This window comes from Falco punctatus, assembly GCF_963210335.1.
Source record: "Falco punctatus genome assembly, chromosome: 4".
NCBI lineage: Eukaryota > Metazoa > Chordata > Aves > Falconiformes > Falconidae > Falco > Falco punctatus.
In genome coordinates, this window is record NC_137583.1 from 35,131,848 (window position 1) to 35,203,936 (window position 72,089).

Genomic DNA, 72,089 nt, shown 5'->3' on the forward strand with positions numbered 1-72,089 from the left:
TCTTTGAAGATTAAGCAGGGAAAAAAAAGTCTTTGAAATAGATACTGAAAAGTTACATCGTCTTTTCACTTACTCCAAAGCTTCCGACACTGGTGTCTCAGAACAGAACTGACCAGGGATTTCTTTATCATGCATGAAATTATTTTATTTCATCCTGGTGGAGGAAATGACATGAAAACCATGCAGAAAATAGTCAAGTTTTAAGTCTGACAGGCAGGAAGAAAAGGCAAACAGAATGATTTATGCTGAGCTCAGAAACAGTATCCCTCCTTACCCACTGACCATCCCAAACCATGTCTCCGTGTGGAGCTGTTAATTAAAAATACATCAAACTCCATTCAATTTGCAGGCAGCGGAGAGGTTTCAACTGGAAAAGATTAACCCATATCCCTCTCTCTCATGCCACTTACAGAAACCACACAGTGCACAGAGTCCCAAACAAAAATGGGATCTTATCTTGCTGGGAGACAAAGTTGCACAGCTCTTCTTCAGTCAGTCGAGCTGTTAGTAATTACTAGGTGAGTGGTAGCATTTTTTTATACCTTAGAAAACTTTATGAATTGTATTACACAAGAGCTCAATTCCCAATATTAACAAAACTATCAACTCACATCAACAGATTTTCTTTTTTTAAAAAAAAAAAAAAAAAAAAAAAGACCAATGGTTAAGGCAGAACAGATTTTTAAGACTCTGCAAATGAAAACTTCTTATTCCACTTGTGAGGAGGTAGGGACTGTGTTTCTGATGAAGGACGCATTTATGTTCTGGGCAGAGGCACATATATATACCCCCTCATAGCCTACCTTTTAGAAGGACCACTGGTTATCTCCATCTCTTGAGTATGCTGCTTCCCATTATTTTTAGAATACAGGCAACAAAGGATTTCCCTTTTCCCTCCAGAAAGCTGAGGAGCTGTTGTGTTGAACAATTTACCATTTACAATTTACAGTGCCCTTTGTGAATGCCCCAGCCTCAGCAGAAAACAGCAGTCTGTCTGCTTGTGTCACCCACCCCGGAGTGCCTTGAAGTTGCGGCTGCAGTGGCCGTGCTCTGGTGCGCTGGATTTGCATTTACCACCAGCTGTGAGCACACCGCCCCTGCGCTACTGAACCTTGACCTAAGTCAGTTAAGCAAGAGGAACTATTGCTTCGATGGCGTTCCCGTGCTCTGCAACCATCTCCTTGCTGTGTGCTGCAGCACCTTGAGGAAAGCTGGCAGAGATGCATCGGTCGCAGCTGAACCTTTGCTCCCGGTACCAGTGCATGGAGCTCAAGTTCCTCTGCTCCCAGGGCAGACACAGGGGAATGTGCAGCCTTCCTGGAGACTGCTGCCCTTGCTATTGATTCTGCAAAGTAAGTTGGCATCTTTGAGTGGCCATCATATCTGCATCTGGTACTGATGTCCAGGAAGCCGTTTGGAGCTGTTTGGAATTGAATAAAGCAAGCTGAGAGTGTTGTGGTGGCACACGAGGAGATGGTGGCCAGATGTGCATACTCTGTGCTGAACATACAGGACGCAGCAGGTCTGGACTTCTTTAAGCTTTGTCTGTCTATCTGTTTGCTAACAGGATGGTTCATCTTTTAGGCTTATATTACCTTTATCAGAATTATGCAAGAGTGACTAGAAATAGCAGCAATTGCCTATCTGACCCCACATATTTCCCCGCCTCACTCCCTTTTTTTTTTCTTTTTTTTTTTTTTTTTTTTTTTTTCATTCCAGAGGAGTCAAGGATTTGTTAGGGCAGCCATTCTGGTTCCAGCTGTAATGCACCACTTTGATATAAATCCTAGATGGATATACAACTCTTCCTGCTGGCTCCTTTCCTTCTTGCTTCCAGTTTATCCAGTCTTCATCCTCCTGTAATCTCATCCTGTGGCTACAGTTCCAGTTCCAGAGCATCACCCCCACGGAGGTGGAGGGGCTTTGCCAATTTTTGCTGCCTGAGCATCCAATCACAGGAACGCATAAGGTTTACAGAGCTCAGAAATAATTATGTGAAGGGTATAACATCTCCTGCAATGCCAGCTGGTGCTATTTGTGGCACTGGAAAGTACCTTCAGGCCTTGGTCTTGCCAGTCTTCGCTGGCTACAATGTCAAAAATGATTCAGTGGTGTGATGTTCGGAATGCAATGAACACTGGAGGTCCCTGGGCCCACTGCTCAGCAATAAATTTCTCCATTTTCTGAGGCTCTTGGCAATTCTAATGGAAGAACAGTGATTCATGTCACTGCTCCAAGCAGTTTGTGGGCCAAGCCGAATCACGCTTCACCTGTGCGTCCCTAATGGCCCCAGGTCCTCTCCTCCAGCAGCCACCACCCACTCCAGAAGCTGCCACACACTACCAGCCTGCGTGGCTCTGACTGGTACCAAGGCATCTAGACCTACCTGTACCATATCCAGGATTTAATATGGCTCTGCTTTCCCTTCTGCTGCTTGGCACCAGGACAGACCCCAGGGCCCTTAGATAAAAATAATAGACTGTCCTGTCCTTGGCTTAGCAGTGTTGGGCTGACCCACAAGGCAGGCAAAGGACCTGTGCTTTACTGATTCTTCCTGCTGGCTTCCAAGTTAGGGTGCCTTATTTATATAAAGACACATTCCTGCAGGTAACTGCTGTGTTTGTGTGTAATATAGAGAGAAAAAGAAATGTTATAAGCTGTTTGTATTATACCATAAACAGAGTTAACACTGACACCGGTTCAACAGCATCTTCAGCTGATGATCCTTCTTCCCTGTTAACACACATAGTGCTGTTAGAATGACTGACGATAAAACCACGTACCAAACTATCCCGTACTCCCCAAGTGCAGCGCCTTAAAAATAGAGTTGCCAATTCTAGTTTACAACTGCAGCAGTAATTGAACAGCAAAAGAAGAGCAGTAATCACCATGATTTTTTAAGACAGTTGGCCCAGAGCTGTAATGTTGCCACTGCACACTGCACCCGGTGTGCCACGGCACCAGGGCACATGTAGCCCCTGCCTTTGCCAGCCTGGTGGGTCCATCCTGCACTGCCAGTGCTCTGTGCCTGTCCCAGCTGTATGATACCCCTAACCCAACAGCCTCATGCTGTCCCTAAGCTTGTATCCACCTCAGAAGTTCCTCATTGGGGTCTGGCCCCAAGAGCATCCTGAGGGTGCCCTTGGGAGGGAGGAGAGCGGGATACAGCACCCCAGCCCAACACACCATCCTCATTCCCTCAGCCCCCCATCATACAGCCCGCAGCCCTCCCACACATACTGCTTTTAGCCCCTGCCACAGGGCCGCCACTTCGTTTGGAGATGAATTCAGCACAAGTTCATTCTAAACCAGCAGCTTTAAAAGCGATATCTAAACCGACATTCAAACAATCACAACTCCTGTCACCAAAGTGAAAGGTTTTGAACTTGAAAGCCATTCGATCAGTAAGTGTAAAACCTGCTTTGAATTAACCTGAGAGCCTGGAACTGCAATCTTGAAATGCACGGTCCCAAGCGCCTGCGGGAGTAACTGCCATTGTGGCTTCTGGAAAACACAGGAGAGGAGAGGAGAAGCAACGCTGCATCTCTGAGGGAAGACCTGGAGATTGAGCTGTTAGATATGGCACTTCCCAGGCTGCGGTTCTGGGTGTTTGGAGCCCATAGTGAGGTTATTAAACCTTCTCAATAAGGTCCTTGTGTACCTTGTCTTGGACGCAGGTCTGACCCGAGCCCAAGGAGGACGTGGCCCTTGGTGGGGCACCACTCACACGCTGCCAGTACACGAGCAGAGTCAGGGGGCTGGGGGCGAGCTGGGTGCAGGGAGACCTTCTGCTCCCATATGTAACACCAGCAGCTTTTGAACTGCAACAGGCACAGCCAAACACTAACACAATAGCCCTCCCTCAGCTGCTAGAGGTGCTATTTTGTACGTTGAATAATGGCACTTTGTGTCTAAGTTATTATGAATTCACCAGGAGTATTTAATTAATTATCACAGACATTTGTTTGCACTAACAATTATAACTCCAGGTAGATCACACACTTAATCTGAACGCTGCATGTGAATCTCAGTGTCAGTCTTGGTGTCTGAACTGGTTGCTCCCTGGCTTTGCAGCAGCAAACCAGGGCCATGCCAACTCTGCCGTGCCAGAGGGTGACATCCAGGAGTGGCACTGATGTTAAACCAGCCAGACTGGGCACAGGCAGCAGGCTGCTCCTCCTGACAGACTCCCAAGCAGGAGAGGGCTGCCACCATCGATACTTGTATCGCCATGGTAAGGTTGTCCCCAGTCCCTGAGCTGATGTGTCACCCTGGAGAGCAGCTCCAGAGTATGTTCTCCCTGTGAAAAGGTGAGACCATGTACATATAGGAGTCTCTCTGGAGAGCTACAGCATGTGCAAGCGGCATGTTCCCCTGACAGCAAGTTTATCTGCCTGAACACATGCTCATATCACACCTTTCCCACTCAGAGTGCTCCACAGGAACTTCACATTACATTTAATCTGGTGCAACTGTAGGGTTCTGTCAAAATCAGCAGTTTGCATGCTCTCCGGCAGTTTGTCCCTGCTCCAGGTTCCTGTCCCCTTGCTTGTGTTAAATTTGATGACTGGGCTGATCAGAAGGAAAAGGTAGGGTTTGAGATTTTGTGGGGTTTTTTTAGTAGGTTAGTTTTCCATCAAGTGTCGCCAATCAGCCCTGCAAGATCCTATGAAAAAGGGACAGCAGGAATGCAAAGCCAAGAGTGGAGCTGGGAGCACTTCTTACAGCAACTGCCATTAAATAAGCTTAGGTGTAATGAGACTATACCCTAAGGGAAACATGTTCCCTGTTTCTGAAAGCCAGAAACAATGCTGATGAAAAGAGTGAAACTGGAGATATGCAGGAAAAGGCATGCAAAATAGCAGAGCAATCCATTAATATACTCCAATTCCAGGCAACAGATCTGATTCTCCTATCGTTCCTAAGGAGCACAACACATCTGCTTCACTCACACTGCTTCAGACTAACTCTAAACTTACTCAGAATTTGTTCAAAATCCCACAGCCTACCTGAAAATTCAGCTATCAGTCATGTCCCACTGCTGGGTTTCATTGATTAGTGTGCTTGGGTGAGACCAAGTATGTATGACCTTGCAAAATTCAGAAAGCAAATCATGTGCAAAGGAGTTACCAGATAGGCTGCCTTCCCACGGTGGGTATAGGTGAGTTTTTAAAATGATTCTGTAGTTACTCGTTCCTTTGAAGTCCCCAGATCTCAGATGGCATTTCCCCTTTAGACTTCCTTTAAGCAACTGTGAGTTTTTTAACTAGAACTCTCTTGGATTCTTTTTGACAACTGATTTCTATTGCCACCCAGAGAATAACAGGCTCTAACTTCTAATCTTGCATTGTTCATCCTTTAAAGTGAAAATTGGCAAAGTCATCTGTTAATGGAGGCAGAAACATTTGTGTGCTAATTTGCTTCTGAATGACTTAAAAAAGATGTTACCATTAGCTTAGAGAATTAATTATTTAAGAAGTCTACCCAATTTAATATTTGTATTATTGTTTGCTGTTTATACAACACCACAGATGTCCCTGGTGTTTAACAGGGATGCTCATCATTTACGTAGCACTTTACACTTTAAAGACCCACAGAAACATTAACTGCCTAATCCTAGCAAAATCCCTGTTGGGAAGATGAGTATTGTTATCTTTCCTCTCCAGATGGGGATGTTTTGGTGACACATCTCTGCATCTTGCCCAAGGCCACAAAGCAAGAGGCAAGAGCAGGCTGGCAAGGGGACAGCTCATGCTCAGGGCCAGCTCCAGCCACACCAGGTGGCTTTCCTCAGTGAGAGGACAGTCTTATATCTTAGAAGAGCGCTACCAGATTCCTGGTCAGTTGCCCATTTCCATGGCCTTCCTGTCTCTCCATTTATTCATGAATATGAAGCACACACACACAAATTAGAGTACACTTTGTATCTGTATGTGGTATGTGCCTACATGAAGCGTGTGACGCAACACTGCATGATGCAACACCTCCAGACGTAGAGAACAACCCACTCTCTGTCACTGCAGCGCTGGAGACTCCAGGTACAGGCAGGATGGAGCACATACGAGCACTTTGTACCTGACCAAACTACTAGTAAACAGTGTTAACCTTCACGTATGTAACAACCACCTTCACGAATGTGAAATAACTTCCAGGTGACCACTGATCCGCTGACACACAGAGACACAACTATCCTGCTCGTCAGCTAAAACCTGGGGACCATTCTCGCCCCTGGGCTCCAGGCTCGATCCCACTGCTGCCCGCACAGGAAGCTCGCTTCACAGCAGAGCAACAAATACCTGGAGTTTTTATTTGTTTATTTTCAGGCCTCAAAATGGGGAAGACAAACCCATGGTGCCTCTCTCCAGAACTGCTGCTGCCTTGTCTATTAAATCAACAGAAAATGGTTTATCATTTCATATAGACACTACTATCTTGAATTTCCCAGCTGTCATCTGACAGATATGAGCACTGGGAGAGAAAAATAAAACAAGCACAGTGTATAAACAACCCTAGGGACAAAATTTTGCAGACTCTGAACATCAATGATGTGCAATTCTTTGTTTGCTGAGGTGAGCAAGTACACAGGGAGATCTGTACACAACAATTATGTTAAAACACTGCACAGCACTTGAGTTTTAAATATCTCAGAGGGACAAAACATAAGTGCAAGTTGTTCTGAAATGAAAAGAGATATTTTCAGCTGCTTCTTTACCAGGGAGAGGGGAAGGTTACAAAGGCACCAGCCGGCTGGTGCGAGCAGCGGCAGGTATTCTGAGAGCAGTTGTACTGGAAGAACTGTTGACATCCCTGGGATGTCACTACAGAGCCCAACTAGAGACCTCGCAGGCATGAAACGGAAGCATTGTTCCCAGAATTTCAGGTTAAAAATCTAAACCAGAAGAAACTAATTAGTTTTATTCCACACATTATTTCTACTAAAACACCAGTGGGATGTTGTAAAGCAAGCAGATGTATAACAGATGACGCACACCCTCAGTGGCTGCCGCTGCAGGTGTGCGAGGTTTGCTCAGGAAGGAGAGCTCTCGTCTTGGGGACATCCTTGGAGGGGCCACATGCTCTACAGCGACAGCTCTCAAAAAAACACCTCCCCTAGCAAAACCTGTAAAGCCCACAGCAATATCGGGCCTCAGATGTATGCCTTTTCTCTTTGAGACAGACAACTCAACACTTTATAAAAACAGATCTCAACATCTGGTTATTTGCCATTTTTTGAGAGAAATGTCTATCAGCAACAGCACGTAATTTCACACCAGCATCCTCCACTCTTTCAAATTTCTTCAAATCATTTGACAGATGTCTTTCTTCCACCCAAACCTGTTCTCTTTTAAGGCTTATTTTGAATAATTTACTGACACAAAATTCCCCACTGATCCCAAAGACCTCAGTTCACTCTGCCACAGATTCTTTTCCCAACCACCCAGCCCTAAGAGTGAGTTAAAGAGCCAAGTATAACAAGCACAAGGAAAACAACCAAGAAAGCTTTAAGTAGCAGCATACTCCCAATAATTTCTTTAGCATAAATAATATTTTCCAAACGATGCCTATTAATGTTGATTTTCAACACCAAAGGACGACAAAGTACACTACATTTAGCATAATGGGACCAGAGTAATTGCAGTAATGGTGCGTGCTTACAGGAGTGACACAGATGTGACATTAATCCTTGCAAGCAGGGAAACCCAAAAAACTGTAAGAGCAACAAGTGAAAACACAACAAAAATCTCTTTCTGACCTCAAAATCAATTACAAAAATTACCTTACGGTTCCATATAAATGGTGGCTGTCTGCAGAACAAGTGCAAACATCAGCTGTGGCAGAGCTGACCACCCACAAGCTGCTCTGCTGAGCCAGAGGCCAGGGAAGCAGGGGAGGAGGGCACAAACCGGTGAGACTGATTTTCCCCAGAAAGGCTCTGGTCCAGCAGCGCTACTCCTGGGACTGGCGTGGATGTGGCAGGGAGGGCTGGTGGACCAGATCCAGGGGAACCATCCTGGACTTCTTCACAGCCCTCTCCTGGACCAGAGCTTGTAGACAGCAGGCTGTCCTTAAACTAGGCAGATAAAAAACCACAAAACCTTTGTGGTGTTTTTTTCTCTGATTTTTTTTTTAATATTATTTGCTTTCCCCCTGCATGTTTGACATCTTTGCTCACATTCAAAATTTAAAATATTTAACAAAATGAGAAAGTCATTTCCTATTGAAATGCTGGTATTTCAAGCCAATGGTAAATGATACCTCAGGTAATAAAAACAACAGCCAGGGCCCCTAAAGTGCTTGGAGAGGTGGACCAGCACCATGCACAAAGTCTTCCTTCCATAAGAGGATAGCACTGCCCAGCCAGATCTGGAAAGCCTGTTACAACCACAGCTTGCCTCTAGCGCTTCATTTCCAGCAATTCTTGACCTCAGGTCTCCCTGATCCCCATGGCAGGTCTGCTAGACAGACCAAAATGCTCAAAATTAATGAACAAAATTAACAATCAGAAGAAAGACAGAAACCTGATTATTTAAATAATATTAAGATTTACACTTAATTAGGCCTGTTCTAATCCCCACGTGGAAAATATGAAATATTCTGCACTACTTACACCAACGAAATCCTTGGTGGCAGACAGAAGGGGCATATGTTTAATGACTAGAAAGGATAGACCAATATTTTCAAGACAAATTGAGGCAGTAAGGACTACAGAGCAATCCGATCTATTTAAGGATCAGCTTGGGAGTTTTTACAACTACAAACAGAAATAGGATTTTGCTGTAAGCATGCTATAAATGTAGAGCCACAGTAGACATTTTTGCAGCATTTATAAACACATCAAAGTACAGAGGATAACTCCAGAAATAAGCTTTGGTTTTCAAAGAAAATTTGTAAGTGGTTGGAATAACTTGTGAAGTTTCAGAAACATTCAAAAAGTTTGGGGTCTTCCCATCTGCTATGTAACAAAACCTCCGCTTTACTTATGTTAAGGTTATACAAGTATACTTCCTAAATATAGTGGTAGGTACATTTCCTTGACAGTCACCTGTAAAATAGCACAGGTATTGTAAATAAATAGCACAGTACAATGCCTGAATTCTGTTCTTGTGACATCTATATACTGCCAGAAGCAGTGGCACTTAGCAGGTATAACGACTGCAAAGTTATACACAGAGACCAAACTTGGAGAGGTCAGTTCTAACAAAATAAAAAATAAAAAAGGTTTTTTAAAGTTTCCTGCAGCACCTAGCTCGTGTGTTGCCCTACAGGTCTCCCTGCAAAGCCTGACTTCTGATGGTCAGCCCTCTGCCTCGGCCACCCTGCAAACCCTCACCCCTTCTGGAGTGCCCTGTGGCGTCACACTGCCAGTGCTGAAAGAAAACTAAATGTCATTGCCAATAAATCAGTATTTCATTGAAAAAACACACAAACACCTAAGTCTCCCAACAGCGGCAACATGCTGTAACCAGAGCCCCAACACCGCTGTCTGGTCTGCTGCCTATGCTAACCTTGCATCAGGACAAGTTCTGCCCAAGAAGCCCAGAATCAGGCCCAGTGCCTGGGTTAAGTAATTCAGTGCTGGGCCAGTATCAAGTGATCCATGACCTCAGACCTGGCACGCAGGGGAATGGCTGACCCGCCCGTGCGTCTCCAAAGGCCCACCCTGAGTAACGACGTGTGGTGGCATCCAGCCATCTCTCCTTCGCCAGCCTCCCTGCTCGTTTGAAGGTTTCTCCCCTCCCCTTATTGCAGAAAACATCCAAACCAGACTGAAACGCTTCCTCTAGCCACATGTTAAGACTATCGAAGCAACAACAAAAAGCCATAAACTGGAACTCCAGACACACAAGCTATCATTTTCTAACTGCCATGTGTCCTGCCACTGGTTTTATTCACACTCTAAAAACTACAGTAAGAAAACATTAAGGTGATAATGAGAAACCATAAAGGCACAGAAATTCACAAGTGAGGACAAAACAAGGCATATTTCCTCAAGTATCCTGGCACAAATGGGTGCAGGAAAAAGCTGTCGAAGAGCACCCCTCCGTGAACGGGTAATGAGGGACACGACATGGCAAAACCTGCGCCAGCCTTCACCATGATTCTTCTTTCTCCCTGTCTCTCTTACTTGGCTTTAAGTGTTTTTAATGTGATTTTAATGCAATGTGTGTTGCATGAATAAAACAGTGCAATGGAGACACGGACTGACATTTATCCTAATTTTTGATGGATTAGGAAAGAATAGTTCCTCAGTGCTTTGTAACGTGCTGAGCTTACAGACGTATGCCAGTCTCTACAAGAGGACATCGTATTGATGCTAAGAGTTTGACAGACAGCTCCTCTTGTCACTGTAGAGATCTGACCTTGGTGTCTGAGACTTCCCTGATTTCTTCATTTCAGGAAATAAACTGCTTCCTTCCACATTAGGAATTGATCCCTGGAACTGCCACATACCCTAGGGAAGAGCAGAGCCTCTCCTGTCCCACTAATGGCTCTGGCAGCTGCAGCACTCAGTCTCTAACAGGCACGGGTCCCAGCAAGCTGTGCCGTGCACATCCCCACCCCAGCAAACAGCCGAGGACACATGCAAATTGCCCTTGGTCATGATCTCCAGCTGCATCTCAGGACTTCTTGAACATCAGCAAAGGAACAAGTGCAGCAATGAAAAAGATGAGGGGGGTGAGAAGGATGTTGCAGTCCTAGAACCTCTAACTTCCAAAGATTTCATTCAAAGCATGCCACGGTAGGACAGTAGTGCTGCCAGACTCGTACCCAGGGGCACACAGGACTGGGGACCAGCACCCCAGCACCCTCACACAGCGCTCGGCAAGCATGTGCGCTGCAAGCCAAATGCCACGGCTCTGCACAGCCACTGCACTGCGAGAAACGTCACAGCCTCTGCGAGGCTGCAAATGCGTTTATCGTGCGATTCGCTTGACAATGGGGGGGAGCAGGGGAGAAGTCAAGAGGGGGACAAGTTGTCACCGGCTGGGTGAGATGGTAGATGACAGCGGTAGGTCAGAAATCTGTCCCCATGAAGGGACAGCTGAGGCTGCTGGTGACTGCGAGCTGTACTGTAGTGCCACCCAGGGAAAGTCGCTCTGGTGCTAGACGAGGGAGCTTTGCTGTAGAAATTAAAACAGCTACAGAACAGCTTGCTAAGAGCCATCCTCGCTATTTCTGATTCACACCCGACTGTGCTGCACAGAAATGCATTTGCTAGCCGCAGCCTCTTCCCTCCTCCGGTTTCTTCTTCCCAGCCAACAGCTGGGATGGGAGCCAGCAGGCTTTTAACTTTGTACACTTCACAGTTAGTCACTTCTTGTGACAAACCCTATCCTCGCTTGGTCTGCTTGAGTGCGGTGTGCAGCATCACCCCCGCACACGGGTGTGAGCCTGTTAGCCGCTCAGCTTCCTTCATGTAACCACTGCCACTCATTAGAGGTCATTAGCAAAACGCCTACGCCATAGCAGCATTCACCAAAGGCTCGCAAAAACTTTCACTCAAGCTTAGATAGGGTTGTGTTAATAAAAAACAAGGGTGCCGTTACAACACTTACCAATCTGTAGTGTATTTTTGGAAGAACCTATATCGAAGCCACTCTCTGCTGTGGGAGTGGTGCTGAGAAGTTTGCATACAGCATCTCCAGTGCTCACTGCCGAGCCAAACGCGATGTCCAACTGGGGGAAGATTCACAAGTGAAATGTAGGATAATGTTATACCTCTAAGTGGAGGCAGAGGAACACTATGAGTGTAACATGTAATATTTATGTTAGGTTGCAGTCAGAAGCTTTGAAGACAATAAGGGTCTTGTTATGCTAAAGGACTGTGATAGGAAAGACACAGTTTCATCCTTGTAAGATCTTCTGTACTAAGGAGCTGAATATGAGGTGTATACCATAAAAAGCAACCAGCAGAGAGATGTAAAGTGTTCCTTACATTTGCATTTTGCTCGGTTCACCTTTCAGCCACTGTGAATTTTATAACCTGAGCTCACTGCATGGGAGCCCTTCTAAAAACTTTGAGAAAAACCTCCACGTGCAATCAGTGGCCCAGCTGCAGGGGCTTTAACAAATCTGAAAGTGGTGTCATGCAGGCGAGGACAAATGACTGGGAGAAGACCAAAGCCATCCAGCCAAGCACTTACAGTAGATTTCTGTCAAGAGCTATAGGCAAGGTAACTTCAAACCTGAAAATCAGGAGTATAGTGACATATTTATATAAAATAAACTAACGAAAATAAATAAATGAAGTTAACTAACCTTTCCAAAATGTCCCAGATGTTTTAGTTTCAATTCACTTTGAATTTTGAACCAGAGGTGCAGATTCTTTGCTATTTCCCCCAAAGATATTTCCACAGACTTACACTGTTCCTTAGGAGGAGGAGTTTGAGACGTGTTACTGAGCCTCTCTCCACATCATGTGTAAATCTTAAATGCTATAGGCTACACCTAACTATGGTACTGCACACTACTACATTTAAGACACGACTAAACTACCTATACATCCCAGCTTCTGGTATAACAATCCTTTCTTCTTCAAACAACTGAACCAAGGACCCATGAGCCACTTAAGCATTTTTAGTAGCCTTTAAGGAGCAACAGCACATCTCAGGTCTGGCTCCTTACACTTGGCTGCAACCCAGGGACAGGCACAAATACCCAGAACCTCGCTATGCCAGCACAGCTTAGTCTTCCAACCACAAGGAACTTTGCACAGCAGATGAAAATACTTATTCCACAGCATCAACATTCTTTACTATAATCTTTGCCTTCTTCCAGGAGAAGAGCCTGGACACAAAGGACCAAACCAAAAGTGCTGAAGAAGCGGTTTGTCCAGAGAGATCTACTGCACCGCTGGAGGAACCGTGCACTCCACAGCCCCACCAGGCAACCTAGGCAAGTCTCAGCCATCACCTTTGCTGCCACCCACAACAGCCAAGGAAGGCACATCCCCACAGAGAGCTGAATTTTGTAAATCACATGAATATTGACAGCCACCTTTATGGATTTCTGTTGTGCTTTACCATATGAACAGACAAATCCTGCCAGAACATCAGCTTGTTTTTCCATGGTGAACTTCTACTGTTTTCTTGCACATTACATCACTTTCTCAGACACTTGGTTGCTCTCAAAAGCTTCTGAAGTTACTCGTTCTGGCTTTCATTTTTCCTTGGTGAAGTGCAATCTAGAAAGCCCTACTTAACTTCTCCCACTTGCGCATCTTAATGTGAAGAGACTACCCAGGCGGAAGCAGAGGCTGGGGAAGAAGCAGATTTCTAGAGCACAGTAAACCTCCATGGTGTTACATTGGCGCAAACTATTATATAATTTAAATACAGATTTCCTGCGCTTTCTTAGACAAGTTAGTGCTCGCTGAGACGCGAGTGGTAACGGTTCTCTTCACAAACAAATGGCTTTAGTTACACCCTGGCAGCAGCCAGGCTGTTAAAACCAGACACATTAGCCATTCATCCGCCAGCCCCGCAGCGCCTGGCTCCAGTGGTGTTAGCAGCAAATGGAAGAGCACAATGATACTTAGTTCTTCACAGCCAAGAACCTTGATAAACAGCAGCAGGCAGCAAAGGCCAGTTGATTCATATTTCTTCCAGTATATATTCTTAAGAATGGCAGTTACCATTATGGAAGCTATCAAAAAGCCAGCCCTGACCTTAAATAAGTGTGCTCCTATGTCAGGCAGTTCCAGGAAGGAGAATTTACGAGGCATATGCTAAATTCAGGGAAGGAAGAAAAGTTGGGTTACTCTTGCTAGAGATGCAGTTCAAGTTCACAGCGCATGATGCAGCCACTGGTATTCAGCCATTTGGTTTATTTCTTTGTGCCCCTTTAGGATAATAACTTAACCACCCTTAACACTTGGGTCAGAATAGCTCCTGGTCTATTGAATATGACCATCTAAAACACAGCACACAAATTCACAGGGCTGCAGGCTGCTAGGTGTACAGGAGGCAAGCTTAGTCGTACTTGTATGCTTTAACTCCAGGTAAAGAGTAGAGAGGAATACAGTTAATTCTGTGACTTCATAGACAAGAAGAAGTAATGGAGGAGCAATTCTTACAGTGCAGGTTGGCTACCTTTTGCATACGCTTTCCTCACTGGAAATTTTGTGTAATAACCAAAAATCTTTTATATCTCCTTTGGTATTTCAGAGGATGAAAGCATTCGTTAGTAATTTACTTTGCCTAAGTATGAGATTCTTTTGCAAAAATGGAATCCCAGCCATACCACAATGTGTTGGTCATCTTTCTTACATCTCTTTCTGCTTAAATAGTGCTTTGCAGAAAATACTTATTTATGTTTATGAAGCCAGCTGAAAATTATATTGCTCAAGTTTCTTTAATATATTAATTTGGAAAAAACAATTACTTGACCCTCCCTCCAGCTCTATTGCATTTTTTATCATTCATTAAATTGACTTAAAGTTCATTTGCAAGCAAAATGGTATTAACTTAAGATCCATAAATCATTTTCTTTGTAAGAAAATAGCAATGAATGCAAACTAATTATAAAAGTAGGGGGAAAAAAAATTGATGCTGTTTTCCCTTACTAAAAAGATACTTGGGGGGGAAAAATACAGAACAAACTTTTCTATGCAGCCCAGTCAACCAGGTACTGCTGCATTACCTAAACACACCACTTCAAAGACTTCTTAACCAGTAGGACAGCATGTCATGCTATCAGCTTACCATGCCACCTATTGCTTTGCCCAAAGAAATACTAGATTATTGCTAGTTTTCTCAGATATTGTTCCTCCCACTGCTGCTCAGCACTCTGCATCTGCAGTGCGCTCCTCTGTCAGTGCCTGACCATAGCCACCTGGGGGCTCGCGGGGCTCCCAGCCACTGCAGGCTGCAGCCAGGCTCTCGCAGGTGAGCCCAGGCTATCTATGCCCTCACTACATCTGGCTTGTCCAGAAAAAAGCAGCATTTTCCCTATGTACAGCTGTTTTCAGATTTTCATCCTAGGAAAAACTGTCTGGGAGGAGGTAAAGAAATCAGGGAAAAAAGTAATATTTTCCTTCATTTTGCACTGAGCCAGTAGAAACATCTGGATTTGGAAAAATGATAAAATGGCAAAGACAGAAGTAGCAATGGTTGTAGGAGGAAGGAATAAAAGCAAAAAGAGGCAGTGTTTTTCAAGCATTTCTCTCCTAGTTTGATTAATTTAAAAGCAATTTAAAATACAAGTCAGCTTTACATAGAGCATGGGCAAAGCAGCACCTCCTTCGTATCGCTTCCTCCACCAGCAAGGGAGAATCACTCCCTCCCTGCTCCTTGCCAGCTACCACTTTACTTTTTCTTGTCTGCTTGCACTGCTTCTGCTGCCTCCCGTCCTGTCTTTGTCTCTTCGCGAAACATTCTGGAATCCAGCCCAGCTTGTTCAAGCTCCCAACACATCTCGAATTTTAATTCACTCTCATTTCAAGTCATCTATCTCTTTTTTTAAACCAAGTCACAAAGTGAAAGAGAATATTATTAATATAAACCAAAACAAATCTGCAGAGAAAGCCTGGCCTGTCCACTCTCAGCACATCACAGCATGTCCAGCTCGGTGGGAATACTGACTCGAAGGGGTGCAGGTAAGCAAACTGGGGTCACAAAACTTACTGTTCAGTGACAGCCCCCATTGGAAAGGAGCTACAAATATTGCATACATCAATGGCGAAATAGATGACCAACTGCATAGATCAATTTGACCTGCAGGTCAATGAAATGCCAAATAGCCTTCTGGTGGCCACCACTAGTGTACCATGTCCTCTTGTGCTCAGTCAGCTGCAAAATAAATCAGTTACCGCTGGCAAAGAGTGGGTCAGAAAGGCATTGCCTCCAAAAACTTGAGTGGGAATGTTCTCTGTCTGCCACCACGGAGTGACCATGCTGCTGCAAACCTGTCTACTCCTCTGGCTTGGGATTGCTCCCTCCGCCCCGGCAGCAGTGCGCATCATCGAGCCAAGTGGGATCAAAATTTGATTTTGACGAGCTTTGCTTCTGAGTTACCCTAACACAACACTGTCAGCGATGACCGCGCACGGAAATGTTAAACCTCCTTGGCCCCAGTTTCAACACCAAGGGTACACGAGTGGCACCTGGCCTCCAGCAGGACATCGTGCCCCTAATCACAACCTCTTGTGACCACCGAGAATTTCTGAGGGCAGTTGCCAGGCTACTGCAACTGGACTGAAAATTAACAAAGACCTCACTGAAAACTGTGGCGGGCTGTATATACTTTTTGCCGAGTAATAATTAAGCTACTTTTACCCTTTCATACAACTGCTTTCATCTCTTCCCTGAACCTCCTCTTTCACAGCCTGTGCGCTTTGCAGTGATGCTTGTATGCTATTTCCTAGTATTCTTAGGAATTCTTTTCTCCATCCTGCTGACAACCTGCCAAGCTAATAAGAACAAAGAAAGTGTGAAAGTGAATGAGTGTAAAAGCACATGACAGGTTTCTTCTCTCTCCTCATGCTCACGCAGCACATATTTCTGAGATAAGAAGATACAAACCCCATCTAATTAAGCTGCCCTCAGGACTCAGTAACTAGCACATGTTCCAGCAGGCAGCAACCCTGAGACCCTCAGCATCGCTGGGACCAGAGAGGTGGGCACCACGTTGGAAGCCACTTGTGGTAGGGAGGCCACAAAGGGACCAGCACTCAGTGACCCCAGTGCCCTGCAGATAGTGGTATGGCCCAAGGCAGGGGATCAGGCCTGGTAGTCTACTGCAAAAGGAAAGGGAAAGCCCCAAGCACCCTCCAAGCCCAGTGGTGCTGGCTAGAGCACCCTGAGCTGCAGCTCCAAGTAACCCACCCGACGGCTCACAGAGACCCTGCTGGCAGCAAACTCCTCCTGGAAGGCACCATGTATTTGGTAGGGTTTCAACGACTGCTGGCTGGCAACAAGCGAGCTCACCTTGGAGGAGACTTGCCTTATGCAAGAGGCGGAAACAGAAGCTATAGTTTACCCCACTATTTCCCTGATTCTGCTTTCCTGGGGGGAGTCACGAGACATGTCTGTCCTGGGCTGGCAGAGTGCTCTGTGGCCAAGCACCCAGGGCACTGTGAAAGTATGTAATTTAAGAGCAAAGGTGATAGAAGAAGTTGTAACAGCATCACAGCCTGTTCTCAGAGCACATTACTGCCTTATCTGGACTTTAATGCTACCTGGCCCATGAATTTCCTGCCAGCCCATGTCACATTTCATTCAAATTAGCATTTAGGTTAGTTGCAATGAAACCTCTTTACTATATATTTCATAAAGAACAAGGTGATCAGAATTAGGTTTTGTCTGTGAATGGAAAATCTACAACAAAAATAAATGGGGTAGGTGAAAAAACGGATCTTTGTTGAACATGAAGATAGCCCACAAACACTTTCCATTAAAAGAAAAAATCAGAATACTCAAAAACAATTAAACAATTCCAAATAAACACATTTGGAAGTAGGAAAAGCTGCAATGAAGGCCTGCCAGTGGCTACCCTGTAACTGCAGACATCAGCACAGATCTGGTGTCTGCCTCCTGCCTGTTCTGTGTGCTGCCCATCACTTATCACGTGCAGCGAACATGAATTTGAATGGAGGTAATCTATGAAAGCCATTTAAACCACCAGTATAAATATTATATTAATGCATTAGGCTTTTAATTCTTGTCCTAATTTATTGATTAATCATCTTAACTAGTGAGAAGACAATTGGTCAATCCCTTTCCATTTTACTGCCACCCAGCAATCCTTCCCCATTGCAACTCTCTGTCATCAATACAGAAAATGCAACTGCTTCAAGTGCTGACCACAGAACGACACTTCATGTTTCCTTCCATGGGAATACATTTGTAGGCATACTAAAAAACCAGTGGATTATTTGTTGTGTCTATAAATAGGACTCCTCTGTACGGGATATTTTTATGGCATTTGGAGCAACTTGGATGCACTTATCCTAAAGTATAGCCACGTAATTTTCATCTCATTTTAAAGTTCTGTGCCTGCAAGGCGTAATTGTACCAGAGTGAAAAGCCAAATGAGAAACCATGAGGATCAAGTGACCCAGGGGTGTGGTAACAGGACACAGAGCTGCTTCACTTTGTTTCATTTTATTTACAGCTGTGACTAAACTTGTTTCCCTTGTGGCTCTTCTGATGGCCTGCAGGAAACAAGCTGACAGTGGAAAAACGTCTGCTCAAAGCAGTTCAAAGCCAACGTCAGATGAAGTCAGGAGGCCAGTGGCAGGAGACCCTCAGCTTGCTTCCTCCTGCCCCAGTGTGAGAGGCCGATCCCTGGGGTGGGGGTCATCGCTGGTGCTGGGACAACTGCAGAGAGGCAGAGACAGCAAAACATTTCTGCGTAATGGCATTCACCGTGCTGTTCCTGCTGCCCTCATTAAGCACCTGAGCTGGAGACCTCCAGCTTCATGTGATCTCATTCACACCTTTTCTTTATAAAAGAAATCTTGTGTCAGCAGCACATACTATTTTTTTCCAGATTTGCAAGTCCCATTCATAACTTGTAATTTCTATCCCTGGAAAACTCATTTGTTTGCACCATTTGGTTTAAAACAACCCTCAAGGTTATTATTCTCAAAATAATTAAAAAAGGTCAGGCATGCACAGTGAAACACATCACGTGAAACCCCCTGTCACTTCACCACCAACCCAAAGCACAACCTACTGCACACACTAAAGGCACACATACACCAGCTTTTATGACAATTCTACAGCTGTTAAGCCACCATTTACTTTTGCTTCAAAAAAAAGCAAAGAAAAATCTGTAGAGCATTCAGAAGGACAAGGGACTAGCTCGCTACATATATTGACTGAGTATTTATATTTGCAGCATTCAGGAATGCAAATCCAAATGAATCAATGCCAGCAGGGATGCCTAAAAGACATAAGTGAGAATTACAGCAATTAAGAATGTTGTCTCAAAGGAAATTAGAACAGTCCATTAATTACAATGCCTGAAAGGAAAATGAACCAAAATGAGAAAGAAAGAAATTAAAATATCAGGGAATTTGCAGAAAAATTGGGTAATAGAAAAGATAATGAGCACAGTAGGTATTTCCCACCCTCCTTTTATTGACAACAAAGAAATAAAAAAATAAATGGTGATAGGAAATGAACCACCATAAATAATGCAGCTGATCTACTCTGCCACAAGATCCATGACCGGCATGCTCAAGGCTTTGCTGATGTAAGTCCAATTTGTCATTAAATTCTGTTGAAACTGGTTCTGCGGAAAAGAGTGCAAAAAAGAAATTGCCAGGCTAATAGGTACAGCAAAAGTTGTATTTATGATACAACGTAGCTGGAGCCCCCAATAGCTGTGAGGAGAAAAATATATGTTTTGCACCCTACAGATAAGTGGGGTTCATGGTGCTAGGACCACACGCACACTGGCAGCTCTCTCACTTCACCTGCTGGGGCAGTCCAAGGGCCATACGATCTCTGCCTGGCCCAGGTATGGGCCGTTGCAAATCCCGTTGCGCCCTGTAAAATCCAAATCCAGTAGTTAGAGATGGCCCTACACAACTCTTACAAACTCAACTTATTTTTTATATAGTACAGAACTGACATATGAAAAATTCTTGATGAACAGCCTGAATGTACAAATGCTGGAAATGGTCTCGGTGCAGCACATCTCCTGGCCCTTTATCTGCAGGAAGATGAAACACCAATGGCCCGTTTCAGGGTCTATACGGTATCTTGGCTAAACAACACACCACTATCTACTGTGTGTGTACTTTCAATTCTTTTTTTGTTTTGGTTTGGGTTTTTTTGGGTTTTTTTTGTAAATAAAACCTTACCAGGTCAGTAGCAACACGTTACAGTGCACCACAGGCAGCTGTCATTGGTGGCAACAGCCACCTTTCACTGAGGACACCTATTAAGCTTCCCCTTAAACAGCAGCTGCAGACAAAAATGCAGGCACACACACAAGTTTCCATCAGCTGCTCTTCCAAGATTTTTTGCCTGTGAAAGAGGCAAAAATGAACAGTGTGCAAGCAAGACAGGACCCCAGAGAAGCTGTGGCTTGAATGAGCACTGGCACATCACACAGAAGGCAGCATCCCCGCCTGCACGGCCAAGTACAAAGACAGCATGGGGACACTCGACACCTACCCTTGCATCCCAGCTACCTCTCTAAGATCAGAGAGGATGAATTTAGGGCTGCTTTGTGCCCGATTCCTTCTCCAATCCACACACCACAACTTTTCAAAGAAGCAAGAGCACGCCAGAGACACATAACCCCATAACCTTCCTCCCCCTAACCAGGAGCAGCTCCAAGCCTCCTCACTTCGGCTTGTCATCCCTGGCAGAGTGAGCATGGCGAGGTATTGTCTGTGTTCCTGACTAGGGTGACAGCAGCGAGTTTGCTTGTGAGACAGCCAAGTGTTTCTGTGCAGCACAAGGGACAACACCAGATGGGAAAAGTCTGCTGGAGAAAGTCCTTCCTCCCAGACCTGAAAGGTCTGGAGAACTCAATGCATCAAGTTTATACTGGGTTTTTTTTATTATACCTAAAACCAAATTTAAAAATACTTTTTCCAAAGCAAACTGACTTATGAGTATGTAATTTTCATCTCCAGCTGAACATCAAATATACTCAGCCTGTCTCCCTAACGACCTCATTTCACAGCAAGCCTGTGGACAATTCCTCCCTTCATGAGAAGTGCACCTAAGTGCGTATTTCTGGGCCTCAGACACCACATCCAGGAAGACACTGAGAACATGTCAACCCTGATGACAGGATCTGAATGGAAAGACACAAACAGCTTACAAAGAATAATCACTGATGCTTCTTGCTGATGGCATCATGCCGTCATGCTGGTTTTCAGGTTCATGAAACACATTTATGCAGCTTCTAACCTGAAAACCACCCTTGCCTGTGGAAACGTGTTTCTGCTTTCCTAAGTTATAATGCTTTGCCTTTCCTCTTTCAGGCTCAGCCAGACGAATCTTCAAGAGCTGGCTGAGTCCAACTGCTGCTGCTTGACTGGATTTTAGCAGGAAGAGGTTCAGCTGTGGAAAACTCAGAAACTCACAATGAAAGTGAAAGAACTACCTCCGTGCCCGACTCCCAGTTAGGATAAACTGGTGTGGCCACATTCACTTCACTGAAGATCTGGGCCTGTATCTTTTCTGTCTACTGTCCAACTGTATTGTAAAACAGTTTCAATTCAAAACAACTTTCAAATCATTGAGTTCTGGTGACATTTGAGGCATTCAGTTATTTCTGTTAGTGCAAAATCTGCGTTCCTTCTTCTATTAGTTGTATATACGTAGTACAGATTGAACAGCACCTGCTGACTGGATGAATCATTTCCATCCAAGTCACAAAATGGGAACTTAAGGACCTCCAGTGTTGTTGAAATTGATGCTGCTGCTGCTGCCAATTCAACTCCTGTTGCTGATACTAATCAGCATCTCTTTAAAATGATTACAGCATTCACACAGGGCCATAAAGCTACCAGGTGGGCTATATTTTGTAGTGCTTCCTGGTTTTTCTACAGTCTTCCCTATGGGAATGAATTTATTGGTCCCATCAATCCCTCTTACAGTCTTTAGCATGGGAAGGAGATGTCACAGAGTTTTAATGTCTCATATATTTTCTGAATTACACGATCATTATAACCAGCTTGGCACAAAATACTGTTTTCATTAAATTCAGTATTTAAGGCAAAAATAGCATTTGTTATCTTAGCTGCAGATTAATGTAAATATATATGCATGTTTGAAATAGACATTTTTTATTGCTTATTTAAAGGTCTTCTAAACTGCATTTGCATGAGAACTTTATGCAAAAACACACAACTTTTATCAGGCCAGATTGCTCTCTAGCAAAAGTTGGCACAGCAAATTCAAGTCAGTAAATCTGAACCTGCTGAATCCAGCTCCATTGGATGTCAGGGGACTTGATAAAAGATTACTGTTTTTTAAAAGAGAACTCATATGAACTATAAGATGGCTCCTTGGGTGTGGGGTGGTTTTATTTTGTTTGGTTGGTTTAGAGCAGATGTAAATTTTAACGGGAAGACAAAAGGCAGCTTGTCATTTTAAGCACAGTAAACTGATATTTGCTAACAACACTGATACTGTTCCTTAACAGTACTTTCAGATCAACACATGTTGATTCTCACAGTGCTCCTGAGGAGGAGGCAAGCTAGATCTCCTTATAGATTCCCTACTCTGGAAAGCAGTGGCATGCCACGACCGCAGGGAATCTGGTACCACTGAGCCCGCCTGGTGTAGTGCCGGACCACGGTGATAATGCAGCAGGTGCCCAAGGCCCAGCCCAGCGCCCCTGCCCCTTCACTTTTAGCTTGGGCTGAGCACGCTCCAACGTCTGGTCCTGCAGATATGCCCTAAACAACTCTGTCAAGGTCTTGCCCAGTAAAACTGACAGAACCATCTTTCTACTGCTGCGGTTTATAGCACCGCTCCGTCAGAGGGAAGGAGATGGGCCCTTCCTTCATGCCTGTGGAGACTCGTTATGTTTTATGATACGGGGAAGGGAGAAAAGTCAAATTCTGATTTACAGCACCTCTCTTTCTGTTACTTGCAATGCGTATCGAACACATTGACAAGTTTAGAACTCCATATATTTGCTCCTTCTTTTTTTTAGTTTTATTTCATTTTTACACCTTGCTGTGATCCTTGCGTGTGCACCAAGGAAGAGTTGCTTATGAACTTCAGGACTGACTCCTTCACAGCTGACATACACAATTTGGGTTTTATATATATATATATAAAAAGGAATACTTTTACCTACCTTTCCAAGGCCTTCCTTGTTAAAGTCCCATCAGAAAGACTCAGATGTCTCTAGTACACCTTAACACAGCACCTGGGGCTCAGAAGACCATGAAGAGTTTCCCTTGTTGTCACCAGGGCTGTCATGGTGCTCAGTCACCCTCCTGAAACTATGGCTGGATGTGAGCAAGGGAGGCGCCTGTCACTCCACACCCTCTCTTCTCATTCCTCCTTACACAGCGGTTTTGCTCTTATGCCCCATTGAGAGGGCGGTGACACGGCAGCCATGGGACATGAGGGATGCTGATGGGGAGCTCTTGGCTGAACAGGGTCACCCTGATGCAAAGCACTGAGTCGGTACAGTGTCAAGCTTGGTCAAGCTCACTCAGGTGGGGCTGCCAAGGTGGTTTCTTTGGAAATGCCAGCTGTCTGAGTGCCACAGCAGGTTTAAGCTACTCCAGAGACTCCTGTTATGAGACCAAGGCATACCAAAGGTCTACCCAGCCCTGCTCCTGCCTTTGGCAGTGCCAGGAGAGCACAGAAGTGGCTGGGCAACTATCAGTCTGAGTTCCCTGGTACACTCACACAAAGTTGCTTTTGGTCCTTGCCTACAGGGCACTCCTCCATCAGCATGTCTAACTTCAAAACAGGACTATGGAGCCTCTGATCACCTCCATCCTATGTTTACTGCAAACCACAATGAATGGGTCCCACACAAAATTTTTATTTTACTGTTGACTTTTCAGATGATCTAATGGTAGGCAGCAGCAGAGCCTTATACCAAGGTTACTTCTGAGTGAGGATTCAGGCAGCCAATATCTGCAGTCAGTTCCCAAGCCCAGCCTGGCTTCCCTATCTACACAAGAGCTGGCCATCTAAGAGAGGAGATTGCCAGCAAAGTGTTCCCCAAGAAATCTGGTATGTAAATGTTATCACTAAATGGCAGCAGTAGGTACATACAAAACCACAGCTGATGCTTGTTGAGAAAAACACCCAAACATCAAAATCCCTATCATCAGGACAGAAATAAACCCCAGGCAGGATGTCTAATCCACCTCTAGCAGCTGGTGTGAATGACTGCCCACAGATGATCATCTAATGCTGCTCTCCTCGTAAACAGCTGGGAAACAGAGCTGTGAAAGAGGCTGGCTGAAAGCAAGATTTATAACTGCAGAAGTTTTCCACCTTCTCTGTGTGAGGTAGGGAGAAAAACACAGTAAGTACTCTTACATTGCAGCCATGAGAGAGTTTCTTTCTACATGGGGACGGCCCTCTGGAGGGTCACGCTGCCAACGAGCCAGGGCTATACCTGCCCCAGAGCCACCTCAGTCCCAGCACAGACCGCCTGTCTGGGATGGACAGGCTACCTGGCCTGGATGTGGCACTGGAACTGTTGTTGAGTATAGGGCACTGCCCATAAACCAGCAAAAGCAGGTCCTGCTGCTGGAGGTTATTTGCCAGAGTCAGGCAGGAAAGAGGAAAGATAACCAGACCAAGTAATTCAGCTGAGCAGTTATAGACAAAGCCCTCGCCAGTTCCCTGATGGAGACTTTGGGGAACTTAAGTATGTTTGAAAAGTTCATGAGTCTGGCTTTGGTTCTCTAACCATCAACTGTGAGTTTAAATCGTTCATTTTCTTTAATTAAGGAGGGAAGAATGACTTCCTCTTTCAGCAGAGTATTTCCCCAGTGCTGCTTTGGCCTTTCAGCATCACGATGTAAAAGGCAGAAACTCGGTGAAAAGGACAGCAAGGCAGATTTCTTTCTGCGTTCCCTTTTTACTTCTCTAAAGTTCAGTGAGTTAACACTGTTAACATTAATTGATTCCAAATTTTAGCAGTAACTTTAATACAAACTACTGAGTGATTACATTTCAGCTCTAAAAACTGTTAGGAAAATTTACCAAAGAACACTTGCCCTTCAGAAGCATGAAGAATAAATAAAGTGCTAGCTTATTTTCCAAAAACATTATTCTTGGCCCCAGGATGAATATGTTATATTTATAGTTGATATAGACCTTCACACAGATCCATACATAAGAGGTTCAAATATTTCTATAAAGATTTTCATAGAGATTATTGCTTCTCACACTTTATACTTTCTCCATCCCCTTCAATATCTCTCACACCTGTCCATACCTTGGCAAAGTCCTCAGCCCCCAACCAGACACCCAACAGTGACCACCCCCCAGTTCCTTCCCACTCCTCCACCCACGCATTCCCATTTCCCCACCATGGCATCCTGGTCTCCTCCACACCTCCTTCCCCTGGCCTTAGTCCACACACTTTTTGCAAAATCTTCCCATGGCTTTGTGCTAACCTCCCACTTTTCTGCTTACATTCCGTGCTTCTGATTTGGCCCTGCAGTCACAGCATCCCAGCAAATACACACAAATAAGACCGTGCAAACTGGGGTTGCCTTTAACCAAAGCCGTGAGTGCTTAAGGAGGCTCAGGCTGGTCCCACACACTCAGTCAAGCAAAATTCAGGTATCTGAAAATTTCTGCCTCGGACTGCAGGCACCTTATCTTTGCTACAGCTCAGAAATTTCCTCTGAATTCTGTTTTTCCCTTCAGCAATGTCACATAATGAGTGACACAAACCAGGAAGAAAGTGACATTCAGGGTGTTAATTAGCATCAGCAGTGCAGCATCCCCTGGACATGCTCTTGTAAACAAAACACAGGCACGTGCCAGGCAGCTGTCTGAATGCACAATAAAGGGATAAAATTAAAAGCAGCCTAATTCTTCACTTTAACAAAAATTCTCTGCTCAAAGAAATTATTCCAAAAAGGCAGAGGAGTACCAATGAAATTATGACATTTCAGCTGTGAGCACTCAGGTCACTGGTTACCATTCTTTCCTACTTATGAGTTAATGAAAAGTTTTAAAACCTCTGAATGCCTTGGCTTTGAATACTAATATTTTCTCGCCTTTCTGTAATCAAGTTTTCTATGGAATATTTAGTGTGAGAATTTAGACCAGCCAAGTCCATATCCATGAACATGTCAGGCCTGAAGAAATTTCTGCTTCTACCATTCCTTCCTCCCTCATAACGCCAAATTATTAGGCATTAGCATTTTAAATACTTGTCACATTGAATTTGGGTTAATTTGCTTTTCTGCCTGAAGAAGAAGCTGGAGATGGGCTGAAGGAAGTTTTCCCTGACTGTCAGAGATGGCCCTCGCACCCTCCAGCGGGTACCTGACATGCGGCAACCCTGCCTGTTGTATGGCAGGCACCTTGTGATGGAAACACAGTCAGCTAAAAGGCAGCTGGCCAAACTGACAAGCCTCTGCTATTATGGGTCATTATTCTGTGCTTCAGTACAAATGGCAATCAATTAATTAACTGCCTACCATTAATTATTAATTGCAATTAATTACAATATTATTCTGGGGGTTCTACAGGCACAGCTTTCAGTTAAGTCAATTTACCAGTTTGGGAAACTGATTATCTTTTCATGCAGTGTGTTCGATACTCGCCATGTTCATACATCATTCTTCTAGCCAAGCTATTCTGCTGTCTTCTATAAATCAAGAACTGGTGGGAAGAGAGCTGGTCTGGTGGTAAATGAGGCCCAGAGTTCAGGGAATCAGGGTCCCAGAACTGCTGCAGCCACCTGGCACCTGCAGGACTGAAGGCAAAGCTCTGTCACAGGTCCGTGCTCAGAAACAGAGGCTCCAGACTTCGTGGTGTTACAATAATTGAGGCTTTTTGAGCTGGACTGGTATGAGGGGGATATAAGACATGGCCAGAATTTCAAGTGTTTTGTGTGTTTTCCCGATGACCCTGATTCTCGCTCACCTGCACCTTCGTCTGCCACATCAGAACAGGTTGCGTGTCAAAGGAAAAATATATTTTGCCCTTTCTTTACACTGGTAAAAAAGGCTGGCACAAGCTGTAAGTAGTGAAGAATGAGGTCCACTGGCTTTAAATCAAAGATTAAATGTGTTCCTGTTCCCTTTCACTCAGCAATTTCTACACTCCTTCCTCTCATGTAACAGGATCTCCTGAACCTGGATCGCTGTGACAGCTTCATCTGGAAGGACAATAGCCTAAATTCTGGAACAGAGAGACTTCTTCCATAATTGCATAGCCAAGAAATATCTGAGACACATTTTTTTTTTTTTTAAGTTTTAAAAAAGTCATCTTTTTCCAGCTGGTAACTTCTGATTTTAGTGGGAAGGGAAATTATCAGACCTCCATCCCTTTTCTTTCATCACAAGTTTCCTCAGGTGTCTGAGCTTTAATGACAGCCCAAATGATTTCATAGAATTTAAAGTTCAGAAGACACCATTTGCTTATCAAACCTAAATGTGCCTTTCCTCTTCCTCCCCTCTGTAAAGCGCAAACCATTAAATATGATATATTTACCTCTCAGCTGAGCTCAGTAACTGGGGGTGACTATGCTACTGCAGTTCCCCAGAGATCAATTATCCATGTAGCAGAAGAAGATGGAGGTACAGCAGCACCAGGGCGTTTGCAATGGAAGAGAACTGATTGAGAGATGCTTTTCTAGCACACACCATAGGCAAAGAGCACCCTCAAGGCAGGCAAAGCAGCTTTCTTCTGCTGAAAACTTTATTACATGGTGGCATTTTGCATCTATCTTAAGTAGTCAGAAGATTGTTTTGGGCATACATAACTTCCATGCTGCAAGAAATTATTTTAATGTTGGAAGGATTTCCTATGAAAATGAAGCAGGTATAGAGGGATGATAGAAGATCCTGTGAGTGTTAAATGCAAATTACTGATGCTATGATGATAAAAGGAACTGTCTTTGCACACTTCTGTTGGCCACATAATGCAGTGGAGAACATCTGCACACTGCATATGTACACGCTTTGCTCTTCATTTCGTGGCATTCTTCCAGCTAATATCTTTAAGATGTCCATATTGACTGGTTTTATTCCTTTTTGATAGCAAATGTTCCACTAGTAACAATACAGTTAATGGATAGGAAATATTTGTTTCTGAGTATTTGGGATAATGTAGCTTTTCAGTTATTATGAAGCCATATTATTTTATAGACTCAATATCTCAGGCTTTCTCTTACATCCCTTGAATTTATGTGCACAGCATCCTAGAGCACAACAGCACACAAGCTCTCTACCAAACACATGGAAATCACTACTATGGGAAAACATCTGGAATAATCTTCTTATAACTTTGTAATGAAGATTTACACTTTCTATATTTGTTGAAGGTTTTGTCTGAAGACTTTGGCAACTTTTGCAAAGACAGAACTGAAATGTATTAAGTATGCAAAAAAAGTACTAATGTAACATGAAGTTTGAATGGATATAGTTATCATGTCAGAAAAATGTCATGAAAAAATGTTAATTTCAAGAACAGGGAGCGGTCTGTAATACATTTAATGAGTAACAATCCAGTACAGCTCCACACCCAGTAATCACAATGTTTGATGCTGAGACATTTAAATAAAGTCTATATAATAAAAATTGAACTGAACTAGAAAGAATGAAAATGACACATCCAAATTCCCTGAACTGTTTCAAAGTCTCCAGAAGCAGCTTCAGTGGATGCCAAACTTTGTACAGTCTTTATTTCACCACACCCTCTTCCTGAAATGTTTTCATCATGCTTGTTGTCAGTGGTAGCAGTGGTGGGAGAAAGTAACATAACACTTCAATAAGGCAGGGCATGGATCAGACTGGGAATATGGCATCTCCAGTTCCACCAATCTGCTCTGGGGGAAACCCTGGTAACATACACTACATCTCTCTGAACACACTGAGGTAGACATCTGAGCTTCAGACAACAGAGCTATGTGAGTGGAACCAAACTTCATCCACTGAGCTGGAGAAGCGACAGGCAGTCTCCAACCTTATTTTGAGCAGTTTGGAATCAGCAGCCTGTTAACCACCATTGCCATGTCGAAACCCAGGCTTAGAAGACCTACTCTGAATGCTGTGAGTTACAGTATCTCAGGTACTCCTGGTGCCTGGCTATATTAAGACTCAGAGGTGAGCATGAGCGGGACTGAATGTTGCTACCATGACAGGTTTTCCCACAGCAGACAAGGTTTGCCTGAGTCCCATTTCCAGTCTGCATAGAAATTTCTCGGCAAGGGGAGTCCCCTGAACTCCTCTTCCCAAAGCACAGCAGATACCACCTGGCAAACAGAGAAATAACCAGTTCTGCCTCCTCTGCCTTGCTTACCAGGACAGCAGTGGCAGCTCCCTGTTTCCACACGAGGCTGCCCACAGAAAGCAAAGATGCTCACAAGCTGTACTGCACAAATCCTACGAGTGCCACTGCTGTTCTCTGCTACCTGTTGAATGCAAAGCTGCAAAACGTGTACTCTGAGGTCCTTGGGAGAAAATCCTGTAGCAGCCACCAGGCCAGTGTGCCCAGAATGTGCTCCTCCTGCAATCCTTTCTGTCCTCCCTCCCCAGGGGAGGGAAGTTCAGTGCTCAGCAGCTAGAGTTACAGGTTAAACAATGTCTGTTCAGCAATGTCACGTGCAGCAAAGGTTGAATGTAGGACTAGAAGCATTTTAAAAAGTTAGTTGCTCTTTCTGTCTGTTGCCAGGGTGCTTTGAACAGATTCCCTTGCCCCCAGCTCCCGTTCATCGTTACCTGTTTGCTTGCCACACACGTTGCTGCTCTGCTTTTCTGCAGGAGCACAGAGCTCGCAGGCACTGCCTGCAGTGTTAGCAGAGCTCCCTGCCAGCGGAGGTTACTTACACCTGCAAGCTGGGGAGACTCCCCAAAGGAAGGGAAGCAGGGCTATCAATCAGGCACAGCAAATGTGTTGGTAGTCTCAGGCTTTTGAGTGTTTTCACAAAGAGTCAGGTAAAACAGGAAAAAAAATAGGGTTTTTTAAAGTCATATATTGGGTTGTCAGAAATAACTCCCTATCTCAGCAGCCCTGGGCAGTCAGAGCAGGAGGCAGCAGTGCCCAGTGTCTTTCCCAACAAAGTGTGTTATCCTTCATGTCTGTACTTGACAGAAGCAAAATCAGCTCCATTAACACAAGGTTACTTTTTGGAATTTTTTTTGTCTTGATTAACTCCATCTATGTAATTTATTTTGGTCCTCTGATTCCTATTAGTGGGATCAAGATTAATTTAAATCAGAACCCTGTGTGTGTTCTCTTGCACCATTCATAGAGATCAGGTATATTGCATTTCCCCTAATTGTATTGCTGACAAATTAACCTCAGTCAGAATTACTAAGATCAAGAGAGAAGAGTGACAACAACCTGTTTTTCTGTTCTGTTTTTGGCAAGGATCAAATGGTTAGCCCACAGCTAAACTTCTAAAGAATTCTATACATCAGACTTGGGAGTACACATAGAAAAAAACTGGTCATCGCTTGATAAAACCAGGTAATACCTGTGACAGCTGCTTTGCCCCCAAAGAAAGCACTAGATGCTACAGCTGTTGTCCTGTGTGCAGGGCTGAAGGCCCTGCTCTCCTCCTGAAGGTGTGCATGTGGAAGAGGGCACAAGCTGAGATGAAAACTCTGTGGCTTCCAGACAGGCAACAATTTAGATAGGATGGCAGAAAACATACTTACCCAAGAGGCAGAACAGAGAATCACCTGTGCACCATGGCGGAGTAGGGGGTAAACACCACGTGAACAGTAACATAAAAGGCAGAGTGAGACTGGAACAGCAGCAGAGCACGGAGGAGGATCCTGGACAGCCTCACAGGCACTACTCTAAGCAGATGTGGCTGTCAGGGATGTGGAAGCTTGGGCAGTCAGGGCTGACTCCTAGTAACACCCAGCAGCTGATGGGTCATTAGCAGGAGGGCTGTGCTGGGTTACCATAATGCTGAGTGCTCAGTAATATAAACAATGAGCTAAAACTCCAATTAAATCTGATAAAGGGTCAAAGGCCAAAAGTATAATGTCTCTAGCAGCCATTGCAGGTAGTGGCTGGGGGACTGGCTTTGGGAGTGATTCAGAGCTGAGGACTGTGCTTTAAAGGGGTCTATGACATTTGTGTAGTTACTAGTTAAACAGTGTGATGCTGGAATGTCAGATCTAGGAAGAAACAGTAGTTTGGGAGCAGACATAGCTGTTAGCTAGTGCACAGAGAGGCTCCGACACTACCCACTGCAAAGGCTGGCTTTGCAAATGGATGGGTTAACAGTTACATGCTGAGGCAGGCCACTGCTCAGAGCAACTCCACATGCTGGGTTTCATTGGGTCAGAGTCCTGACCACTCTAAAGGTCCCTGATATTTCCTTAGATGCCTACACTTTACTTGCATTTGGATTCGCAAGTCACCTGGAATTAGTAAATGACCCAGAGGAGGAGTTACACTGAGCTAACCCAAGTGAAGCAAGTCTTTTAATTCATTTTTATAGCAGCTTTTACAGCAAAGTTGAGTGAAAGATGTAAAATGCAAGGCACAGTCTGTTCATATCAGAATTCATCATCATTATCATAAAATAAAGTGCTAAGTTCATGTAAGGCTTTCCCTGGGCAAAGCTAGGCTGTCTTGTTCAACTTCCCTATGAGCTTAAGCCCTCACCAGAACAATGCTACTGGCACCATCCTCCAGCAACACGGACACGGGGTGCACTGTCACCCACTACAGTAGGTTACCACCCTTCACCTCACAGTGATTACTATGGCCAAAACCCACCCACAAATTTTATCCCGGCTTGGGTTTCAGAGATGACTCGTGACAAAGTGCAGCACTGGGAAACCCCTCCAGCTGCAATACCAGTGCTGCTGCCCACGGCAGGGCTGGCAAGGGAGGTGACGCAGCTGCACATGAAGCAGGACACCCCCGGCTCAAGTGACCCCCGATTACTCCTGTCTGAAGCCACACAAGTCTGCTATCGCTCCCAGCTAGAGAGTCTCACCCTCGCAGCCTTCGGCACAGACTCTTATCACTTAGGATGGCTGCTGTCACTCTCACGCAATGACTGAATGGCACCAAAACAAATCAGCTTCATACTCCAGCAGACATTGAGTTCATTCTTGAGGTCACCAGAAAGCACGGGCTGGACTCTGTCACTGAGGTATGGCTGCCTTTGGGGCTCAGAGGCAGACCCCACACCAAGACGGTCAGAGGGTGAGGCACACATCTCACCTGCTGCTTAGATCAGTGCTTTCAGATAAAACCTACTAACCCAACCCAGAAAGGCCTTCTTTCCAATTTATTTAAAATTCACTGCTTGAGAGAATTGCCAAATGTAGCAAACAAGTGAGTAATTCACATCGGCCGAGTTTCAGATTTCAGTAAAGTCTTTTCAGGAAAGAAGTGGACTGACAGGGAACATGTTTCACCTTCCACTTATTTGGAAGGTACAAATAAAAGGTGGCATAGCCATGGCCAACTACTCAAAAGAACAGCTCTGCCACATCCCCCCGCCAACCCGCACCAGCCGGACACAATGCTGCTCTCATACTGGGGTGAGCACTGGGAGAGCCCAGCCATCTGCTACCACACAGCACCCGCACTGCCAGCGACGTCTCTCCTCATGGCTGATACTCCACCCAGGAAAATGATCTCTGAATACTACTGTAATACAAACAGTAACATTATTAATATAATTATTAGTAATATTAACTTGTGCAGTCACTGTCATTAATGATCCCACAGCCTGACGCCGGGTGCTTTGGAAAAGCAGTGTTTCCAGCACGGATCGCAGCGGTACGCCTCTTGCAGCTCACACTGCCGCAGAAAATGAGCTCCACTGCTCAGCAGCTCGCTGCTTAGTTGCTGCTTCTACTTTTTCTTGGCAGCCTGAATTGTGCCAATGATTTCAACTGCCAGATCCAAGCTGGTCTTCCACAAGTTGCATAGCTATAGAACAAATATTTCCAACACGTATCACTTTACTGAACTCCTTGGAATTTCTTGCATTAGAAGTAAATGATCTTTCCTCAACTCCAGGCCCGCTGATAAACTTCCCCCCACTTTGTAAACCTGGGCCCTTACATTCCCTCTCTTCCCCCATGAGAACTATGGGGTTTCTTCATTTGAGGGCAAGTGAAGAGAAAGAAGTGAAATGGGGAAGGGAGAGACTATATTTTTTCCTCTTTACGTAGTATTCTTTTTGCACAAACACAAAGACTTTCCCACAAAATTACTTTGTCGAGAGGAACAAGGCAAAGCAACACAGCCGTCCTCAATTTGACAAGTCCCACCAACCCTGTGCCCTCCTTTGCCTCCTCCTCCTCCTCACATGCCCTGGGATGCACCGGCCCTCCCAGTGACGGGCATTTCACATATAGCTCTTCTGCACTTCAGTGTTCTCCCCCTCTTCAAGTCTGCCTTCCAAAACTGGGTGCTGTGGGGAGGAAGGATGAGTAAGGAGCATAACTTAACCTTCAATTACAAGCCACAGCTATGACACAGCCACGCTACCATTTCTATTATCATCAAATATGTTTTGATTCAACATCGATTCCATTACAAAGGAATAAGCTAACACTGACTCACGGACACCCGCCGCAGTCACTACATTGCTAATGTTTAGTCACCAAACCTTCTCTCAAGAACAACACATCAAAAGCAGATGGGGGAATGTGATCCGAACGGAGAATGCTACGTGCCCAGCCTCCAGAGCTCCGATCTGAACAATGCTGGTAGATACGGAGACTGCTGTGTGGAAGGGCGATGCGATGTTTCCCACAGGTATCCATGAGGACACGTACAGAGTGACCTAAGGGACAGTACTTGCTGTCCTGTGCTTTAGGGAAGGAGCAGGGAGAAGCCTGGGGAATAGGCGTTTTTAAAACCCATCACTGACAATCAGGATTTAAAGCAGTAATTATGTTTTGTAGGGGTCAGCTGAATGGATTCATGAGAGTGACTACGCCTGACAAGTTGATAGAAAGCAATTTGTACATTTTGAAGGCTCCGTAACGAAATAATTATGGAGGGAATTAACATTTAGCACGGGGACAGGGAATGCAGGCTGTCAGTAGAGGCAAAAGTATCTGATAGAGGGTGTAACACGAAACACTGGTAAAGCCAAGATCAGAATCTGTTTAATTTTCTATGCATGATTAAATTATATTAGCAAAACACTAACAGGAAAGCTTTTAAATGCAGAAAGGGGATTTAGCTATGCTTACTTTTCATGGGAGCTAGGAGACAGATTCTCTGTGCCTTTCTCAAGACCTTTATTAACATGAGATACATGAAGTCCAACATACTGAGACACTGAACCAACATGAGCTTTTGCTATTCTACGCTTGGTTCTGTAAGTAATGAGGGCATGATAGAAGATTTACCTGTGAATTATAAATTGGCATTGAGTAACAAGAAGTTGATTGTGTTTAAATTAAATGGAAGGAAACAAACCCAAGCCTATATGGACAATCTTTGGTATATTAAAGAACCTAGAAACCATCTGGACCAAAATGTTCAGGGTCTGTTGGTGTGTGATGGCCTGGAAGTTCTTGAATTCTGGGTGCTGAAATCCCCAAGAGCTTTTGTCACAGGCACGAGAAAAAAACCTAAGGAGTACTCCAAGTCTAGATGAATTATCACTCTGAAAAGCATATCATAAGTAAACAGAGAATGCACAAAGATGGGGAAAAGGTACAATTGGCAAAGAAATCACACTCAGAGGCTAGGAGATGATATAGGAGATAGGGTCATGATTCTCACAAATTAGTCTGAATTACATCTTGAAAGTGACATAAAACCAAATAGCTACAGGCCCTCGAGCAATGTAGTCATATAGTCACAAGACAATAAAGAAGTGGAGCAGCTAAGCAGTGAAGATGAAGTTGAAAAATAGAAAATGTTATAATTACAATTTAAATCTAAACAAATACTTTAGATCAGTTTTCAATTCCTCTCCCTTTCTAGTCCTCCTGTTTCATACACCCTACTCAGCTTTGGCAATCTCAGGTTTATGACCAAGTGATCAATTGATCTAATGATGAAGTGATCCATTACAAGAATAGTATTCATGTCGGGCTCCTTGCTGGCAGCAAGAACTGAAGTGAAACTGGGGTGCCTGGGAGAACTGGTGCCCCTGCTCTGTTGCCTGAAAGCTGGTCAGGGTGTGAGGAGCAGCCAGGCTGAGTGCGGTCAGGGCAGGCTGTCCCCAGGACACAGGCTTCGGAAGTCTTTGTTTCAAACTAAGAATAGGGGAAGGACATGTGCATTTAGACTTTTCCTGAATTATGCACTAAGTACGTTGTTTAACAATGAATGCTTCGGCTTTCAGGACTGCATCTGACTGATCTGGATAAAACTTTTTTTTTTCCAATACATGTTTTAGCTACAGCAAGTCATCATCCTATTGTCTGATGTGTAACTACACTAAATTGTACACATAAGATAGCTACTGGGAAGAGATTTACAATGATCCAGACTTTTTCAGGGCAGCTTGTCTGCCTTATCTCAGGAAAGCTAAATAAACTTGAAGGCAGGCTGTTTTGTACAAAGGAATGCTCCACACCATTAGTTGGTGCAGTTACAACCAGAAATGGGGCAGTGGTGGAAAGGAAGAGCAGACAGACTCACTCGGGGCTTTTTTTTCTCTCAGACAGACTTCTCTAGCACAGCAGCATGGAACTGGCTCTGCAAAGTCCCAGTCACTACCTTTACCTAAGCTCATAGGATTTATCTAACCAGCCAAAGACAGATTTTCACAGGGCTTGCTCATCTCCAGTACACACATTTCCCACTAATAACCTTACCAGACTTCATTTACCATTAGAGCCAGAGCTCCTGCTCTAGCTCACCAAACCTGGAACCTCTCCTGCCTTCACTGCACTTCTTCCCATGACCAGGAACAAAAGAAGGACAAATATTTTGCAGAGTACTTCATTTAGTGTCACTGGGGGTTGACAGCAGCCTCCTTCAGCATCAAAACACTTTACAAAAGAGCTTGGCCAGGCTGTGAACTGGAGCATCACTCCAGCCACCCCTTCTAGACAGTTTGCCCTGGTCTGCCTTCCATGTTCACAGAATCCCCTTCTCCCAGGTCTGCTTCCAGACCAGTCTGTCAGCCTGCAAAGGCCATATGTAATTTAGGTGCCTACACATGCAATTAATTAACAAGCATCTCCAAGGATTTTCCTAAGTTCTTAGGCTGAGTGTGTAATTCCCATGGGAGCTGTGTGCTGACTTTTCATGTGTGCCTTTGGGAAGCTATCAGAAAGTTCTCTATATCTTTATAGGCTTCAATTCCTTTTTGAACCCAGATCTTTATCTTCTCCCAGTCTGGAAAAATTCTCCCTTTTCTTACTCAATTGAGCACCTTTTGCAGGTTCTCAGTTTTAGGACAATAAGGGAAGAAGGATTTCGAGACTATGGTTTCCTCCACTCCTGCATTACAAAACCCACAGTCCCTTCATGTTTGCCTGCAGAAGTACAAAGATGTTGGCAGCTGCACCTGGAACCGAGAGGCAGAAGAGCCAGTTATCTGTGATAAACTGCTGCAAAAGGCATGGCAGAGTTCAAGCAGTTAGTTGTTCTGATGTCTCATAAAGCCATCAGATGGGCTAGGTACCAACTGCAAGATCTGGATATTGCAGGCTGATTTAAGGGAGTGAAACCAGACAAAACAGAAGAAAAAAAAAATCACATTCTGGCTACCTAATGCTGGAATGTAGCAGCCTAGAAAGGATAAATTCTGAAGTGTGCCAATCCCTTTGTACATGCCAGTAACAGCTTTGTTAACATCTGTAATAAAATACCCATTTGTCTATGGCTGCAGGACATGGTGCTTCTGCAGATCTTGCTATTGCCCTCAGCCCTGCAATACCACAACAGATTGTGCAAGTGCTCCCAGCCCTTTCCAGCACAACCAGCTGCAGGTTTTTTGCTTCCACAGACTGATTCAGCCAAAACATCCCTGCTGATGCTCATAAGGTAGGCGGTATCACAATATGTAGAGAGATTGAGCTGTATAAGAATCTTGCTTAGTCACCTATAAATCAGTTTAGCATAACCACCTGCCTCTCTTGCACTCAATGTCTTAAAGGATTTCCCTGACCTCCAGTCTCACAGTAAGCTCCCTGGACTTCAGATGGGAAGGGAAAGACTGCATCCTGCTTGGCTTCCCTCTGCTCTCCCTTTCACTTTGCTTTTCAAGAAGAAAAATAGCAAAAAAACCCTGCTGATTCAGGATTCAGCTTATGTTGCCTTTCTCAAAGACGTCAATAAATCAGAAAAGAGCATAGAAAGGATCTGGGACACAATTTCTCTTTCTTATCACCCAGAGTTTTCAACTATCAAGGTCTCTTTTACTACACAATTCTGAGTAAGTGCTGAAGTAGTGACCTGACTGAGAAGTCCTTAGTGGTTCCCGTGGCTCCCTTGGCTCTTCTTCCTTTGATTCATTTTAATGAACTATAGAGTCTGAAACCTAAATTGCAACCCTAATTTTTTGGCTAATCCCATATTCAGATTAAGATCTTGGCTTCAAATACACTCAGTCTTTTTGGAATATGGCATTTATGTCCAGATCAGTCTCAAATTATGAAAAACTCCCTAAAGCTTTATGCATGTGGGATTTTTTCCTCCTTTCCTTAAATAATGACCTACAACAATCAGAAGGCTAAATGAGCTAAGGTGACATCCTTTTAGAGTAAAAAAACATTTGTCACACACTCAGCCCTCTCCCTCTTAGAACCTCCCATCATTTTTCACTATCTGCCAGTCTTTCACGACTTTATCAAGTGATTTATATAATTTTTTCCTTTATGCACTGAAGGTCTGCAGGAATTACATTAAATGCGTTAGATATGAAAGGTTATATTTACCCATGTGACACACAAGGCCAAAAAAATATGTTGTAAGATCTCTGAATTGTTTACATGGCACAGCATGTATCTGAACTAGTCCTAAAAGACACAGAAATATGCAGGTTTTAAACCTCAGATTGTTTTTCTGAAGCTTTTGCTTTTCTCTTAGTACTCTGACTGGTCCATTGAATGTTTAGAGATCTATGTGAAATGAGGTGTGAAGAAAAATATCCTGAAAAAACTCATCATAATCTGTGCGCTGTTACTAGCCCCTTGTGCACTGGGCCCACTGTTACCTTTTCTTCCTACTTGATCACCAAAGTTCTCAGTTAAGAATAAAACAACTCCCCATCTGTCCCAGAAAGTCCTTGTGCAGGAGCCTCCCTATGCTGGTTTTCAAGCTAAGAACATCTACTTGCTTATTAACTTTGGCTAACAAGTTTATTCTCCAGATCTGTTTTTTTGTAGGAAATAAACTCTTTAATTATTTCTTAGTATACAAGATAACTTTTAAAAACAGTGTCCTGCCCTTTTGAAGGAGTGACATTCCTTTAAGAATAAATTCATCAACTCAGCAGAGAGCAAATCTGATTTCTGTCTAGGATATCTATATTAGCTTGTGATATAATCAAGATTTAAACAGATGTCTCAAGGCTTTTGATTTGCAAAGCTGTATTTTGAGATCAGTTCTCTTTCTATACCTGACTGTTCTCCCACATGAAGAGTATCAACCACAGCAACATGCAGTGTTACAGGGACATCTTGCATCCCCTGGTCCCACCACCTGGACCCAGTTCCATCTGGATCAAATGCAGATGTTTCCCAAACAGGAAGACAGCAAGATCTGGGTCCATCAGGCCAAGCACAGTTCTCAGTTCATCAGACAGGGTGCTCAGATACAGCTACAAAGTGAGTTAAACTTTGGGGACAGAGGTCTTCAGGTTCATAAATGCTCTTCTCCGTGGCTTTAGGACTAAAAAGTTGGAAGCTGAGAGTCAGACAACAATTTCAGTTCAAAATAGGTTGATGTGTCTGTTTTGTTTCCTTCTCGAAATTTCAGTGCAAAACCAGAACAGATGAGTGTCCCAGAAGAACCTTCACAAGCAAAGTGCTCTGGTCACTGGTTTTGTTTTGTTCTCTGAAAAGAATCAGGCCTTCAGGGGGAGATCTTTAGAATTTGACTGCACCTCTACAGGGATCTGAGACCTCAGTTGCCCTTGCAGAGTCCTGCGTGGCGAACATGCAGAATCTTCAGCTTCCACAACCATTTCCTTCTCTGTCCTGACAGTTAAATACCCCTTCTCCTGAGAAAATTTATTAATGAAAGATGAGGGACTACATTTCAACTTGAAAAATTAATGCTCCAGTAGTGACATCTGGGAGCTAAAAGCACGGAAAGGTGAAGCAGCAAACCAGCTTGCATCCAAAGGAACAATCTTTTTGAATATTGCTGTCTTGGAACCATTCATATCTTCCTGAAACTTCAAATTACACTAAGATCCCAAGTCCCCTGTGTTCATAATCATTAAAAATGAGACATATTTGGAGAATAAGCCTCTGTACTGAGCTCCTAGAGTATCTGACATGTCAGGCTATGTAGTCCCCTTAAACCTGAATGAATGACATTACTGAGACCTCTTCTTGCTAGGAATGCCTGCTGGGAACCCATGCCCACACTGCACAAGAGTTTAGGGAGGATTTAGGAATTACGGAGACAAAAACGTAAAAAAAGTTGCACAGGATAATTCAAAGATCATTCAAAGATCTGGGATCCTGTGTCTATATACCAAAGGCAAAGTGCAAGTGTAAGACAGCCATACAGTCAGATACTTCCCTGCTACATCTCCTGATTCACCTGCAGTGTAGTCTTCCAGAGCCAGAGGTGATACACACATGCTCAGTGGCCTTTGCCAGACCAGTCTTGCGTTAACGTACCTAATTACTCTGTGAATGTACCCACCTGCTCTGACCCAGTATTAACTTTCAATATCCACACCAATAAATGACAGGGTTTCACAGGTCAGCTGAACTGCTGTGTAAAAAAAAACCAGCTCCGTTTAGTTGTCCTAAATCTTCTATGTGACCATCTTACCTGAAGATGGCTCGTTCTCACACTAAGTTCCCACGCCTTTTTTCCAAGCCACTCATCTTGAAATACATCTCAATCATACCCCACCTCAGCTCTCTCTTTGTTGTTATAAAAAGTATGAGTCCATTTATCCCTTCTTACACACCCTCTTTTTCAGCACTGAAAGCTTGTGCTTTACCCAGTAGTACCATCTCTTTTTGAAGGGGGGTGGGGGTGGGGGGACGGATCAAAACTGGATAAAGTGCTTAAAATGTGGGTGCAGAACAGATTTATACAGCTGCACAGCAGTGTTTTCTGCTTTATTCTCCGGTCCTTCCCTAGTAATTCCTCCCATTCCAGCTGGGGTTTTGGTTTGTTTTGCTTTGCTGCTGAATTGACAATATAATGGATAGTTCTATAAAACCACCCAGGAAAGAGATCTTGGAGTTAATAGCTAGTTCAGAGACCATCACCGAGTGTGTTTTTCCTCCCATGTGCATCACTGAGCATTTATGAACAATGAATTTCATCTGCCATTTTGTCAAAGTGTTTGACAATACGAGCACGGGGATCCATTCCTGAAAACTTGCCTTGCCCTGCATGGTTTTCTCTGCTGAATTCACTGGCAGGCTGCTTGGGGCTCTCACATCAGCACGGGGGAACAAATCTGCTTGCAAACTGCACCAACACTGAGTAACTAATTCTAGTTAAAGAAAAGTGTCACCCAGAAGCAGAGGTACAGTGGAACTGCCCTTCAAAGTCATGGGAAGAGGGAAGGAACTGGTTGGTTCGTACTTTCAGTATGGCAGCATTAAGACTTGGAAAGCACATAGCCCCAAATCAACACTACTACGTCCTAAACATGGTGCAAATACACATTAAGAAAGAATGCAAATGGACAAGCCCCCACAGACGCAATGTATCATATTATTATGTTAGCCCTACAACCCCCTCTGACATGATTCGATGTACAGAGCAGGCTGCTTTTCTTATCCAGTGCCTTTCCTCTGTGACAGCTAATACCACCTCCCCCGCTCCAGTTTATGAAATCGAAAATTATTCTTACGGTTAATCTGTTTCTCAGAAAGATAGTTGCTTTCTCCTTTTGAAAAGGAGAATGCCCTGTGTGTCTGCTGAAGGCAACTACAACTTATGTGAGAGACAGTTACTTTTGGAGTGTTGGTTCAGACAAAGAACCTCAGAGAGAGGAGTTATCTCAAGGCAGTGAATAACACCACAGTTATGAGCCTCTATAAAATATAAAAAAAAGTCTGTGGTCTGGGAAAGGGGCGTTTAGTCATGTCACAGCTCCATGGTCTCCAACGTGACGGAGTTGTTAGTCATGAAAGATAATGTTTTCAAACACAAGTGCTCTAAATTCAGGAATTAAGCTTTGCTCCAAAATCTAGCAATGTGAACAGAAGAACTGAGGTTGACTTTGGCAGCTCTTGGGTGGTGCAAGCTCTTAAATTCATATTTGTGGCAGTTATAGAAAGAGGCCTTATTTAGACATATCAGATATCTACTCTGTCAGGTAGATTGTGGCAAACTTGTCTGTTTAATGATTGAGAGTGAGTAAGAAACCTCAACATTTAGCCCACAGACAATCTGGGTCATCCTTCCTGCAGGAAAAGACACAGCAGCAGATAGATGAGAAGCCTATGACCTTATCAGGGGCTGAATCACCATGGAGGCATACAAGCCTTAACTGTGGAGTACTAATAATCCAGGTGAAAATCCTAGGGCTTCCTTTGAGAGAAGGGGATGGCATTAGCATTCCCTAATTGCAATCACTCACCTGACTGCAGAGGTGCTTGCTGTAATATCTACGCTGAGAAACATCTGTCTATACACCGGTATGCACACCTACAAGTACAAAAGCAGGGCTTGATTTCTGGAAATACAGATCTTCCCAGAATCTAATGAGCTGAAGGCTTCACAGACACTGACCAGTATCTAACAATTTTTATTTTTTTTTTTACTGTGAGCATCTGTAGTCAGCAATATACAGGATAATAAAATGCAGCTAGAGTATGACTTTCAAGAAAGGAGAATGGTACAGCTCCCTCATATGGCATGATTCATATCCTTTTTCACTATCATTTTTAACAGTAACTATGCTACTCTAATGTTTCATTAACTTTCTTCATTTAGTCAATTAGTTAATCTGCAGTGATGACCTAAGGGAAGCTGTACTCTTTTTGTGCCATGCCATTCTGTTATCCCTTAAATGAGAGATGTCTTACCACATGAATGCTGGCAATGATATATATTACGTTACGAAAAAAAGGGATACAACTTGTAAATTGGGCAAAAAAAAATCATGATCTTTCCAAACACGATAATCTACCTTGTAATAATTGTCTTCATGAAATGTCATCTGAGGGTTAGATGGCCCAGTTCAGGACCACTTTGGGAAGAGACCAAATGCAAGGAGACTGGAACTTCTGCCTCGTAAGCTTTGTCAATACAGAGGGTATTGAGTTTCATGGGGTCTCTCTGACACTTGTTGCCTTCAGAGCCACCTTCACATACCACCGCTATTCTCCTTAATCCCTTCAATCCCAACAGTTGGTATGCTGTCCTTCAAAGCACCTGCTTGAATGTCAGTCTGCAAAACATCACTACAGGCAATGAAGCTGATAGCGTTATGTGAAAATGGCCATTAAATCACCATTTAAAAAATAATTTTTAACCTACACTATTGAGGTCACTAATTAAAAATCAATTCCTTTCTGTGTTGAAAATCTGACAGTAATTCTGCCTCCAGTGGGTACAGCAAGATTAACAGCATGTCAGGTAAATGCAGCTGGGAAATGACATTTTCATTAGTGATTTACTGGGTGTGAAATTTCCACCATGGTGAAATATTCATGAACAATGCAGGTTAGAATGTCTCCATAAATATCCACATTACTAATTACTGCTAAAACCCACACTGGATTAAATGTTCACAAAGCAAAGCATTCACAAGCCACAGGAGAATGATCTAGGACAAGACTTAGAGGGAGAAACCAAAAATATACAAGAGCCACTAAGCAGAAAAGAGGTTTTCTGCTAATCACAGCATATCACCTTTCCCATCCCCAGAAAAAAACAAAACAAAACAAAAAAAAAAAAAAAAAAAAAAAAACCAACAGAAAGCAAAGCAAAGCAATACGGTCTCTTGTTAGCTGTTTGTCTTGCTAATGAAGAGTGCCAGGGACTGAGCCTGGGCCTGAAGACCAAGTGGCAGAAAAGGTACCAGCTCTTTTGTCTCCACATCCCTTCAGGCTGGAGCAAAACGTGCCCGTGTGAGCCAGTCAGAGCTGTGTGATAACCAGGGCCCGGTACTCGAGCACAGTCACTTGCTGTCTCTTCATTAGCAGCATGGATTTAACAGCGATGCCAGGGCTGGGCAGCCTCAGCCCTGGCCCCTGTCACACTGCTCCTGCTCCATCCAACGACACCTGCCCCAGCCACTGCCCCGACTGCAGAGCAGAGCCTGCTGCCTTTTAGCATATGGCATCACTTCGTTATTGCTGTTACACTGAATCACAAGAAAGTTGAATTGTCATGACATCCAGAAAGGTTCAGATTGGCAATACAAACCCAGCAAACAGAGACCCCCAGCTTTTTCAGGGAAGGTCTCCATAAATGGTAAAGTCAGCAGAGCAAGAGGTAGTAATTGGAACAGACCGTCTATCTGCTACCTGCTGACTGCAGGCAGAATAGGCAGCTGCTCTTGGGGTCATCAGCAACTGGTATATGGGCTTGTGCTGGCTTTTATGGGGAGCCAGATCAGGGCCTGTGTGCTTCCAGAATCTGCAAAGGTGAATTTAAGCCACATTGGCTTCTAGTCACTGGAACTTTGATGGGGTTTTTTGGCTTTTAATTAGATCACATCATAGATCTGCATTAAAGCACAGTCCCTCAAACACAGAGAACAGGCACTGTCTCTGGTGGGAGAGACTGGAGAGGAGGCCACCAAGGAGCCCCTGGGTTGGGGTGGAGACCTCATAAACTACTTCGGCTGCTGACAGAACATGGTGCCCCAGACAAAAACACATTTTGCCTTAACAAGGACATTTGTGGGCACAAAGATAAATCTGCATTGTTGATTAAACTGGATTTCCTTTTTTCTTCCCTTTTGCAGAAATCTTCCACACGATAAAGTGCTAAAGCCAATGTAACTTCTGTGTCAAATCTGGTACTTGGACACACCACTTTTTCTCTCATGCTCAATACTTTCAAACTGGTACAGCTTTAATAGTCTGTGTTTTCAGTGGAATGAGCTCCACTGGGCAACAAGGCCCAGAATTTGAGAATAAACAGACGGCTATGGTTAATAATCTGTTAGGTCTTCTCTGGCATTTGATACCGCCTGAATAAAAACATGCAATATAAAGACATTTAGAAAGAAGCACAGTCCTCAGAGTACCTCCTGGTTTGTAGATTGGAAGCTCCAAACTCTTTAAAAATAGATGTTTAAAAAAATCCAATTTTGCACAGATTGGACTGAACAGAAAAAACTAAAGCAGTCAGTGAAAATGCAAAAGCAGCAAGTTCAACTGAACTGACCCTCAGAAGCTGCTGGAAGATAACGGCTTTGGGAGCAGTTTGTTCTGGTCATGGCCAGTCTCACACTGGTGTTTCCACATCTCCTCTTGAGCTCATTGTTAAAAGCCTCACTACATATTACTAACATTGTTGTTGCTGACTAAAATGCTTAGTAATGACACAAACATCACTCAAAATCAAATTATCAGATGTACAGAAAACATACTCTAGAATTTAATAGTGTGTTAAATGATTGCAGGGAAATGTTCTGTGAAGTCAGTGAAGCAGCAGCAAAACCTAATTCAATTCTCAAATGAGTAAAAGTGAGAAACTGTTCTTATAAAACCAATATTGTAAAAATACATGCTAGCATACATTGCTGACTTCTAGGGGAGGGAGAAGGAATTTCTTCCCCTAGCAATAAATACCTAATTTTGGTGACTGATGTAGTTCACCTTGAATCAAAACTGCTCTGAGTGCCTGGAATAACAGTGTCCAAAATAATTTTATGACGAATGTCATATGTTCAAAATACCAGTCACGATTCAAAACTATTTAATCATTGATCATGATCTGATGAACATATGGATCTCAAGTTAAATGAAAGTCATCTTAAATTTCTGGAAACTGCTAAAGAGCACGAGCAGAGTTTTTCTCTTATCTTCTGGAACAAACAGCACCCTAGCATAAAACTTGCCTGGAACGTGAAGGGTTTCACATCGCCCTAAATTAGTTAAATGTGTACTGATCGTCACTTAGCTTTATCAGCCTAGTTGTGGCAGTATGTCCCAGATGAGTTGCCAGGTAGGAGAGAAACCCACAGCCATTATCTGCTTCCAAAAGCCTCACATCAACAAGAAGGAGTTCTCATAATACTTCATGGGAAAGTAAAAATCAGCCACAAATATATTGACATGACAACTCCAAACTTCTTCAGCTATAACCACCACGTTTCCAGTTTCCTTCCATTGCCTGGAGGTCAAAAACTTGTTTATGCTCAGTAGGAATGTCCTTTGAATAATGGCTATTACCTGTCCTTTCACGTTACCATCTCATAGGATCAATAGCAGGGCTGTTTACAGAAAAGTCAGGGTGCATGTGGGTAGTTCAGTCTTTGCAAAGTAGATCTAATTTTCTCTTGACCATTTAATATTATTGAGGATTGCCTCAGGTTGAATGCCAGTGCCCAAGACTGTACATCAAGAGGATTTCTTCCCTCCATTCCTATTGGTGCTCATATTTTATACCACTGCCTTAATGTTTTTTTTTTTTCCTTTCTTACTCATTATTTGAAACATTTGTAGTATATAATGCTACTTCATTTGAAAAACTTGAATCTAATATTCAGATTTTACAGTGAAGTCACATCATGAGAAATCTTCTGGCTTTTATGGCATTGCTCCAAATCTACAGCAGCCTTAATCAAATCAGACTGAGGCTTCCTTTAACTCCTTGTTTTGAATTCCAAGGGCTGAACTGTTTAAACAGTCAAAGGCCCATCAGGAAGCTTGTGGTATTCACTTTACCTTTAATATTGTGTTTCTGGAACCACTGAACTCCCCAACCCATAACAACTGTCAGCAGTATGAGGTTTTGAAAATATTTTCTTTACCTCAGAAATTCTTACCTGTACTTCCAAATAAGACATACACACACACACACAGAGTATCTTAATTTCATCTAAATTTACCATTCATCTCACGGTTTAAATAAAATGTAAGGAGCTGACTAAGGAATGGCTGCCCTGCACCCCAGATGCCCATGCTGAGCTGTGCTGCCCGTGCGATAAAGGAACAACTCTCACAACTGTCGCTGGTTTGAGGTAAGGTGGAAGTGCGACCCACGGCGAGATGGCGGTATGCTACTAAGGTAGGTGTGGAGAACCAAAAAGAAATGGTTGTTTCTAGATTCTTCACAGAAGAAACTACTCATATTAGAAAAATCAGTGAAGAGCAGATGCTAATCACCATGAGGTTTCACCATCCAATCGTGCGATTAGCAGTTGTAAAGAAGGGCAGGTGGAAGTGATAAAGAAATAACTGGGCAGCCAGGTGCGAAGTGCCAGGGCTGCTTCTGCCCGCTTCCTGCTCCTGAGTTACAGCTATTTCTGCTTGTGTACCCTATACATAAAGGCACTCCGACACCATACCTACCATTTATATCTGACCCCATTGCCAGCATTTGTGTCTTTTCATGAGAATATTGTTACAAATGAACAACTGTTCAGAAGATGAGGACCTGTGTCCAGAAAGAACTTTTATTATATTATTCACGTTTAAAATTAAACTGCTCCTGGACTTCAATACGTTTGGCATTCTATCAACTTCAAAAACTACAGAACTTTTAACTGTCTCAGAAACATATCGCTGAATCAATGAACCTTTCTCTATATTACAGGGATATAACGTGTTATTTTGGACCTCATGTTATTTCTCTTGGAGATGGGTTATAATAGTGCATGAGGTTAAGCAGTATGTAATTGAAAAAAACACAGAATAAAATGATGGAAGTTTTAATAAAAGACATGCCAAAAAAAAAAAAAAAAAAGAAAACAAATCTTGTTATAAACAAGAAAGCAGAGTATGGTTGAACTTTATGCCTCTCATATGCTCTTTTTTTTAATTAATGTTGTCTTTACAGTGCATGGCATGTCCTTAAAGGACTGAGCAAGTCACAGCATTCGCAGTGATATATTGGCTAAGAACGGTTGCTGCAGTAATAGGTCCCTGCCTGTAATAGAAATGAAATTTTATAAACAAATGAAAAAGGCAAAAAAGCTGTAAAGTTCCACAAAGTCATGCTCCCTAGTTTATACAGAGTTGGCTTCTGTGAATGGGCACACAACACCAGAAATCTCCCTCCTGCTTATACATTCATCCAAGCCTGCATACCTGATGCTCTGTGCTGAATATTTCACCAACAATTCAACCTCAGGCCCCTGCACTGAATAATGGAAGGCAGCACGCAGGAGAAGGATTGCCTTCCCCCAGGCCTGATGGGCTACTGTGGATTTGTAGCCCTACTTATCCTCTCTCTTCTCCCCAGTGCTAGGGGCAGATTTCAAGCTCTGACTGCAGAAGCAGTCCTCACGTTCACCTGGATGCAAGCACCACCATTTCAGCTGTGCAACATCAAAAATCCCCCCGGATTTCTGCGCTCCACAAAAGTGACTATTGCAGAGCACCTAGTCCAAGTCTCAAACTGAAAAAAACCTCTAGTACCTTGAGAAAAAGACTACAGTCCTACATCTGTGGCTTTGGTGAGCAAAATGCCAACACCAACAGAAAGACTTTTATCACTGTGTTACATAATGGGAGCATCTCATAAGCATTAATGATATTCCAACACTGTTGAAAGCATGGAGTTGTCACACGCAGCCCTCGCCTCCGCAGCAAACAGTAACAGGTGCAGATACAGCCAGGATCTGAACCGAACCCACCCAGAGCTGAAGAGTCCCAATCCATATTTCTTACTGCATGTTGTATTTTACATTTAGTCTTTCTTGCTTCCAGCTCTTACTAAACCATTATTTAACTTCACTGGCCTACTAACAGCCAAACTCTGAACCTTACTATTTTTGCTGAACTGTCCAGCTTCAAAGATTATCCCTAATTAAAATGGAAAATCCCCGCCTCTAGCTACTTTCTGTACTGGGGGGAAATGGGCAGCACGATTCAACAGATGCCGCACACAATCCTTTTGATTCAGTGCTGTGATCCATCTTCCCAGAAACAGAATTCATCTACGTTATAGCAAGGACATCTTTTATGACATTTATGGACTCAATATATAAGATTTCAGAGAGACCTCATAGATATTAGATATTATTTGGGGGGTTCTTAAAAGGAATATTCAAGAATATTTATTTCTAGTAGTGCAGTTACATTGTATTCCTGAACATCAAAACACATTAAAATGTTCTTAGGTGGATACCTGAAAATAGACATCAAATGCCCATTAGCTACTTTCTTACAGAGACTTACCTTTCCTAAAAGTGTTCAAGATAGTTAGGGACACAAATCCTAAGGACTTTTAATTACACTTATAATCCTGTCCCTGTCTGGCATGTTTGAAAATAAATAAAGCACAGAAAGATCCAGAACAATTCAGGAAGGTCAGTCCCATGGTCAGTACTCAATGCCTTTGTTCAGGTCCCACCCCTGTCCCCAGCTTTGTTTCTATCCATGGGCTGCTTGCTTGGTCTTTCTTACAGCTGGTGTCATATCCTGGTAAGGGGCAGCGGATCAGGAAACACCTAATACGTACCTCTGGGAAGAGGCACATATGCTGCATACAGTTACTACATACTCTAAAGCGTAAGAAAGACTATGCTGGGAAGCAAATAGTTTATTTAGAAGTCTTGGTATGAAAAAAAAAAAAGACAACTCCAAAAAAGAAGGTAGGGAGAATATGTGGTCCTTCTAATGTTAATGGGAATTTTGCTTTGACTTTACTTCAACTTGGATTTCCCCATTAAACACAAATGGATCCTGCATTCAGTCTCTAAACTACTTCCATCTGACGCAGTATCCCTGTCCTACTTTCTGTACCTTCCTTACCTATTTCACAGCTTGGGATATAAGCAGGATACAAGGGGAATGCTGAAAACCTGCAGTCAGTGTGCTGCAGAAGAGGCCAATTGCTGGCATGTGTGAATCAGGATTGTTTCAGTTTATAAAATAATCTTTTATAAAGACAGGGAGACAACTCCTGTAGCATTCACATTTTCTGGCACAGCCAGAATCCTTCAAAACCTGGTGTGCTCAGAATGTGATCCCAAGTTCTATGTATTACATTGATTTTATAATTGATTATATTCCTGGGGTCAGTATCTGGAAACCTGTAAGACATATTTTTTTCAACTGATTTGTCTCCCCGGACAGCTGCTACTTACAGTCTCTGACTTTTCAATAGATGATGACAGCATGGTGAACGATGGCTCAACTATTGCGATCATTCACTTCCACCCTGTGGGTTGCAATCCAAAACTTTCCTATACTTCATGTTTTCCATACTGTAAATCATTATTGAGAAGAAAGTGTCCAGATTTCCACTACTGTGAGTGCACTCAACTGTTAGCCTTTGGGTGTGAGGGGTGATTCAAACACACCTGGTGTGATGTGCATTCCACTACTGACCATCTTTCCCTCCACTCAGCAGAAGTTCACTTGAAGACACATCTTCCATTCACAGCTCAATACTTCCAACACCTTGGTATTTTAAAACCTGTTTTCTCCAGGCATTTACTGCCTTGTAACTACACAGTTAAGAATCCAAGGTCCACTAAAATCAATGAGAGTCTTCCCACGCACTGTGCAATTTTAGATTTAACCCCAGAAAGATTTGACAAGACCAGGCTTCCACACAGAAGCGTGGTCCTTCTTAAAACCTGATAACCAGTTACTGATTGATAAGGTACATTTAGTAGTCACAGACACCAGGGAAAATGGTGAGGCTGAGGATGTAGCATTGCTGTTGCCCCGCGCAGGATTATGTGTACAGGGTGCAAAATCATACATCAGGAAAAAATGACTAACTGCCTGCAAGTGTGTTACCCACCCCTGCTCATGTCTTTGAGGGAGATCCATATCTCCATACCAGGAGCCACCTTCACACACATGCCCCAGCAAACCATTGCCAGAGCTGCGTGCTGCCCAGCCCTGGAGCAGGCAGGGGCAAACACCACTGCCTAGGCTAGAGGGAAGAATGAAACAGAGAAAAACCACCTGTGAAACGCTGTGGAAAGCTAAAGAAACAAATGGATCCAAAACCAAAAGCCTCTTAGCCATAATGGTCTTCAAAGTCCCTGCAGCTTCAGGACAAGCAGCAGCAGTATGCCCTCTCCCCTCCCAATGCCTGCAGCACGCTGGAAGGAGCTACGATTGCTACCCACTGGTGAGGACCCTCATCAGACGGTCTCATGCAGGGATCTCAGAGGCCTTGTAGCCCATGACCTCACTGGCAGGGCAGGTCCTGCCCTCCAAGCACGCCTCTGTGTGCCAGAAGGCACCGGCTGCTGGTTCCCTTCCAGAGTGCTGGCTCTGCCCCAGGAAGGGCGTTTGTCTCCACGTGCAGAGGGATCACTTTGTCATTTTCAGTAAGCCACGCCACCCTAACTGGCTTTAAATCACGACCTCTTCAGACCTTACCACTTCACCTTAGCTGGTAGTTATTTTGTTGTGATTAATTACTGATTTCAAAACTACCAACTTTGTATTTACTGGGCTTTATGACAAAGAGCTTTTAAACCATAACAAACCTTAGCGTTTTATTCAGAGTAGGACAGAAGTCTAGTAATAGTCCTTTAGTGCAAAACGCATTATACAGACCTACCAGAAACCAATTCCTGCTCCAAGGAGTTTACAATTTAAATCTGTGATTGAACACTTGTTCACATCCTTATCTTGAGGGAGGTAGGTTGTTCCAAAGACTCTAAAGTGATTATTCATCCTATTCATGAATTCAAGAGCATGCATATATATATTTGCACAACTGGAAAAGGCCACAAGAGCTGGAATAACAGCAGGTGGATATAAAGAGAGATAATTGTGACTAATGCAATAAGCAGTGGCTACAGAAGAGTAGCTGCCTAGCTGTTGCTGAATATTTTATTGGCAGCACACTAGGGGCAAAAATCAAGGAAAGATTTTAAAAAGGACAACGTAGTTTTTTGTAGGCTTTTAGGAGAGCTTTTCTTGTGCATTATTACAGGAAAAAGCATGAAAATGTCTGATGGAGATTGGATTAATGGCTTAATTTCTAGGGAGTATTAAATTACCTGGAACGTTGTAGAAACATTTATAATTTATAAGTAAAATGACATTAGCAATTTCCACGAAGCTTAGAGAAAGAGTCTAGACAAGAATTATTATATTGAAATCCAAGGTTCACACTTCAGGACCATGTTTAACACCCACATACTGTAATAGGATCCACCACAAAGAGGAAGACATCAGTTTTCCTACTTTCTCTGACTGCTTTCATGCAGACAGGAGTCAGACTAATTGAGCAGGGGGGCTGGGAAATAACAGCCCAGGGGAGCCAGACTGCTACTGAAGGTGAATGCAATCCCACTCCAACTTCTGGTTGTGGATTATATAGCATCATGAACTGGGCAGGATCTTTTTGCAACATCATCCATCAATAAAATGCATTAGAGAGATGGAAGCTAGAAAACAACATAAAAATCTCTTTCTGCTAAATGATGTTATGGACTGTGGGTTTCCTTCAGATATGTCAGTATTTTACTTTTAGAAGGATGCTTAGCTGTTGTGGCTAAAACAAATGTTGTAAGCAATAAAAGTATTACAAGGCTACAAAGAGCCATTTCTCAGCTTGTAGAGGCCACACAGCTGAGATCTGCAGGCACACGATGGGAGCTATGGTTAGCTCAGAATTACTTCACAATCAGGGAAGGGGGTAGGTTTTGCCATTTCCTTCTCTGCTGTATTGCTTATTGAACATTCCCATTAAAAATTCACTTCTCAGTTATCCTCCTTACTTTTATCTACTATTTGAGGTTCCTTCATTGTTCAGGCCGTCAAGAGGTACAGCCATTATTGCCTGCCCTTTGAGTAGGTGTTCTGGGATTTGTAGCTGTAAATTTTGTACATAGAAAACCACATCAGGGTGATGAGCACCACTGATAAAAGGTGTCTAGCCATCCTACGAAGGTAAGAAGACAAGCTAGTGAGACCATAAGAGTGGCATATAGGCACTATCACATAAAGTGTAGTGCAGCTCTTCCTTCAATGAACTCAAGAAGGTCACAACCTGTCCCAAATGACTCTGTGACACCACGGGGCTGCTTGCAGAGTGTGGCACTACTCAAAGCAAATGTGGGGGACAGAGCCCAGCAGTTAAGTCATGAAAGACTAAGTCCTACCATCTGAATGCAAACTGAATCCTGTACTGGTTTTATGCACAAAAACATTTTTGGCCAGTGTGCTCTGGACAGCTTGTTGAGTTTGTTGGAAGGTGCCCTGTCCTGTGTTTGCAGCGGGATGCAGTACCATGTCAGGCAGCTCTCCATCTCGCTGTGCCACACAGCACAGCCATGCCAGGGAGGTGGGGAGCACAAGAAGATTTCAGACCTGCAGATGCTGTAGCGGGATATACTGCAGCACTGTCATGGAGAGTTGCTGCACGGCAGGGCTGAAAGCTAGAAACAATACAGCAGAAGGAAGGAGGTAATAAATACCCAATGGAGAAAAAATTTCCACCTGTTGGTTAGCTGCTGAAAAAGGCATCAGGACTGTCAGTCTTGAATGTCTTTATAGACAGCTGTGGCTTTGCAGTGCAGTTCAAGAGTTGCTGATACAATTTATTTTAAAATATTCTGAATGTAATGCTAAAAATAATGGAGAACAGAATTACTCACAAGGAGTGCCCTTTCTAATAATCTTTAAATCACATTCACACTTAATGCCACCTTTTTAAACTTCTGCAAAATGCACTCGAGCAACGGATTCTGTGCAGCAGGGAGGTATTAATTTAGCACTTTAGCGTGAGTCTGTTTTTGCTCAGTTAACTTTAGACTATTGCTGTTTTATTGTGTGAATAAATTAGTCAGGTCCTATTTATTACATCTCTTTATTTGGCTTTACATCTTTCTTCTGAGCACTGAGGGTGAACCGAAGCAGCTGAGGCTCAGAGACGTGATGAGCTGTTCAACACATCAAGACATTTGACTCCGTTCTGATCCACTGACCAAAACCACGAACATCACAAGCTGCATTTTATCCTCTAGGAAGTTTGTGATGTGCAGGGGGAGGCCAGCTGCCTGCTCACGAGCTGACTGACCACACAGGAACATGGTCCCATTGAGCAGCAGCTTACTGTAACAGCTCCTACTGGCTTGATAAGGTCTTTCCAGTATGAAGACCAGCTCCATGTCCCAAAGAGAAGAAAGTCTTTGGGAGGTCTACATGAAAGAAATGCAATACATCACTTGGTAGCTTTAAATAAAACACACTTTTAAATGCTGAAGGAGCCACTGACTTTGCTCATTCTTTAAAAAACCTGCCAATTTCGGCAGCGATACTTCTCTTTCCCTTGACCTAGAAGTGATTTCACAGCCCAGCCTGTCTTTGCTCCACATTGGAACATTTTAGAAATGGAAGAAATGTTAAAGTATTTGGGTGCTGTCAGCACATTGGCAGTAATGTGATTCAAGCATCTCCTAGCAACAAGGAGGGGCTGGTTATCCCCAGAACCGCTGCATTAATTTTGACAAGGAGCCACAGTAAAGCTGAGGGTCTGGGTATGCCACAGCCTTAGGGAACAATAACAGCCCTACAGCAATGCTATCTGGTCACCTCCTGGCAACACAACCCTACAGACTTTTTCTTTTTTTTTTCCCTCCCCCTCCCCCCCCCCCCAGGTTTTAGTGTTATCTTGAATTCTAAATGAGCTCATGGCCTGGCACATCCAAGCATGTGAAAGCCCTGGCTATCTGTAAGGACCCTTACTCTGCATTAGAGCACCTGAAAACAGTGGTGCCTTAGTGCCATACCTAGTTCTGGTGCGACTAGGCTCACCTTCAGGCAAGGAGTCCTCCCTCTGCCATCAGCTCTGCAGTGCCTTCCGGGGAAAGCAGCCTGGGCACAGGGACATCACACCTCAGGTCCTACACACCACCCTGGGCAGCTCAGGCTTGGCTGGCGTGGTACTGGGTACCACCACTCCAGCATCTCAGTTCAGCTTTAGATTAGAAATGTGCAGAAAGAGAATACAGTACAACACGGGAATAATGGCGGAATGGTGGGAAATTTAATTACAAGAGGCTCCAAGTCCACAATTCAGCAATGCGAGCTCAGGACCAAAGGTCTGCTCAAGAATTCTGGCTCTCCCATATCCATGTCCAGCACACTCCAGAGGGGAATACCAAAACCTTCTGTGCATCTTTTCATGCAAATTAAAATGGCTTAACATTTTCTGGAGTGGTAACAGCAGGTAATGGCAGATCGGAAGAACACGCAGACAACCACATTGTAACTTCTGTCTAAAAATGCAGAGCCTTCTGCAGTGCCGGAGCCCAAAGCTGAAATCCACAGGATGCTTTCCTTTTGTTTCACTGGACGCTGAATTTTCTACTTTTTACACCTGAAAGCATTTCACTGATCATATTGGCGGCAGGGAGACAGGAAATAAAGGATTAGTAAAAATGTATTTTTAAAAATTACATTCCCTTATAAAGTCACTTAAATATAAGAAAAAAATTCTATCAAATCAAATGAAAAAAAAAATCAATTTGGCAAAACTTTCTAAATTCCTCAGGTTCTGAGCTTTAAATAAAAGCCCTAAGTAAATAATTTTATGTGGTTTATAACCACTACGATGTAAACAAGAAACAAGCCTGCTCTTATACAAGTCCTGGGCTGGTGCAGATACTAAATGCCTCTCCTCTAATGACTTCTGCTGCTGAAGCAAAGTAATTGTTTTTAAATGCTGCTCAATACTTAGCAAAACTAAACTAAAGATTAATGGTTTATAGTTTTCATTTGTATTTCCATTAGAAACAAGAAAAGCAGCCAAGCAAATATCCAATTACCTCTGTGCACAGCTCTCCTCCAGTCTGGTACAGTATGACCAAGCAAGTGTGTTCTGTTTTTCAAAGAAAAGGAAAAAAATCTGTCCTGCAACAAACCTGCCTTTACCCCTTTGAATCTTGGCTGTTGTGAATTTTTAAGCCACCAGTTTCTCTGCTGAGATTATTTCTTCTGTTTGCAGGAAATAAATCAAAAAATAAAGGGATAAGGATATTATACACCCACATCTTTTCCACAGGGTACAGTAACTAACCCAGTGTCTCCTTCTGATGCTTCTTTTAAGTTCTATTAAGTACTAATGAATTTTATATATACATATATATATTAAAATAGTATCAGGTTTTTACATAAAAGAAGTGGAATTCAGTGCTGATCAGATTTGGTCTCCTTGCCTTGCCAGCCAGTTTGGATTGGGACAGGAACACTGTGGCTGGGGTCATTTCAAGGTTTAAAGGAAAAATTCAAGACTCCCAACAAAAAGACTGCTTGAAGCGACTGTTCACGCTTGAGATGTCTTTCTGCTTGCCTGACAGACACTGGGCACAGTGATTTACTTCCACTTGACATTTTGCTATTGTTTTACATAAGACGCCCAAGTTGGGAAAAACACAGTGCACACAGGTGACAGTTCTTGTATTTTGGGAAGATCTGAAAAACCTTTTTCACTTTATACTATTACTCATGAAATTCATAAAGGACTTGGCAAAGAGTGTTTCATTCTTGTTAACACAAGACAGGTAAAGAGATCACTTCATTTCCAATGTGGATGACAGCAGTTACTTAACGGAAAAGGGAAATTTCATACAAACATCGTGGTGAGAATCGAACACAAATACTCCATTCAAATGGAAGTGCTGTTTATATACATGCCCTGCAACAACCTCAAGTGGAATTTGCCAGAACCTGTTATCAGCTAACAACGTGGGACCTTTGATGGCCCACTCCTACGCAGGACCTCATGTCATGCCTCTGAAATGTACCACCACCTAAAGCAAGTCCACACAAGCTTCAAGCTTTGGTTCAGGATGGAGGTAAACCCAACAGGTGCTCCTGGGATGCTGCCAGCACTCCCTGCAAGGTCTCTGGGTTTCTTTAAGAATCCTGTCTCAAAACTGACTTGACTTAAAACCCAGACTTGGAAGACCTGTTCTGGTAAGTTCGAAATGGTGAGGGTACATTTGAACCTGACAAAGGGGAAAACTACATAACTAAACCACAACAAAATACAGACCTCTGCATAAAATTTGCTACCCTGAACCGTAAGTACAGGTCGTAAGGGATGTGAGCCTTGGGTGAAAGCACAGAAGTATTGGTTCTGTCCTATTTCATACCAAAACTACTAAAATAGTTCCAACATAACTTTGGGCATCCTTTTGTGTATTTTTCCTCCCTACTAGTACTGAACTGCCAGGAACACTGAAACATTATAAAACTGATTTATAAAACACCATCACTATGGGCAGCCTACCTGCAGTTACAACACACAGCTGTCTATATCATATCCTTGACTTCACAGATACCCAAATGCCCTTTCCTCCCCCAGCTCAGCTGGCCCACACAGGTGCTTCTAATCAACCAGAAATGCCTTAAAAAATGGTTTTGCAAGTTCATAGATTAAAGAGTACAGTTTTTTAATGTATTTATGCGGTAGATTCTCATATTTTCAGAATTCAAAACAATTTCAAAATCTTATTCCTTGGCATTTATTTTATACTTGAAAACAGACACACTATAAAAATATAATAAAACAGCATTTTTTCAATGAATCCTAAATTATTAAATGCATTGCTTTTAAGGGATATTTTAAACAATAACTAGGAAAATAAATAAAAACCTGCATGAGCCACAGCCCTACACAGCCTCCCCTCAAGGGGCAGCGACGCCCCAGGCTCCGTGCTTCTCTCCAGTTGTTCTTCAGAAGCACAAAAGTACCTTCCTCTAGTCAAAGGGCTCATTTCAAAGCTGTGTCTTAGTCTAGCAGAAGTTTCCAACACCTTACACAGTACTTCTGAGAAACAGCTTGATAAAGGCAACGGGAACAAAACAGAAAATGTAGTTTAAAAGATGAATAAAGGGATCAAGTTTCTGGGTCAGACTGCCTTTTCTTGTCTAGGGATTGCTTTGGTCCTGACAGCCTCACAAACACCAGCAGAAACAATATGTGGAGACGAAAGTTTTGTCGAAAAAAGAAGTGAAGAACTTCTGCACAAATATTGAATTCTGTGAACAGATTTCTCTCTTATTAACTGCTTCAAAAAGTCATTTTACAGCAAGCATGTTGCATTAGCTCAGAATATAATTTGTCACGCTGGACAATACCTGTGCTGGTATTGACTTTTTCCACTGCTGCTCACTGTAACCATGACTAAGATGTTAACTTGTCCTATTTAAGTGTTGTTCCTGCTTTTACTCCACAAGCACAAATAAACAGAGATGTGCATACATATGTACTTTTTTTCTTTTTTTAAAATATAAAATAAAATTTTGCAGGGAGATGAACAGTAGGGATTCTATTATTGCACTTACAGTGAAGTAACTGAATCATCAGTTACTGAATCATTCAGGTATTCACATTTTCAAAACTTCAGCAATTACATCGGTAGGTAATTAATATGCAAAGCAGACTCATATATAAGTACTTACGTAGATCTCGATGCAAACACTTGAGATTCTGTTCCCAAATTCTCTGTGTGTGTGCAAGAGCAGCTGTGAAAGTTTTCCTGTCTGTGTGTGTACTTTGGAAGCTCTTCAGGGGCCAGCCAGTTTGTGAGGCTCCAAGAAATGCAACTCATGCCACTCCAGAAAAGGACCAATTTACGCTCAAGACTGCAGAATCCACAATTAAGTTTAGATTTCTGAAAACACAACTCCTAAAGCCTCTGAAACCATTCAGAGATAACAACAGAGCAGTAATGGAAGAAATAAGAAAATAATAAACCCATGAGTATGACACCTATTCACAGACACCTGTAAAAATATTGAGCTATTATTACTGAATACATTTCTGACACAATAGCACTATCTCTCTAACACAGCATTTCAAACATGAGTAGAATAATGTTATGTTAGTGCCACTTGCAAACACATAAACTGCAAAAAGGTGATATTTCCCTTATAGAGGGCAAAGTAACTGGTGCCAATGGGTCTCTGAACCCTCCTACCCTGGCGTAAAGCATTTTGGTGAGAGAAACATCAACTTTAACATGACTTGTAGCTAAACAACTAGTTTTCAATTTAGGAATGTATGAATTTTTTCCTTTGTTTGATGCCAACACCTTGTCTATGGTTCTATCTTCAGGAGGGATATAGGATGTAGGAGAGAGAATTGCTACAAGTAGGGATTGAAAGTAGCCTGTGGTTAAGGAACTGAAATCAAGAGATATAATGAAGATAAAATCTGACTCAGGTCTGATTTTTAGTTGACCATGTAAAAGGGAAGGATCCCCTTCAACATGCTGTCATCAGAAGTTAGTGAGTCATAAAGAATGGAAATTTGTAAGGAAAATGAAGTTTTCCCAACATACAAAGGGCTCATTTAAAAAAACACCCAAAACATTTCACACCCAGTGAAAGTAAATTAAAGGTAACACATTCTGTGCATTAGGCTGGGAGGGAAGGGGTATTTTAATAAACTTATAAAGAGATACAGATGATACAATTATGTCAATAAAACTAGAAAGATGGAGTTTCATTATCCTATCCAATACTGCATACTGTGCAACCAAGTGTGTTAAATGAAAACTTTCAGCTATATGATTTCAAGATGTTAAAAACAACATAATAACAACATGTACTTGGATGCTAATAATGGCACTGTAAATAGACATAAATTTTAGCAATCAAGGCCAGTAGAGTACAGTTGTCATTAAATGCATAATAAAAAGAAAACAGCTTAACAGAGTGGGAGCAAATCAGAGCTGCCTGACTGCTCTGCAGGCACTGGTTGTGCTGACAGCACGCAGAGCTTTAGCATATAAAATTAGCTACGGGCTTGTAGCGCTGGCCTCTGCATTTTCAGCTCCTCAAAAGTTTGTCAGTGCCTTTTGGAGACAATGTGGTTTCACATTTGATGTTTAAATTGATCACTAAAAGCATTATTTTTTAGTAATGTAGGAGCACTAATCTGAGAAACACAAAAGGGATTAGGAAGGGATACATTTAGGAAGTGTATTATTTTGTTGTGTGAGACAAAGCCAACTAGTGCCATAACTGGTGATTACCCAAGAAGTCTCAATAGCAGCATCAAAGTTTTCAGTGTTAAAATATTTGTTTACATCCTGCCTTCTGCTAATGCCCTATGGTATTTGTACTACTCATAGCACAGCACAGGATATTAACTACACATTACTGGCAAGGAACGTATTACCTGCACAGATGAAAGGTGGAACACTCTTGATAAAAGCAGTTGTTCATAGTGACAACTCAATTCCCTCTTCCAGTTAGTCACAATTTTTCATAAGCAATGCTGATTTTGCTTGAAATTAAATGGCAGACATACTCCCAATAAATGTAGGGATGTCTGTTGGTAGGTGCTTCAAGTTGACTACATGACAAGTACCACAAATTGCTGTGTCAGAGACAAGACAGGAAACGAGGTCAACTATCTGAACAAGTTTTGCAGAGCATATTGGAGGAAACCTGTTTCTTTTGTAGAAGAGAAACACAACCTCTGTATGTTGAGAGTGTTTCAGCTAGGTATGCTCGTTTGGAGCAGAAGGGATTAAATGGTGACTGAAGGTTCTTCCCTTCTCTATTTTCTGGATCAGTTCTCCAAAACAGTAAATAAATGGTACAAGGGTCCCACGACAATTCCCTGCACAGAGTTGAATTCTACAGCTATTCCGCAGAAATCAATGAGGTGAATGCTTTCAGGGTGACTTTTATATATCTAAAATGATATTAACCTCACTATTTAAGCCATTTAAAATGATAAATAATTCTGAAGTTTTTCAATAATGTTCAATTTTTCCCCAAGATGACTTCTTAGATTTTGACGCATGACATGAGCCTGCACCACTCTGCCACATTACACAGCATGATGAAATGCAGAGAGATAAATCGCAGCACAGCTAATGAGGCATAGAAACCAACATCAGAACAAAAGTAAGCTCAGACAAAGATCACTCCATTTGGCTTTGACAACTCTCTCAGCCTCCCTCCTTCCTCTTCAAAACAAAACAGAACTCTGTAGGTACTCACTGGCTGGAAATAACACTGTAATGATGAAGCAGAGTTGCACAGTGCAGCTCCTCAGTAAGTCCTACAGCAGACCCACCACAGGCACACAGGAGCCACACGCAAGTGCGATAAGGTACAAGCACAGGTGCACAGGGCAGGGGGCTGTGACCTCCCATGGGGTCCCCAAAGCCAAAGTCCCTGGTATCTGGGGATTTGCTGATGCTGGAGCTGACAGTAGGTCAAGGAATCTGCCCTGAAGCATCTGCAGGAACCAGCTGGGTTCAGCAGTGTACAACCTCCCTCTCCTAAGGCTGGTACTGCCAAGGAGGACCATTCCTGTAGGTGATCAACACCTGTTGTATGCACCCGTTTAGGTAAAGAAACTGTCCTAAAGCCTTAGTCTGGTTGCTTCTGAAGCAGGTAGATGTCACACAAGGGCAAGAAAAGGGAAAGCTGTTGTGATGAGGAAAGTACACCAGCGTCTGCCTAGCAGATTTACCAGGGATGGGAAAAAGCAGGTAAAAGGAATTTACCTCCCTCCATAGCACCAGTTACAGCTGCACAGAACTGCCAGCAGGACCAGGGGTTTGTTCTCCTCACTCACTAGGGGTTGCCCGTCCAGAAAGTGCTTGCCATTATATACTCTGGTCTTCAGACTGACCGGCCACAGCCCCAGAGGAAGAGGCTGGTCTGAGTTTGTGGTTCTGCTGTATACAGTGTCTAGAGACCATGCAGCTTTTCCTTCCCAATGGGAACAGGCTTCAAAAGAAGGCAGGTAGGCTCACGGATTCTCTCAACACGGTATCCTGCAGATGAATCCCATGAGGTCTCAGAGGTATCTGCTTCTCACATAGGGGTTGGTAGAGGTATTTGGATGTAAGTTTTTGGCTCTTAGTCACTTTAAAGTCCATGAATGAAGTGACAGGGAAGCATACCAAAAAGGGTTGCCAAAACTTTGAAAACCCTCTCTCAGAAAGTGCAGGCTGTACTACACCTCCGAGCATTGACAAAGTATGAAACCGATTCTCCAGAAGGAGCCTACTGAGAAAAGCCCAAGCACGGTTTACAAGACAGATAGCACAGACCGCGTGGCAGTTTGCTTCAGGAAGTTGCAGTACCTGCCCATCCCATTGAAAGGGGACATGGAAACGCCTTGCTTAAAATTTCGGTAGCCGAAATTTTAAGGCTGTGCACTGAACAGCCACTGTTACCTGTCTACTTGCAAACAAGCACTTTTAACTGAATTTTCACAAGGACCAAACTCCATCCAGATTAATTTGCAAATAACACTTTAACTGATCAATTATTTTGCTCCTTCATCTGCATATATGGATAAAATGAGAGTTTATGCTAAAGAAGTATCCCACCAACAATTAGTCATCCACTACCCATTTAAACAGAAATTACCGATCAGGAAATGTCTTCCTATTAAATGTTTTGCTTGATATTACCAAGTACAGCAAAAATAAACAAGGATAAAATTATACAAAACACTCAGCGGATTAGTCTCCTTTTAACATGCTTTGATGAAGCAAGTCACCATCATAATGTTGTTTCAAAACTAATTTGTGTGTTAAGTACAAATCAATTAATATCGTCCAAAAAGCCATACAGAAGCCCTTGCTTCTGAAGACATCTGCACAATGAGCTCAGTCTCAGTCCTCTGTCCCAGCATGTTGCTGGCTGTAGTGTTTTCAGTTTGCAGTGATGGCTGTGGGTCACCTGGAGCACAAGTAGCCTTAGTGCCCTGGTCCCCTGCCACACCCTTGGTCAGCAGTACCTTGCATGCTGCCCGGTGGCAAGGGTCCCCTCTGCTGTCCCCCTGCACCAGCAATCATTCTGAGCACTGCTGCAGCAGTTACAGCTCTGCGAGTGCAAATGTTCATGTTCAGACATTTGCAATGAAATGGGACTAAACCAAACTCCACCCCTTAAAATCTTGCCTAAAGCGGGATTAGCAAAAGATTTAGACTTAGGAAAAGACTAAAAAAATATATTTTTAAAATTTTTTTTTTCAGAGACTGGATGTCATGTTTCTCCAAGCCTTTCAAAACCAAAGGCTTTTCACTGCAGGATGCATCTGAATCTGATTCTACACAAGTTTGAACAAATTATGCAAAATGCTGATCACCATAAATCCCTTTCATTATACTCTTTGCCATAAATTTTTCACCATTTTCAGATGAGAAGTAAAAGGGAGCACTACTGCCAAAGTATCATTCAAACCTGGTCTGAACAGAATTAAGCAATGCTGTAAAATGCCAGAAATCACAGTAATCTGTGTTTATAGTTTCTATTGCATAAAAGTCTCATTTCTGTCAGTTATTTTGTTCCATCCCAAATTTAGTCTTTGCAGTCCCTCCCAAATGCCAAGATCTTAAAATGATCTTTTTCTCTACTAAATACTCTCTGAAGGATCAGGAACCACCCATTCATAGCCACTCCAAATTCTAAAGATTGATTTATCAATGATAAGGTCTATTCTCGTAATGCAAACCTCAAATAGTATGTGTTAGACATGGAAGGAAGAAGAGTTTTATCATATGAAATATTAATTGGTTCACATACTCTTCTTTAAAATCCAAGAGGGTCTGATACGAGATCTAGTAAATCTAAATGTTAGATCATACTTCCATAGAGATAAAAGCTGATACATAACTTCCTCAAATATGAAAACACTCAGATATCTTTTGTCATTCAAAAAGAAATTCATTGCTTACGGTATGGTTTCAGCTACACCATGTTAAAATATACTGTGATAGGGTCCTGTTAACCAAGTGTAATTTTTGATACGAGAAAATCTTCACTACAAAAAAGAAATCTACAGAATTATCATGCTTGGGACTCCGTGTTCCTGTACTCAATTCTTACCAGATTTACAAGGCATCAGGGATGCTACTCAGAATTAAATACAAGAAAGCTTTGCTTCACTCTGCAGAACACATCACTAATAGAAAATGAGAGACACCAACTACCACAAAACCTTGTAAAGGAAAAGAGGGACAGTGTCTTTTACTATAATCCTTTGTAAATGGTCTTTTGAATTCACAATCCAGCTATGTCATTGACTTTCCCAGCTTATTCAATGTCTGACACAAAAAGTTATAAAGGCAATGGTGCAACACAACCAGCTGTGCAGTACCTAGATGGAGAGAAGAGGCGTGCTGTCTTCCACTGGCAGAGACTAGTAACCCCCACACAATAACTCCTAGCACAAGCACCTAAGTGTGATATCAAGTTAGGTGGTGTGAATATCACACCCCACCCAAGAAGTTAGGACAACTTTTTTTTTTTTTAAAGTGGTTTTATTTTTTCTTTTCCTAGAATTATATATATATATATATATGGATATTCAGAACATTCATTTTCTTCCTGCTTGAGCCTGTGCACTGGCAGTGACTAGACAGACATCAGTATGACTGACAGTCCATCAGAGGGGTAGCAAAGATCTCTACGGGGTCTGTAACTTTTACTTACTGCAAAAAACATTCTATAGTGGGCATGTAGGTTTGAACACCACATTTTGATGTTTCCAAAGTTATGCAACGTAGTCCAAGCATGTAACACTGGTGAGACTATATGGAGAACTAACACTGAAGGTGTAAGGACCCACAGACTGCGTCCCTGGGCTGCTGCAGGGTTTGACTTCCATAGGGAATGGGCATTCTGCTGCTAGTCAGCCTCTCGGGGCAAAGCCTCCCATGGAAAATGCCTTAAGTGAGAGTCAGTGCTTCAAGCTGTTCTCCAGGCTGCCATTTAACAAGCTGTCAGAATCACTTAAAAATAGTACAGGAACTAAAGGAAAAACAAAGTTCTGATTTACTTGTTCTGCTTTCCCTGCTGTGATTTTATCAGGAATTGGCCAGCTTAATTTAGTTTTGCTAGTTGCCAGAAAATGGCATAATTTTGTTTTAATTTTGTTTCTTGGCTGGGTTTGCCCAACTAATCCACCAATAATCATGAATCAATGACTGTCTCCAGCAGTTTGCACCAGACCCCAGACCAGGAGTCTCGGGCCCTGCTCTCACTCCTGCTGATGATGACAGTGTGGCCACCAGGCAACACATTCACCTCCTCTTCCTTCCAAGCCCTTCTTTATAAAAATCAAGTTATAGTTACTGCCCTGTGTTATAGTTACTGTGGTGAAGGAAAGCTGACACTTTTATAAATGTTTAGAAGTAGAAATACTTAATGGAAACATTATTTTGTGAAGCTGTAAGCTTTCATTTTTAGTTTGAAGGAAGTGTGAAATAAAAGGAAATAAAGCATCTGCAACATTGAAATTGAAGCTGAGATATCTTCAGACTGGCTCTGACCTTTGCATTGCTTGCAAAACTGAGATCCTCCTCCAGCTGAAGCGAAGGCTGTTTCATCTGTCTGAAACTAATCCAACCAAGGTAAAAATCAAGCTTTAACGATCACAGACAAAATAAGAGCGAACATGCAGCTCTTCAAAATGCAATGCAGTATTTTCTTTTTTTTTGCAAATTCCTGTCCTTCATTACCTTGCTTAAGCCCTAATATTCTGACATAATAATAACATGAGTTTGAACGGGATTTAAAATTACTGGAAATAGAGAGGCCATTTGGAAAATGTCACAGCCTTGGTAAGTAGAACCAGGGCTGGCTGAAAACACCCAGGGGCTTATTAGAAGATAACCTTCCATATTTAGAATTCAGCAAAACATAAATACAACTGCAATTTGCCATTAGCGAGCAAAAGGTAATTCTTATGCCTTCTGAAATACCAAACAATCAGGCTTTATTTACCTTGGGTCCCAATGAAGCCAATAATTCATCATTCCCAAGCAGTGTAACATGATGTAATGTTTAACAAAATCATTTACAGGCAGTGAAGCTATCAAAAGCAACCTTCTCCAGAAGGATGGTGTGGATGCTCCTGCAGGGCTCCATTTTAGGATACCAGCTCTCTTATGCACAAGGCTGGCTTGCTTGCAGGTAGCTCTGACACTCAAGTCCATGTGTGCACTCACAGTGAAGATGACTGCACCTTGAGCACTGCCATGCAGGGATATTACTCAAGTTGTAGGAGACTGTCAAACTGCTTGTAGAACCACCAGAGCTTTCAGGGCCACCAACTTTTCAAACCACCCATGCACCTTCCCTTACAAGTACAGTTCAAACTAATGTTCCACATTAATTCCTGACTCATCTAGGCAGGTTTTGAAAATATAGTATTCTGCTCTGAATATCAGTTTTTTTCTTATTCAGTATTGAATTAAAATCATTCACATGCACAATAAAACAACAACCAAGTAAGAATCAACATATTGGTCAAACATGCATGGCCCCAAAGAGTTATAAGAAACCTGTCTTTCTCACTACCCTGCAGCTTTCAATAACATTCAACAGCATCTATTTTTTCCAAAAACTAAAGGGAGAAGCTCATTAATGAAAAGTAGGGCTTTGAAGACTTTTGATTCTTGCTAATTCATCTTACAGGAAAAGAAATTTCAAAAGGTCAATTATTGACGTGTAGGATTTTAGGTTGACCAGAAAAGCCAATAAATCAACCTCTCATAGACTGGAAAAAACTATCCTAAGGAATTTTTATATCAGCACATCTTCTTAAGTTTTAGAGGAACAGACAGTGCTTCTGTAGTTAAGATGAATATATATGTGTCAGTGCAGAGGGTAAGTTTAAAATACATGCTTGGAAAAAATTAAATCTCCATTCAAATAAAGAAAAATATTTGGGATTTGACTGGGACACGCTAATTTTGAGGGTTTTGGCAGTTTGAGGCAGGGGATCTTTCTTTTGATCCTAAAACAAATGTTTCCTCTTTCTCCCATAAGGAGTGACCCAGTTTCAGTCCCCCAACACAACATTCCATCCAGAGCACCCACTAATTCCTGGGGTGCTATTCATGCCCAAAGAGCTATGCACAGACAGTTGCAACATATGGGCTCCTGTCAAAAACAGTTATTCCCAGACTGAAGAGGGAGGTCCAAAGGAAAACGGTTATTCATAAATTACATAAATACCTTTTGCCCTCCAGAGATCAACTCTGAGCAAATCTCTTGTCCGCTCATCTTTCTGAGGTATGGTCAGGGGAAATGTCAGGCTGATCTTTAGCAGGTTCCTTCTCTCAAGAGAGGTATTTGCACAGACAGGAAAGCAGAAGCTGCATTCTCCATTCCCCTCTCCTCCTATAAAGACTTCATTATACTTAGGTATAGTCTTCAGAGTTTTTTGTAATTTCCTTGTATTAAAGGGATATTAAAAAAGAAGGCTTAATATGTTTATCTTTAATACTAGTGTAGGAATAGTCTTCATTAACTACTGCTATGAAACCAGTACAGAATTGTTTTCCAATATCATGCTGGCCCTCCCATGAAAGCTGAATTGCAAATAAAGTGTTGTATGCACAGAGCATCCTTTTTCCCTTCCATGTTCCTGCATCATGGATGTTGCTGCAGCATGGTGCAAATATATGCATGCTGTAAACCTATAAAAGGCCAATGGTCATCACCTAAGGAAAAACCTACAACCTGAACGCGGAGTAGAATACAGGCTTACTCCTTAGGCTCAGACTGAAGAGGCAATTACGGACCCCTTTCTGGCAGTGCCTCTTGATCCTCACTGACTTCTCAGGGAGCTGAAACACCTTCTAGATGGGTAAAGTTAGGTGAGAGGAATCCCATTCCAGTCACAAGGTTGGGATCCTTCGATGAATTTGCTTTGCAATGTAAAATAGTCTAAAATACTTTTGTGTAACCAAAAAAACCTAGTAAACTGATTGAATTTAACAGCTTTGTCTGAAACAAAAAGGTAAAGAGCGAGAGACCTGCTACTCTATTAGATAAACTGCATGTATACCTACAGGTGGTATATAGTATAAAGTCATGCTGGGTTTCTGGTTTATAGGGAAAATGTCTGTCTCTAGCTTTCAGTTTGCCTTTTTGTACTCTGATATTTCAAATCAATACATTCTTCGATGTCTTGAACTTGACTCCCTCATTAGGATACAGATGAAAACTATCCCCAAAGAATTTGTCAAACACTTCTAGTTAGGAAATAAAACATAATTCTACTTTACAATTGTTTTGCACAAAACCCCCTAACACAGCTAGTCCACAGGTACCTTCTCTTTTCACTTTCCTTTAGGTATTCTGTTGCTAGAAAAATATTTTCCAATATTTTCTGAGATCAAATTTTCTTGTAACAACCCTATTTTTACTTCACTTTCATGAGACTGAAGAACATTGCTCAGTCATCATCTAGCACTGTATTTCTTTTCATGTATCAAATTCCATCTGTGACTGTTATCCAACTGTGCAGAGACTATTCTTTATCTAAGCAACCTGAAAAATACTGTTTTTCCACCCATTTTCCTTTTTCAGTCTTTCCGGTTCTGTAACTGTCTAAATCTTCCTTGGTAAAATCTGAAACTAATCCAGCCATGGCTTATTTTTTGTACCATCATACAGGTCAAATTATTCAAATGCTCCTTCACAATCAAAAAAGGGTTTGTAAACTTGTGTTGCTGAGTTGCTCTGTGAAAAAATGAGCTTGACCTCATTTCCCGGTGAGCGCTTCCTCCACCTCCCATGCTCACACGTGTCGGGCCGCCTGTTCAGCTCTTTAGTGATCCCTGGCTCCCCAGACTCTGACAGAAGCTGCCTACATTCCAGTTTCAAAGATGGGAACAAAGATGTCTACATGTAAACTCCAAACCTGCCCTTGCTGCTCTGCCTGGTTCTTTGGAGCCTTACCTGCCAAAAATCCCAGCAAGATTCAGGGATGCTGTTTGTGTATGCTCCAGGTAAACGTCTGCTGTCCCTTTCCCTCACGGTAATATAATTCAACCCAAAATATTATCTGGTTTTGTATATTTGAATAAATCCCTCCTGAAAACAATCCAAAAGCACAGAGCCTTCCTGCATTACTAACGAAACAAATTCATTTACACATGCATGGAGGATGCTGCTGCTTTTAGAAAGCACCTCTTGCATATGTAAAAGAGGAAATTGGGAGAGCTGTCAGACATGGTTTTCTCTCTTCTTGTTATTCTCGTATAAACACCCTGAAACAAGGAATTAGAAAACAAAATTCTCCAAGCCCAAAGTATGGAGAGTGGGCAAGGAAATATTTTTTTAGAAGTTCTAAGAAACTGAATTTGCATGTCTTAAATCTGTAGGCAGCCCTGCAAACCACATTTCCTTCTCTTTTGAAAGCAACTTCTCTCTGCATTCACAACTCAGCCTAATAAATTCCATGGCAACCCTGTGAAGCACAAATAATAGACCTCAATAAGTCACAATAAGAAATTTGAAGAGCTGTGGACAGAAAGAGGTCCCAGAGGTGCTTTGAAATACCTGATTTCTCAGGTTACTTATACTCAGGATACTTATCGCCCAGCATTCACACAGCCTCTTCAAATGGTCTGAATTCAGTCTGTGTCCCAGTTGCCTATAAACTCCGTTTTCCTTTGCAGAAATACCACTCACTGCCCTGCAGGACTCCACAGTCCCTGAAAAGGAAGGGCTTGAGGTCTTTTCTGGTTGTCACAGCATCATCACAGGCAGCTGCATGGAGTGACAGGACCAACCAAGAGGCAGGGAAGCACCATCAGAAAACAAGCCTGAGCATAACCAAGATATTCCCCCTCAATACACCTTTTGGCCCACTTGGGAACAAGGTCCATGGGCTTTCTGCATGAACTCATATGGATCCCACCGGTTCTATCCAGCCAGATCAGTCAATTCTTTCTTCCCAGGACTATCAGTAGCCATACATGTTTGTTTAAAATAAATAAATAAAAAAATTAAACTCTGCTATTCCTGTCAGAAGCATTTTTCTTTAAGTCATATGACATACAAAATTTTATAGTAACAGGAGTTCGTAAATCTTGTCACAGTAACAGAGATATCAGAAAAGTGTAATTTTGGTTGCAACCACTATTGAAAATTTTAATTAAGAATTGCATAACTATTTATTCTCTCTCATCCTCTTGCAACTCCCCACTTAGCTGCAGGAAGGAAATATTTACTTAGATATGCACACTATCTGGTCCAGCTAAGACAAAGAAACTGAACATAAATAAAAAACATTTCAGTGCTAAAATTATTTTGTCAGACACTCAAGTAACTCTGATTGTTCCTCTAACAGCACTGAGCATTGGTAGGGATAAACCCTGGCAGAACATTGCTGGGGTTTCCTGAAGAAAAGGCCAGGACCTACTGTCCACTTGGAAAATTGCAACAGCCAGGGCATGTCCGTACATACTTGTTCCATAATGCTAAGGGCAGAGCGCAAGGGGCACGGCAGGGTCTAGCAATGGTTTCCACGTGTCTGTGCTGCTAGAAACAAACTCCACTGAGGATGCAGGTGGGAAGCTGGGAAGAGAGCAAGAGGACACGGGCAGCCTGGCAGGCAGCCTCAGAGCCAGCTGGGAGGGCAGCACTCACCAGGGCAGGCACCGGAGGGGAGCAGCCTTCAGGGGGACCATGCCAAAAGCATACAAAGGCTTTAGTCTCCAAAGCTGTTTAATTAGAATACAAAACCCTAAACAAGAACCACGTAACTCTTTAAACACAAACTACAAATCTGCTGATTTGAAAACAAATCCTGCCTCCCCTCCCACTCACTGTGTCCTTGCAAAATTGTCCTTCCCTCCAGCTTTACCTTCCAACACACCTGCTGTGGCTTCCCAGGCTGACACATCTGGTTTTGTCTCTACAGACCTTGTCTGCCTGGCAGCAATCTGGTTTCCCTTCTCCCATTGACATTTGCACCCCGAGCTCATCCCTTGTATATGCATCTGCTCCTGGAGCTTGTCCTACACCATGCTGCTGCAGGGCTTGCTCAGGAGGGCAAGTGCTCCATGCTAGGAGGTCTTTCTGACCAGGCCATAGCTCCCAAACCCAAGCAGTCCTGACATCCTGATGCTTGTCCTTGGAAAATTCAGAACAGAGGAACAAGAGCATCACTCCTGCTGTATCAAGCCAACAGAGTGACAAGAAACTTACCAGCCCCTTGCACTTCCCCACATGTCAGCACTAGGTCGGGAAACCAAGGCAAGGCAGAGCATTTAGGAAGGAGCAGCAATTAATCTGGATTAATGGCACACCGGCAGAAACACCAGCTCAATGGCAGCACTGTGCATGCAGATCATCATCTGGTCATGTGGTGTCCCATCTGAAAAAATATCCAAGCTCTACCCATACAGAAGAATGCAGGCATGCACCTGCTGGGGAGTTAGCTCACCTCTCCTGCAGCTCTGTTCCTGCTCCCGCCTGGGAGGGTCCAGACCCATCACCTTCAAGGCAGATGTGATTGCTCCAATGGCTACACCACTTCTGGTTTACATGATCTATGTTTTTGTTCTCTATTCCTCTGACAAACTGTCAGATCCTCCTTCTTCTGACCAGCAAACATTTAGGAACACGGACATGTAATGTTTGAAACTACTGACTGATCTGCTTGCAACTAGATTGCTTATTAGCACTGTTCTGAAAAGCAGTTCAGAATTTCAATTGTAAACTCACTTTTTCCTGCATCTCCTGCCATTTCTATTTTAAGTACAGGACTAAGAACAAGCAGACACAAAGATAGGAATGAATATACTTCCCAGGAAAAGAAAAAAAAAAAAAAAAAAAAGCTTTTCCTTTCTGAATTTTGTTCTAGGAGACAGCAGAAATCCAATCCTGTTGTGCTTTATCTGTCATTTTCACTAGAAGGTTTTATTAGCTCAATTAGCAGAGCTATCCATACTGAAATTTCTCTTGCTGTCATTTCTTTACAGCCCTTGAACATAAAATTCACTAGGCAGAAAGACTTTGAGACACAGTTTATGACAATCTTGAGAATCTTTTGTCTTTTACCTTTTTACCATACTCTGATTTGTATATATAGACTCTTACTGCACGTAGCAAGTTGTGGTTACAGACGTGCAGAGCGTGGCTGTGCATGGGGTGGCCCACCAGTCCACCCTCCAACACAGAGCCTGTAGCGCATATGTAGGCATTCAGAGCAGCCCAGCAAGTGCTCAGCAGCTCAGCCCCAGCTCCTGTGAGCTCGTGCATGGGACGCAGGACCTGTGCAGCTTGACTGACCAGCGTGGCCACCAGCTGCATGGCTTAGCAGGTGGGGACTATCCATAAAAGCATATCGGCATAAAGACAATCTGATAGAAACAAGTACTTCGTGGCTTGATCAAACACTATTCATGCCTTGCTGCAACAAAGCAATCTCATGGAATAAGGCAGCCTTTTGGTGCTTCTATCATTATTATTCTATTAACACATTCTACCTTTTATTCCGCCTGAAATAATATTGACTTATAACTTTCCTTACAGGCAGTTTTAAAATGCGAGTGAACTATTATCTCTGCATTATCTGAAATGCAGCAAATGTTTTCTATCAAGTCTTCACCTCTTCAAGAAAGAAACACAGTGCTGTGTCTGGGAGGGATCTTTGCCCTGGTCACAGCTAGAGACAAAGGGAAGCAGACTCCAGAGGCTGCCTGCCTGGATGACTGCCACATTTAGCACAGAGCGTCAGTCAGGAGCAAGTGCCTGACATTTTCAAAAGCTATGCTTTGCGACTGCAGAAACTGAGCACTGAAGACCTTCCTTACATTTTCCTGTAAGTCCAACTGCAAAGTCAGAGTGCTGCCAGATAGGAAAGGACATTTGTTTCTTCTCAGACTCTCCTTCCTTCCAAATCCATTCGAACCCAGCCTTGTACCTTGTCCGGCACAGCAGAATGAAGGATGTAACCCAGTAACTCCCAGTCTTGGTGCATCCCTACAAACACAACTCCCACAGGTACTACACTTGAAGAAGGAGCTTCCAGGAGAAGCCCAAATGCTGTTAAGAGGGTTGTTCAACACATCAAAAAGTGCCAAAATACTAATAGAAGAGCCAAAAGAGATAAAACAAATTAGTCAAACTGCCGTTTGCTAAATACATACAATACTTTTGCAGAAAACAATGCAAGTAGAGGAGAAACATTTAATAGCCAAGTTTCATGTTGCCGGCAGTTGTTACCGTTACAGGATAGTGGCCATCAGTAGATCTGTGAATAAAGAGGTATCTTAGAATAAAGAGGTTTTTCTAATATTGTAGATACACTGTATATGTAAATACTGATTTTCAGTAACAAGGCCTACCCAAAATAGATATTCATTCTGTATCTCTATTTAAGAAACTGGTGCAAAATAGTCAAAAGCATCTCCATTTATCTGAGGTCTGAAAATCTTCTATTGGTGGACTGACATCACTGCTGTTTCTGCAAAGTGTGAATCAACTTCCCAAACCTTAAATCAGC

The 72,089-nt window shown here is 42.8% G+C and overlaps 1 long non-coding RNA gene across 1 annotated transcript; it reads right to left on the minus strand.

The window, feature by feature from the left end:
• Window positions 1–640: 640 nt before the first annotated feature.
• LOC308063580 lies at window positions 641–53,440 on the minus strand. The gene is made up of 2 exons (XR_013927993.1): window positions 30,302–53,440; window positions 641–19,496 (listed from the first exon to the last, which is right to left on the minus strand). It is a non-coding gene; the product is annotated as an uncharacterized lncRNA (long non-coding RNA).
• Window positions 53,441–72,089: the final 18,649 nt, after the last annotated feature.